This window comes from Odocoileus virginianus, unplaced genomic scaffold, assembly GCF_023699985.2.
Source record: "Odocoileus virginianus isolate 20LAN1187 ecotype Illinois unplaced genomic scaffold, Ovbor_1.2 Unplaced_Scaffold_20, whole genome shotgun sequence".
Classification (NCBI taxonomy): Eukaryota; Metazoa; Chordata; class Mammalia; order Artiodactyla; family Cervidae; genus Odocoileus; species Odocoileus virginianus.
Window position 1 is genome coordinate 758373 of NW_027224282.1, and position 71731 is coordinate 830103.

Genomic DNA, 71731 nt, shown 5'->3' on the forward strand with positions numbered 1-71731 from the left:
GGTCACTATGATATCACCAGCATGCCCACAAGCTGGGCGGAGACCTTGCCAGAGTGAATGTCATCCAGGTGGATACCTATGGGGACTGCTACCTGGTCATGTTGGCCGGTGGGGGCCTCTTCAGGTGGGGGAACTCTGAGTACCTTCAGCTGGCCTCTGTCACTGACTGCAGACAGGTGAACGTCCCCCCCGGTGCTTGCCCTTCTCAGGAGTGGCATGGGTGAAGCAGGCTGTGTGTGGGGGGACAGGCTGCGCTGTATTAAACAGAGAAGGACACGTTTTTGTCTGGGGCTATGGAATTCTTGGGAAGGGACCAAACCTCCTGGAAACTACTCTTTTAGAAACGATTCCGCCCACTCTCTTTGGCCTGACGGAGTTCAACCCAGGAGTCCAGGTTTCCTGCATTCACTGCAGACTCAGCCACTTTGCTGCCCTGACCAACAGAAGAGAGCTATTTGTGTGAGGCAAGAACATCCAAGGGTGCCTGGGTGGAAGACCAGTACTTCCCATGGAGGGTGACTATTCCTGGGGAGCCCGTGGACATGGTGTGTGCTGTGGATCACATGGTGACTCTGGTCAAGTCCCTCATCTACCTCTTCCTCGATCCTTTGGAGCCTGGCCCTGGCCTCAGGACCACTTGGCCTGCTCAGCAAGGGTGGCTGCAGGGCTCTGAATGGGGCCCGAGAGTGTCAGGGTCCTCCATGCAGCCTGGAGCTGGGCGACCAGAAGTGCCGGAGTTGGTCCCTGTCCCCCCAGCCCAGGGTGAGGCGTGCTGTGCAGATGCTGCCATTATCCGCCAAACCCAGAGCTGAGTGGCCCTGGCAGGTCGAAGATGATCAGCTTATCTTGGCTCCTTCCAGGGGATACACGGTTGCTTCTGGTGTCACATCTGGTCTTCAGAGATCTTATTCACTCAGCCATCTCTGTGCACTGCTGGCATACAGTGGACAGCCCTGCATGGGGGTCCTTCCTGGAAATGCCAGTGGGTGCCAGCCTGGGACCCTGTGGACCCACAGCAGTCACACGCATTGTAGCCCTTCTTACTGCCTGGCTCAGAAGACTTGAGAGGCCCCCTCGGGAAGAAGAGTGAGGCCAGATTTTTATGGGCCAAGGGTTTTGAACACAACTGGTGAAAGCTTGGCTGGAGTGCTTGCCTTGGAGAAGGAAAACTTAGAAATGGTGAAAAACATATGCCTTAGTAATGTAATGTGTCCTTTTCTTTAACAACATCTTTTAAGTCTGTTTTGGAATAAAGTCTGTTTTCTGCCTTTTCCTTTTTTTTAAGGAATATATACAAATATATGAAAAACTGTTCAACATAACTAATCATGTGCTGTGCTGTGCTTGATTGCTCAGTCGTGTCCAACTCTTGCGACCCCATGAACTATAGCCTGCCAGGCTCCTCTGTCCATGAGGATTCTCCAGGCAAGAATACTGGAGTGGGTTGTCATGCCCTCCTCCAGGGGATCTTCTCCACCCAGGAATCGAACTGAGGTCTCCTGCATTGCTGTAACTCTCCCACTGAACTACCTGGGAAGCCCAACTAATCATGATGGAACTGCAAATCAAAATTACCTCACATCTGTTAGGATGGCTATTATCAAAAAGACAACAGATAAGAAGTGTTGGCCTGAGTGTAGAGAAATTGGAATCCTTGTGCTCTTTTGATGGGAATGTGCAGTCATTATGGAAAACAGTATGGAGTGTCCTCAAAATAATAATATTAAGTGCCATATGATCCTACAGTACCCCTTCTGGCTTTGTATCCAAAAGAATTGAAATTGAGATCTCAAAGAGGTGTCTATTTTCCCATGTTCACTGCAGCATTATTTATAATAGCCAAGATATAGAACAAATGGTAAAGACACTGCCTGCAATGCAGGAGACTTGGGTTCAATCCCTGGGTTGGGAAGATCCCTTGGAGAAGGAAATGGCAACCCACTCCAGTATTCTTACCTGGGAAATCCCATGGACAGAGGAACCTGGCAGGCTACAGTCCATGGGGTCACAAGGAGTCAGACATGACTGAATGACTAACTCTTTCACTTTCAAGATGTAGAAATGGCATAAGTATTGATTGATAGAGGAAGGGATAAAGAAAATGTTGCACACATATGCATATACACACATATACAATGGAATATTATTCAGCCTTAAAATATAATGAAATCTGCCATATGCAACAGCATGGATAAATCCTGAGAACATTATGGTAAGTGAAATAAGCCAGTCACAGGACAAATACTGCATGTTTCTACTTAGATGAGTATCTAAAGTAGTCAGCTTCACGGAAAAAGAGGGTAAAATGGGTGGTAGTCAGGGGTTTGGGGGAGTGGGGAATGTGGAGGTGCTTTTAAAGAATATATAGTTTTTGTTATGTAAGATAAGTGGGCTTCCCAGGTGGCTCAGTGGGTAAAGAATCCTGCAATGCAGGAGATGCAGGAGACACAGGTTTGATTCCTGGGTTGGGAAGATCCCCTGGAGGAGGGCATGGCAACCTACTCCAATATTCTTGCCTGAAAAATCTATGGACAGAGAAGCCTGGCGGCCATATTCCATGGGATTACAAAGAGTCAGATGCAACTGAAGCAGCTGAGCACACATGGCACATACACTCACGTAAGATGAGTAAGTTCTGGGATCTGCTGCACAACTTTGTGCTTATAGCCTACTGTTAGTTCAGTTCAGGATATCTGGCTCTAGGTGAATGATCATACTATCATGGCTATCTGAAATTAAGATCTTTTTTGTATAGTTCTGTGTATTCTTGCCACCTCTTCTTAATATCTTCTGCTTCTGTTAGGTCCATACCATTTCTGTCCTTTATTGTGCCCATCTTTGCATGAAATGTTCCCTTGGTATCTCTAATTTTCTTGAAGAGATCTCTAGTCTTTCCCATTCTATTGTTTCCCTCTATTTCTTTGCATTGATCACTGAGGAAGGTTTTCTTATCTCTCCTTGCTATTCTTTGAAACTCTGCATTCAGATGGGTATATCTTTCCTTTTCTCCTTTGCCTTTTGCTTCTCTTCTTTTCTCAGCTATTTGTAAGGCCTCCTCAGACAACCATTTTGCCTTTTTGCATTTCTTTTTCTTGTGGATGGTCTTGATCACTGCCTCCTGTACAATGTCACAAACCTCTGTCCATAGTTCTTCAGGCACTCTATCAGATCTAATCCCTTGAATCTATTTGTCACTTCCACTGTATAATTGTAAGGGATTTGATTTAGGTCATACCTGAATGGTATGACCATTAGACAAATAGTCTACTGTACTGTAACGTTAAAAATACGTTGAGAGATCTGTTAGGTGTTGTTACCACAGTAAAAAAAAAAAAGGCAAAAAAAAAAAAAGAATAGTACAGTGTTTAGGGAGCTTCCCAGGTGGCGCTAGTGGTAAAGAACCTGTCTGCCAATGCAGGAGACATAAGAGACTCAGGTTCCATCCCTGGGTCAGGAAGATCCCCCTGGAGGAGGGCATGGCAACCCACTCCAATATTCTTTCCTGGAGAATCCCCATGGGCAGAGGAGTCTGGTGGGCTACAATCTGTAGGGTCGCAAAAAGTCAGACACCACTGAAGTGACAATATAGCATGGTGCTTAGGAGGTCATCTAGATCTTTGTTTGAATCAGGCAGGCTTAATTTTAATTAGCTATTGCACCTTGAGCAAATTACCCTTTCTATGCCTCAGTTTCTTCTCTAAAATGGGGATAATCATGCTTGTCTCACAAGGTATACTGAGAAGTAAATAAAATTTTGGCTGTCAAGCAATGTAACAGTGCTTGGCACATGATAAGCAGCCAATAAATGGTAGTTATTATTAAAAATGAAAAAGAAACCTCCCAGTTCAATTGCATAAGGGTAATTGATAAAGTGAGAAAATGTGTTCAGAACAATAGAAAGTTTCCTCATTATCATAAATTGTTACAAATATGGGAAGGGAGAAAGCTAGAATGAATTTTATGGTGTTGCTTGGAATATAGCAGAGTGAACTCATGGCCAGATAGATAGAGATAGAGATATAAAATCTGTGAGTATTGTGTGTGTTTGTAAGCATGTGAATAAAAGTATGTAAAAGAAGCTTCTAGAGAGTCAGGGAGCAGCAACACAACAATAGCATTATCTATACCTAGTGCCCAGATTTGGCTTCCAAATACTATTTTCCACGAAAGAAAGGCATCTCAGAACAATGGCTGGTTTCAGGACTGGATAAATGAAAGTATAAGATGAACCTGGACTATCTTGTACCAGAAAATAAGGAAGTGTACAAAGAATGATAAGGACACATCAAAGGGACACAAAAGCCATCTTGAAGGGGTCCCCCGTCATCAGATCAAGGATCACTTGGGCTTCAAAGTAAGCAATGATAGTAATGTATTATAACCCACTGAATAAAATAAGAAGACATAAGTCTATACTGATATAAATAAACAGATGAATAAATTGACAGTTTGATGAGAAGTGGAAGATTTGCACAGTCTCAAAGGACTTCTCCACAAAAAATTAATTACAAAGAATAATTTCACAGGGAAGAAGCCTGGCACATATCACTTTAGTTAAGCGATCAGAGTGAACGTCACCAGTAACAGGATACACTGAAATCACGCTCCACCTGACAGAATGAAGCATACAGTATCACTTCTGTCATAGGCCTGACAAAGATGGTAACCTGAATCTAATCATGAGCAAACATCAGGCAAACCCAAATTGGGGGACATTCTTCAAAACAACTGGCTCGGAGTTTTAAAAAATTCCCAGGTCTTATATGTAAAACAGATAGCTAGTGGGAAGTTGCTGTATAACACAGCTCAACCTGGTGCTCTGTGACGACCAAGAAGGGTGGGATCGGGGGACTGGAAGTGAGGTTCAAGAGGGAAGGAGTATATGTATACTTGAGGCTGATTCATGTTGTTGTATGGCAGAAACCAACACAATATTGTAAAGCAGTTATCCTCCAATTAAAAAAAATTTTTAAAAGTGCCAAGATCTTAAAAGTCAATGAAAGACCAAGGAACTCTTCCACAATGAAGGAGATGGAGGAGACGTGACAACTAAAAGCACAATACAGGTCTGAACTGGATCCTTTTGCCATAACAGACCCATTGGGGACAACTGATGAAACTTGAATGGGACCTGAGGATTCGATGTTAGTATTCTATTAATGTGAATTTCCTGATGATGATGGTGGTATCATAGCTAGATAGGAAAATATCCTTGTTGGTTAAGAAAATATATACAATATGATTCAGGGATAATGGGGCATAGGCTGGTGACTTACTCTCAGATGTTTCAGGAGGAAAAATCCAGGACATTCTGTATTGTATTTCCAACTTTCCTGTAAGTTTGTGATTGCTTCCAAAAAATAGTAATAAATAATGAAAAGACTGTCATGATCATGAAAGGCAAAAACAGTCTTAGGAACTTTTGGAGGCCAGGTGAAATGATAAATGCAATGTCTGATCCTGAATTATATCCTGGAACCACCCCCCCAACTCCTGCCAGTTCTTTTTGATACAGAAATACTATTTGTACAATAGGAGAACTATGAATATTTTCTGTAGGCTAGATAATACTATTTTATCAATATTAATTTTCTGATTTTAATAGTTGCACTGTACTTATGTAAGAGAAATATCTTGTTTTGTTCTGAGAGATACATGCTCAAATATTTAGGGTTAAAGGAAGATCATGGCTAAAATTTACTCCCAAGTGGTTTAGAAAAAAGAGAAATATGCATATATATTGAAAGGAAATGATAAATTAATAGACTATTAACAATAGTGGAAGCTGGATGAAAGAAACATGGATGTTCCTGCAACTTTTTTGGTAAGTCTGAAATTATTTTATAATAAAAAGTTACCCCAAAAGCACATACACTTTTTTTTTACTATTTTAAATCAAAAGTATTAATATATTCACTGAAAGATACCAGTTGAAACTTCTGAAATCTGCACCTCCCCCTCAAAAAATAGCACATACACTTTATCCTGGCAATTCCTTTGCTAAAAGTACCTCACATGTATACAAAGATATGTGGGTGTTCCCGAGGAAACCAGATCTGAAAGAGACACGTGCACCCCAATGTTCATCGCAGCACTGTTTATAATAGCCAGGACATGGAAGCAACCTAGATGCCCATCAGCAGACGAATGGATGAGGAAGCTGTGGTACATATACACCATGGAATATTACTCAGCCATTAAAAAGAATTCATTTGAATCAGTTCTAATGAGATGGATGAAACTGGAGCCCATTATACAGAGCGAAGTAAGCCAGAAAGATAAAGACCATTACAGTATACTAACACATATATATGGAATTTAGAAAGATGGTAACGATAACCCTATATGCAAAACAGAAAAAGAGACTCAGATGTATAGAACAGACTTGTGGACTCTGTAGGAGGAGGCGAGGGTGGGATGTTTCAAGAGAACAGCATCGAAACATGTATATTATCTAGGGTGAAACAGATCACCAGCCCAGGTTGGGTGCATGAGACAAGTGCTCGGGCCTGGTGCACTGGGAAGACCCAGAGGGATCGGGTGGAGAGGGAGGTTGAGGGGGGGGACCGGATGGGGAATACATGTAAATCCATGGCTAATTCATTTCAATGTATGACAAAAACCACTGCAATGATGTAAAGTAATTAGCCCCCAACTAATAAAAATAAATGGAAAAAAATAAATAAAAAAAAATAAAGACAATTAAAAAAAAAGAAAATTTAAAAAAAAAAGATATGTGGGTGTTCATTGCAGCATTATTTGAAATACCTGAAGACCAGGGTCAAACTGTCCATTGATAGAGGTTTTTCCACATTACAAAGCACTATGTAACTGTTAGAAATAAGGAGGAAATCACCTTACATACATTAGAAGAACTATTGTTAAAAAAAAACAGGAAATAATAACTATTGGTGAACATGTAGAGAAACTGGAACCCTTGTACATTATTATTGAGAATGTACAGTCGCTCAGCTGCTAGGGAAAATAATATAAAGATTCCTCAAAAAAATTAAAAATAGAATTATCATGTGATCCAGTAACCCCACTGCCAGATTTGTATCCAAAAGAAGTTAAAGCAAGTTCTCAAAGAGATGTTTTTACATCCACTTTAATAGCAGCACTATTCACAATAACCAGGAGGTGGAAGCCACCCAAATGGCCACTGACACATGAATGGATAAACAAAATGTGGCATATACATACAGTGGAATATTATTCAGCCTTAAAAGGGAAGGAAATCCTGTCACATACTACACAATGGATGCAGCTTGAGGGCATTTTGTTAAGGGAAATAAGCCAGTCACAAAAAGTACTATGATCCCACTTCTATGAGGTATCTAAATTCATACAAACAGAAAGTAGAATGGCTATTATCAGGGCCTGGGGGAAGGAGAAAGAGTTGTTGAATGGATATAAGTTCAGATTTGCAAGATAAAAAAGCTCTTGAGATCTGTTTCACAAACAATGTTGATCTACTTAACACTATTGAACTATACACTTAAAAATGGTTGAGGTGATACATTTTACATTGTGTCTTTTGTGTGTGCTGTGTGCTCAGTTGCTTCAGTCGTGTCTGACTCTTCGTGACCCCATGAACTGTAGCCCACCAAGCTCCCTTGTCCATGGGATTTTCCAGGCAAGAATATTGGAGTGGGTTGCAATACCCTCCTTCAGGGGATCTTGCCGACCCAGGGATCGAACCTGGGTCTCCTGCATCTCTGCAGTGCAGGCAGATTCTTTACCTCTGAGCCACTGGGGAAGCCTTATGTGTCTTTTAACCACAATAAAAAAGGAGTAAATCTAGATGTTCTGCTATGGAAACATCTCCAAAAAAGATCATTAAGTTAAAAAATAAGGTGAAAATAACATGAATGCTATGATTCTGTGTGTGCCTGCCCATATGTGTGTGTGTGTGACTGAAAAAGAGGATGTATGTTTGCATTTGCCCTTAAAAATTCTGGAAGGCTACATAAGAAGCTGTTGACAGTGAGTGAGGCTGAGGATTAAAGAGGGAAAACTATTCCTACTTTTTCAGTTTACTTTTTAAAGTCTTCTGTACTGTTTTTTTTTTCACCACATGCACACTTATATTTACAGTAAATGTTTAGCATTTTTTACTGGAGCATAGTCACATTTAACATTTTAAATAATGGCAAATAATGGGCTCAGGCATTGCTCTAAGCACTTACATGGAGTAGCTTATTTAACCTGGAAAATAACTCTATGAAGTAGGTCCTTTATTAGTATTATTGCCATTTTATAGAGGGGGAAATGGAGTCTCAGAGGGGTTGAATCCCACCATTTTAACCACTACTCTATGCCTCTATGCTGTCTATAAAAAGGAGTCACTCTTCCTCCTTTTGTTAAAGACACACTATATATACACATACATATATTATATATTATCTTTAACAAACACAATACACACCCATTAAGGGTAAAAAAAAAAGCTAATGTGAAGGGGAAAATCTAACCCTGGATTCTGCCAGCTAAAGACCAGCCTATTAACCTTTTGGTGTATGGCCATCCAGTCTTCAGCATATGGACCATTTCCTAGCCTAGTTGAGATTATATTGTACATAAAATTTTGTATTCTGCTTTTCTTCCACTCCATATAATGTTATTTTCCCTTTAAACATCTCAAGTCCTCTTATAAATAGTCATAGTGAGTGTTTTTAGAGCTGGTAATGAGGGCCCCAGATTTATGTTAGGGAAAAGAAAGAGCAATAAAATCTTTGGAAAAGAAAAGCATGGAAAATAGTTGGGAAGAATAAAGTGTGAGTCTGCAGTTACTAAGAAATGGTTTCCGTTTGCTTGTTCATGAGTGTGAAAGTCTAGATTCTATTTTTCTCTTCTTTCTGGATCTTTATTATATTTTTATCTTTTCATACTTGGAAAGTTTTGTTGGGGTCAGTATGCCTAAGTGACTGTGTCTGGGAAACAGGCTGACATTTTGGAAATTTTTCCAGGAATCTAATTTTAGGAAAACTGGAAAACCAAAAGTAGATTATTGCCGTCTTAAGCTACTAAGAGAAAAGGCTATAATGATGGTGAATCCTAGAGTATTATTACAATATTAGACCCAAAGTACTGAGACTGTCTAGCCCAATTCCCCTTTATTTTACAGGTGGAGAAGCCAAGCCCCAGAGAAGTAAAATCAGCCACCTAGGCCACACAGCTACTAAGGGCAGAGTCTGCACTAAATTTAGGTCTCCTATTTCCTAGGCCACTGTTTTTTGAAACTTCCGAAACCCTTTAAAATCAATTAATTAATCCTTGTAAGAACTCAGGGAAGTAGGTTAGTGTTATTTATTCTGACTTTAGAGCTATTTACTGGAAAAGTGATTAGGTGTCTGGAAGCCCAAACTGATTCTACTGTAATTAAACAGGTTTTTAATCACTCCAAAAAGAACAAACTATTAAGTAGGCTTATCATCTTAAGAATTAGCTTTCAGTTTCTTGCACAACCAGTTTAAAGATCATCACTTTCACCTGGCATCTTAAATTCCTTTTATATTAGGCATAAAGCCTGTATTTTGGGGGTAAGATTAAGCAAATGCATAGCCCTTAGATTGGCTGCTTCTCGGTGCCCCTCTAGTCCTCAGCGAATGAAGGAGTGGGGGAGGGGGAGGGTGTCACCAGTGGACTTGCATAAATTATTAGAATGCATCTATTTGCCTGTTGGTTTTCCTTCCAAATGACTTCCTTTGGCTGCAATTTCTTATCGGCCCTTTTGCTGTGTGGAATAAGCAGCGGACACAATAGATTTCTTTATGAAATTTATTGCAGTAATTATTGTCTGAATATGATAAAATTGTTTGCCAAAGCTAACTTTAATTAAAGTTTGCAGAGAAGATTCTTTAATCATGAAAGGAAACAAATTGGAATGTTGAGTTCACAATTGGAATCCCAGTGGTTGTATTATAGCTTAGCAAGTAAGTGAGTTTGGAGTTCAGGGCCCCTTGTCTTTCCTTTCTCAAATTGTCTTGCTTCTAGTATTCACTGCTCTCATGCTGCCTGCTTTGGCATTCCACCAGAGCTTGTCCTTTCCAAAATGTACCTCTAGTGCCAAAATTATTTCCTGCCACTGTGAAAATGCCCAGGCCCCCAGTTCCTTGATCTCAGCTAGCAGGAGATGAGGGATTAGAGACAGAGCTGAAAGAAACCTTGGAAAGCAAATTATTTGAACTTATTGATTGGGAAACTGAGGCTAGAGTGGCATGGTTACTTGCTGAAAGTTAATAGCAGAGCTGGAGTTTGAATACATTAAGGAGTGATTTAACCAAGATTAACCTTAGCTTCCTCCCCTGTGAAATGGAAATCAGGATATTTACTGAGGTTATACCATGAGGATCAAATATGACAAAATAAATGAAAATGCTTTGAAAACTCCTCTTCATGTTGGTTGTTCTTATTCAGTCGCTAAGTCCTGTCTGACTCTGTGACCCCGTGGACTGCAGCACGCCAGGCTTCCCTGTCCTTCACTATCTCCTGGAGTTTGCTTAATTTTTTAAATTAAGCTCTGCTGCTTACCTTATGCTAAGGGTTAATAACTAATAAATGTTAGCATTTGGATCTTCCAAAAGGGATCTGCATTTTGAAAGAGAGGATCCCAAGGACACATCTAAGCCTGGAGGGAAAAAATGGACAGAGAAGCATTCTGGGTGCCCCTCAAAGCACTTAGCCAGGCAAAGCTATATATTTAGGAGTAAGAACAAAACCTGTTTTCAGAGGCCAGGGAGCTAAGAACTTTGTAAAGAACCTGAAAAACTGCCCACACAGTCATTCTAGCATCTAGGGTGGGGTTTGATTACATTAGCTTAAAAGGCCCCTTTAATACCGAAGTTCTATAATTGTGTAATTCCAAGTGATTCATTTTTATAACATATAGCTTTTCTTCAGACACCATAATTCAAAAAAATAACATGAATCCCAATGTTCATTGCAGTGCTGCTTACAATAGCCAAAACATGGAAGCAACCTAAATGTCCATCAACAGATAAATGGATTAAAAAGATGTGGTGTATATATCTATATACACACATACACACACATATATACAGATACACACACACATAATGGAATATTATTACTTGGCCATAAAAAAGAATGAAATAATGCCATTTGCAGTAACATGGATGGACCTAGAGATTATTATATTAAGTAAGTCAAAGACAAATATTATATAACTTATATGTGAAATCTAAAGAAATAATACAAATGAAATTATTTACAAGACAGAAAAAGACAGACATAGAAAAGAAACTTATGGTTACCAAAGGGTAAAGGGTGGAGGGATAAATTAAGAGTTTGAGATGAATAGATACATACTCCTATATATAAAATAAACAAGGACTTACTGTGTAGCACAGGGGACTATACTCAACATATTATAATAATCTATAATGGAAAAGAAAGTAACACAATATTATAAATCAACTTCAATTTAAAAAAAAGACATCAGAGTGTTGCAGGTCAGGATTAGGAGTGTGGGAAGCAGGTTATTCTAGACTTTGTACCGAAGGCAAAGAAGTGTTGGAGACCATGGATCATTTGAAAAACAACAGGGAGTTTTTGACCTGAAGTGTACAGTATTCTGTGGTGGAGGTGGAACCACTGGAAATGAGGCTGAGGCCAGATCCCCAAGGATTTGATATATGCTTTGCCATGGGTTTTGGATCTTATCCTGAAAGCAAAGGAGAGCAGAAAGGAAATAAAAAAGGGTTTGAAGCTGGGATGGGCTTTGAAGTTAGAGTGTGGTGGTGTGATTATATCTGTGTTTAAGGACAACTCTGACTTCTGGTATAAAATGGATGAGGAGAGGAGCTTTGAGGGGCCAGCCAGGAGGGTGCAAGGCTAGAGGCAAGGGGCCTCTAGAGGTTAGGAAGCTCTTTGGCAGTTGTGCAAACAGGATGGGAACAAGAGCAAGGCAGTTAGGTATCAAGCAGGAATGTAGAGGTATTTAGGACAGAATGAGCAAGCAAAGAGGCCTCCATAGAAGAGAGTGAAATTAGCACCCCCCCCCAATCAAAACCCGATGACATTTACCAGCTAATTAAGTAGAAAACAGTCTTGTGATAGCAGCAGAAGTGAGTTATAGCCCCCGGGGTGAGTTGACAATAAATCTAATATGCATCAGCCATGTGAAAGCAGTCAAGAAAGCAAATGCCATCCTTAAGAAGCTAGAGAAGAAGAATCTAGTGTCTGGACAAGGGACAAGACAGTGCAGAAGGGTCTGTGCCCTGGGGTTGCAGGGGGTGGGAGGGAGGTTAGACCCAGTTCCAACCTTCTACTTTTGAAAGATATAAAGGAATTGGCTTAAACTGAAAGCAGAGCCTTGAACCTGGGTCTCTGGAGCAGACTCTGCTACTGCTGCTGCTGCTAAGTCACTTCAGTCGTGTCCGACTCTGTGCGACCCCATGGACTGCAGCCTACCAGGCTCCTCCATCCATGGGATTTTCCAGGCAAGAGTACTGGAGTGGGGTGCCATTGCCTTCTCCGGGAGCAGACTCTAGTCTGGTAGAATTGTGGGACCAGATTTGTCTTCAAATTGTTGGACCACCATTGGGAAGAGAGGCAAATTTGGTTTTGTGTGAAGTTAGCAGGGGGCCGGTTACACCTAGCCTCAAGCTATGAGGCAGAGACACAAGCAGCGGTCTGTCGGGTTAATGTGTTCTTGTCACTGGAAGTTGTTCAGGCTAGAGGGCAGGGACCCTGTATGTGGGAAAAGGAAACCAAAAACCCAAAGCGAAACCAATCAGTGCGAGGGTAGAGTCAGTCGATGACCTTCGAGGTTCCTGCTGACCCTGTGATGTGTAAGTTCTGGCCAAGCGGGTGCACATTTCTCAGCAGTCTTGCCTCAGGGCTGAATGAGGTGCACAGTACCTCTCCTGATCGCTTTCTTATATTACTTTATTTAAAGCAACTGGCTCGCGGGGCGGTCTGCAGACCAGGTGAGTTGCAGGTTCTAAATCGCTGTAACTCGTTCAGGGGTCGGGGGTTGGGGGAGCCCGGGCAAAGCCTTGCAATCCTCAGGAGCAACCGCACCGTGGGATAAACTTTGGCTCCGGCTCTGCCGCACGAGAGGGGCGGGGTTACTTGAATTGATTCTCAGGAGAAGGCGATTGGCCCCCGGGGAATCTAAGGGGCGGGACTAGTCTATTGTTGCCATTGGTCCTGAGGGCAAGTTGAGGGATGGCAGGGAGGGGGGCGGAGTCCACGAGGGAAGGCAATTGGCTAGGCTAAAGCCCACCAAGGGGAGTGGGCTGGCAGGCGGGCGAGCCTGAAGCCGGGAGTCAGCAGCCAGTAGCCGGGAGGCGGCTGCGCGAGCTAGCCGGGGCCTCGGCGGGGCGAGGGGCGCACGGGGCGTTGGCACCGGGACGCGCGCTTGCGTCGCCGACTTGGATGCGGTGGGGACGCTTCTGCGCCCCGTGCGCTCGACGCGAGCCATTCAACAGCTGGCCTCGCGGGCTACAATCGTAGGGAGCGACTGGGAGCTTTGCCGGTTGAGACTGCGGCGACTGGAAAGACGCGGCGGCAGTAGCGGCAGCTGGGGTACGCCAGCAGAGACCCGGGTGGAGACGCAGCAGCACCCCAGGATCCCGGTAAATGCCCTCTGCTCTGCTTGCAGAGCGGCAGCCACGTCCCGCTGCGTATCGGCGGGCCGGCCGGCCTGGCCTACGAGAGCTGGGTGCCTGTAGACAGGGCCACGCGGGACCCACGGCGGGGATTGGGGAGGGGATGCTCAGGAGGCCTGGGTCGCTCCGCCTGCCCCTGCAGAGTCAGGGTTTCCAGAGATGCGCCGGGGCTCTTCCCCTGGTCCTCTCCTTTCACCCTAGACCTTGCCGCACCTCCCCCGGCCCTGGCGCCGCACTAGGGTCGGCTCTGGCACCCACGCCAGAGCTCTCTTCGGCCGCCGAGGTCACTCGAGGCATTCCCCTGGGGGTACGCTGACAGTGGCGTCTCGCTAATGGGAACTAAAGGCGCCCTCTCTGGTACCGTCCACAGGCCAAAGGCCGGGTGCTCAGCTCCCCCCGCCCCCGCCGCGCCCGCCCCGGCTCCGGTGCACTCCTCCAATTAACCAGCAGCCAGGCACCGCCGCCCCCGCCCCTCTGTGACCCGGTCCTGGGCTTCAGGGATTTGTCAAGAGTATCGCTTGAGGTTTCTAGCGCGGGTGGAATAAAACTCTCCTCAATCTGACTGGTACGACAGGGCCCACCCATGGCACGGGGTTCTGAATTTGGGTTGGGGGCCACGGGGCCAGGGCACAGCAGCTTGGAGAGGCCCAGGCGGTAGGAGAAACCGCTGTCCCCGAACGCGGAGAAGTCAGGTAATCTTGGTGCGTGGGACTAGCCTCTTCTTTACACGTGGTCTCCTGCACTTGGAGATTTTCTTTAAAGCCAACCGTTACTGGAGAACTTTTGAATGTTGCTAACTCCGAGGAGTGAGTTTTATTGGAACACTGGATTCCAGCATGAGGACCGGTCACCCTTTTGACTTTTCCATTTTCTCCTGCATCTTGTCTAGGTGGTCTCAAAGATCAGGCCCATTTTGCTGTGTTCTCTCCTACCTGCCTCGATCTAACTTTGGAACGTCATTCTGTTGAGAAAGCAAACTTATGCTCGGACAGGGCTCTGTCTTCATGCTGAGAAAACTACTCTTTGGGATAGTATAGATGGGGTCTCTCTAGTTCTGGTTTTTTCTGTTTGCTTTTGAAAGAATGTGGCATTCCAATAGTCACATTTTTCTGTGCCCCGTTTCTCTGTTTGGGTGGGAGGAGTCACTCAAAGCATTGAGTAGCTTGAAGTGTGGAATAACGTGCATGAAATTATTTTTACCTTGACTTTTGCTAAGCCCAGAGAAAAGTAGCAAGTGGAATAGGCCTGCTGGCACGGGTGTCAGGGGATCCCAGCTATGGTATAGATCAGAACACAACTGCAGGTGGAGTAACAGGGCCGAGGTCTGGAACCAGCAAAGACCATCTTGGCTCTTGTGACGGCACCTGGGCTTTCCATGTGTGGGCGCCCACGCCAAGTCGCTTCAGCCTGTCCGACTCTTTGCGACCCCACGGACTGTAGCCGCCAGGCTCCTCTGTCCATGGGATTCTCCAGGCAAGAATACTGGAGTGGGTTGCCATGCCTTCCTCCAGGGCTTTCCGTGTAGTCCTAGCCAAAGAGCGCACCTGCAGTGTCGCCCTTTTGTCTGGGTTCCCTGCCGTACACTCATGTGAAGAGTGTGGCTTCATGTGTCATCTTCAGCGTCAGAAGGAAAAGTGAGGTGCAGAGATTTGGGAATGTGAAGCTAACTCATAGTGGTGGCAGTTGTGGTGGTGGTGGTGGTGTGTGTCTGTGTGTGCATGCGTGTGTGAGGGAGAGAAACTTGTTTAAAATGCTAAAGCGGCTCTGCCACCGAGCCTGGCTATGGGTTTGTCTTCCTAGCCTGCATTCCTACTTTTGCTAGAGAGAGGGGTTTTGGCTGAGCTGTTTCAGAGCCAGGGTAGTGTTACTTGTATAATTCTCTTAGTGGCTGGGCCTGTATCAGTTCTATGTTATAGCCAGCATGCTCCTGAAGCTGTAAGATGCTATGTATTAATAGCAAGTCGGAGGCTGAGGTAGACCAATGCCTGAGGCACAGTCTGAGCAGATGTGGACCACATGGAATCCAGTGGTGCTTTGCTCAGAAGAGACACCCTAAGGCTGGACCACTTAACAGCAGAAGAAGGCCAGTCATAATAATAATATGCATTCACCTTAATTGAGCATTTATGAGCATTAAATACTTGCATCATATTTCATAAACTTGACAATTCTGTAAGGTAGGCATTATTATCTTTTGAAGCTCAGAGAGGTTAGGTAAATCACCCTGCTGGTCAGTGGCAGAGGTGGGATTTGAACCTGGGTCTGGTTGACACTAGCCCTTGAGCTTGGAAACATTTTACCATTTCATGTCACAGAGGAGGTTTCAGAAACCAGGTGGGATGTGAGCAAGGCTTGGAAGGGTGGGCTTTATGTAGGGAGAGAGGACATTTAGAGAGAGGGGTTTGAAGGAACTCGAGGGAGACTGGCCTGGCTAGAATGCGGGATGGACACAGGGCATGATTAAATACAGAGCTGGTGGGGGTGGGGTTGTGTTCTGAAGAGTCTTGAAAGGAACTTGGGACTTGATGCAGTAAGAATGAGGGCAAGGTTGAGAATTTTTGAGCAAAGACAAGCAGGTCAAAGTCAGTCCTCATTCCTTGGTGTGCCCTACCTGGGTCCCCAGACCTGTCCCTGCCTCACTCTTTCTTGAGAACCTTGCCCAACTGTCAGTATATTTAACTTTTGTTTTAAAATTTCCTAAAACTTTGGAGAGCACCGGGTACATGCAACCAAGCAGAAGGAGCAAGCTGGGAGTCTGGGGTCAAGTTCAGCCCTAGATGGGTGTGCTTCAGCCTGTACAATATTTTTTTAAAGCAATTGAATTAGGGGCCAACGTTGAAAAATCAAAGAGTCCAATAAAAATCAGGATTTCCAGCTTCTCTCTTCTTTTAAAATTTAAAATTTTTTTAAATTTATTTTTTTTAACACCAAAACATTTTGTACTGGGGTATGGCCAATTAACAATGTTGTGATAATTTCAGGTGAACAGAGAGCTTCTCTTAAAATGCCAGAAGACTTGGCCTGGGTTTTGCCTGCGGAAGACAGAACCATGCAGTGCTGACTCCTTGGCTGGGGTCACATCCCCCACGTCCTGGTACACACCTGACCTGGTGGGCCCCAGACCCCTACTCGAGGGCAGCAATCCCTCATGGAGGAAGATGCTAATTTAGGATTAGCTTCTTGTCTTATTGTGTAATTAGGGAATTGTCAGACCTGCAGAAGAACTGACTCTGAAATGTGAATATTCTTAACATGCAGAAGTGCTGTGGCCCTGTCTGGGGAAGGGTTACTGACCAGGACCTGAGCGGCATCCTGACGTGGCACCTTTCCTCTGGGCTGGGATTTCGAAGCCTGCTCTGATGCGATCCCAAAGAGACATTCTGGCAGGCCTTGCTTGGACTCAGGTTTTGTTCCTGAGAATCTGGGTCAAAATGATGAAAAGAGTTCAGAGGGAAGAACCAACTCAGAGATGGTGATCTAAAAAGCAACATGTTAAAAAGGTGAATCTGGAAGTCACTGAAGACCTTATATATGTTCTAAGGGGACAGGTACGAGCCATTTCTGTGCTGGTGTTTGGGGTGAGAGGTCTTCTTGGTGCAGGTCTGTACAGGCCCTGCAAGACATTTAGCAGCTCTGGCCCTCTGCTCACCCAGTGACACCAGTATCTGTCCCTGCGCCAGTTGTTGTGACAACTACAGTCAACAGTAACTACGCCTGTCCCACCACTCTTGAAGGGCACAGTGCTAACACATTTGAAAACCACTGAGGTCTATTCCCAGGAATCCTAACATCCATTTCACGAGGAAGAGTGTTAAACCCATTACCACTTCTCTGTGGCCCAGAGTATATCCTGTGCTTCCCACGGTGCTCACCATTTGCTTCTTCAGATTGCAGTGGTCTTAATTTCTTTCTCTTTCTAAACACAGTTCTTTGAGGGTAACTCATCACTGTAGCTTCCGAAGTGTCTTAAACACTTAAATGGAGTAGCTGCTTATAGGTGCACTTAACTGATCTCCACATTCACTGATTAATATTAGTAGCTCTGGGGGCCTTGAAAGAACAAGTAAGCCTGTTTTAGCATTTCACTATTCATCTCCAGGTGGTATTATTTGTATTTTCAATATGGGAGTAACACTTTTTCTTTAAAAAAAATTGAAGTATAGTTGATTTATAATGTTGTGTTAGTTTCTGGTGTACAGCAAAAGTGATTCAGTTATACAAATATATATGTGCATATGTAATATTTTTCAGATTCTTTTCCATTACAGGTCATTAGAAGGTGTTGAATGTAGTTCCCTGTGTTGTACAGTAAGTCCGTGTTGTTTATTTATATAGTGGTGTGTATCTGTTAATCCCAAACTCCCAGTTTGTCCCTCCCCCTCCCTTTCCCCTTTGTTAACCATAAGTTTGTTTACAACATCCGTGAGTCTGTTTTGAATGTAGTTGATGAGCAAATTCTTTGCTTCAGGAAGGACTTAGTATTGTTAAATCCCCATCACGTGTCAGGCTCTGTTCAAGGCTCTGAAGAGAAAATGATGAACAAGACACATGCAGTTCCTCCCTACTCTCATGGAACTTCCAAACTGGGGGTGGAGGTGGGGTGGGGCAACTAGTCCATGTGATCATTTCAGGATAAGATGGGTTGCTCCAATACAACCTGATAGGGGTGGGAGCAGCCCTGTTTAAGACAGTGTTCCCTGAGTTGAATCGGAACAGTGGGAAGGAGCCAGCCATGAGAAGAGCTTGGAGGAGGGTGCTGCAGCCAGAACCCAGCATGGGGGGAAAGGCTCTGTGAGGGGCGAGCCTGACTGTCAAGGCCAGTGTGGCTGAAACAGAGGACAGGGCACTAGGGGAGAAGGTAATGGGGTGAAAGAGGTGGGTAGGGGTTGGAGTTAAAGGGAAGCAGTTTAGATTTGGTACAAAGCATGCTGGGGAGTCACTGGAGGGTTTTGAACAGAGGAGAAATGCCATCTGAGTTAGGATTTTTAAAAACTAATCTTGATTGTTGTGTAGCTTAAATTCTCTGGGGGCAAGGATGGAAGGAGAGAGACCAGCAGGGGGCTGTTGGAGTCATCCAGGTTAGAGATTATGGTGGCGTGAACCTGGGGGAGTAGCTGTGAAGATGGAGATGGATTTGGAATGCTTGATCAAGGAATGGAGTGGAAACGATCTTGCTGCAGTATTGAATCTGAAAAGAGAGGAGGAAGAATGCCTGGTTCTGAGCCTGAGCACCTGAGTGAAGGGCAGTTCTATTTAGGGAGATAAGAGTTACTGGGTTGTGGGGGTGGGGGGTAGTCTGAGGTAGGGAGCAGGTTTGGGGGGAGGAAAATTAAGGTTGAGGTGCAAATGGGACATTTAGCTTGGAGACATTGAATGGGTGGTTGAATATCAGTGTTAGGGTTGGCTGGAGCTCCAGCCTATAGAAAAATTAAATGCAAGTTAGAGCCACTTTAAGTTGCTATTATATAATGGCAACTAACAAAGGTAGTGAAAATCAGGACTGTGAGGATTCAACCATCCCTCCCCTCCACCTTTTGCTCCTGGCGACCTCAAGTTTATTCTTGGTCTGTGAGTCTGTTTCCGCTTTGTAAATAAGTTCATTTGTACATCCCTTCTAGCTTCAGCATATAAGTGATATTATATGATATTTGTCTGACTTACTTCACTCAGTATGACAATCTCTAGTCCATCCATGTTGCTGCTAATGAATAGTTGGGGAGTTTGAGATTGTCATGTACACAGTGCTATATTTAGAGTGGGTAACCAACAAGGACCTACTGTATAGCATGGGGAACTCTACTCAATGTTACATAGCAATCTAAGTGGGAAAAGAACTTGAGAAAGGATAAATATTGGGTTGGCCAAAAAAGTTTATTTGGATTTTTCTTATAAAACCTGAACAAACTTTTTGGCCAACCCAATACATGTATATTTGTGACTAGGTCCCTTTGCTGTGCTCCTGAAGCTAGTACAACATTGTTAATCAACTAAACTCCAATATAAAATAAAAAGTGAAAAAGAAACCCAATAAGGATCCAGCGTGAGCAGGGCTGCAAGAAGATCAGGCATGTTAACACTGCTCCTGGCACGATAAATTGATTTTATATTTCAGGAGAACAACTTGACAATATGTAATGAGCCATGCAAATGTTTTCCTAGCCTTTGACATGGGAACATATTTTGAGGAAACAGTTTTTTAAAAGATTTGTACAAAGATTTCCATTAGTGGTGCTTGTTTTCATACTAGTAGTACAGAGCGGTAGTGGCGCTCTTGTGGAAAAGAAAAAAGAAAGCACAGATCCCAAGAGAGGGGGACTATCTAACCAAATATATAGTAACTTTCAAGAGTTTCTATAGACTTTCTCTTTATATAGAATTTCTCTCTATATAGAATTTGCTATAGGCACAAAAAGTGAGAAATGTGTTGACAATGTCAATTCTGGAATTGTGATTCAACAGGTGCAAACCCAGATTGTGAAGGCCCATAAGTACAACTGTGTAAACCTCACATGGTATTCATGCTGAAAATCATAAATATACAGTTGTCCTGTTTTTTCAAACCACTGCATCTGCTTTTGACTTTGTCCTCCTTTCTCCCTGGCAGTGTTTGGTGATCAGGGTGCACCATGAAGAATTCACATGAATTGTGACTTCTCCAGTCTTTCCTCCCTTTATCACATTTTTGCCAGAAGGTATTGGAAAGTATCTTCTCCTGCAGGATGTGTATTCAAATAAGTTTCCCTTGGGATTTTAAAAAGGTTGTGAAATACCATGGCTCTTACAGACTGCTTAGGAGTGCAAAGCATGGTCCCATGTAAAGGTTGCTTTTTCCCTGTAGGTGGCGACTCGTGGCCAGGAATCTTGCTGGTAATTTTCAGCTTGTGAAGATAAAACCCAAGAAGCAAAACACTGGTGACTTGACGATATGCAAATATTGTTTCTCACAAATAATACTCTGACTCTTCAATGAGTGAGGCAGAAGTACAGAAGATATTTCAACCACATTCCATTAAATCTCTGATAGCTTTTTTTTTCCTAACATGAAGAAGAGAATGCAATGTGTCTACTTAAGTAGCATCATAGTAAATTAATACAAGGTTTAAGGCAGTATTCCTAGCAGGAAGTGTCTAGAGAGAGAGATTTTGTAACAAAAATGTTCTTGGTGTTGGAAAAGGGGGCAAAAGGTCAAAAGGTTGGTCAGACTGGTCTTCCAACTGCCCTGTGCATATTTTAAATAATAGCTCCCTCCCTTGCAACCAGGGACTGACTCATACTAACAGAGTTGCATAAATGTATTTGCACTGAGAGGCCTAACACAAACCTTTCTTTAGGTTAGTTTAGTGACTGAGCACACACACACATTTTTTAAATGGAACTATTGTTGATTTACAATATTGTGTTAGTTTCAGGTGTATAACATAGTGATTCAGTATTTTTGCAGATTCTATTCCATTATAGGTTATTATAAGATATCAGGTATAATTCCCTGTGTTATACAGCAAATCCTTGTTACTTATCTATTTTATGTAGTTTGTTGATCCTATGCCTCAAATTTGTCCCTCCTCACCTCCCTTCCCACTTTGGTAACCATAAATTTATTTTCTATGTCTGAGTCTATTTTGTATATAGATTTATTTGTATTATTTTTTAGATTCCACATATAAGTGATATTATACAGCATTTGTCTTTGTCTGACTTCTTTCACTAAACATAGTATTCTCTAGGTCTGTCTACATTGCTGCAAATGTCAATATTTCATTCTTTTTATGGCTGAGTAGTTGGGTTAATTTATTTTTTATTACTCTCAGAAACACTTTGCTTTCCCCAACATTATCACATAAAGGAAACATTCATTATGATCTTTTAAAAGAGGGAAACACAAACGGGAAATTAAGTTGCCCAAAGAGGTGAGTTAACACGAATCCAGTTTTCTTCATTTAAATATCAAAATTTCCTGTACTAAACCGTACTTTAGAGCAGATTTTCTTTGTGCTGGTAGAAGAGATTCTCTCTCAGTAAGACTGCAGTATATCATGGTCACAAATTGGTCATTGCTGTGGGTCTCCAAAAAGTCACTTCTTTTATGCCCTGAAAGCCCCCAGAGCCACAATAAGCCCTTTAGGACCATCTTAATTTAAGAATTTAGTCATTTGGTGGATCCTAGATTGGTTATCTTCCTCTTATTGCAACACTGTGTGCTGCTGATTTTAATGACGTGATTTAAAGATTTTTAAGATCATATGGTCAGCCTCCGTTTTTAAATTGTTGCTCAGGGGACTTCCTGGTGGTCCAGTGACAGACTGCATTCCCAATGTAGGAGGCCTGGGCTTGATCCCTGGTCAGGGAACTAGATCCCACCTGCCACAAGTGAGGTCGTATGTCACAGCTAAGACCTGGCACAGCCCAATAGACAAATATTTTAAAAAATTATAGTTCGGGTTAATGATGTATCAAAACACCTGAACATTCATCCATGACCTCTTGACTGAAAAACCAGGGAACTCCTCTATTTGGTCAAGACTTACTGGAATTCTGTACTAGTTGAGAAATTGGAAATTGACTAGGTTGATTTGACCCAAATACATTTTGGCTGCCCTGCTGACAATGAATATGTCAATATAACTTTATACATCTTAAATGCTTTCAAAATGACTTAACTTTAAGGTTCAAAAGACCAAAGAAAAAAGCCAGCAAAGGACTACTTTGAAAGAGGATATTGAGTTGTGCAGATGGCCTTATTTTTTTTCACTTTTTAAAAAATGTGCCTCATTCAAATAGCCTTGCTAGCACTCTGACAGCAAATATTTATGAGAGTGAGAAAAAGGGAGAGAAAATGAATGAGGCATACTTTGCTCATGACTCAGGTTCTTTTAATGTCATGGTTCTGATCTAAAACACCTGAGGTGTAGCAGAGGCCTCCCTCTAGTATCTTCTGAAATGAGAGAAGGTATTGGAGAACTTTGCTTTCAGACCCCATAGAATGTATTGATTTTCCACTGCAGGTTCAAACAACCGTTTTAGGGAATATCTCAAAACTGATTACTTTTCTCTAGTCTCTTATTCTGCTACTATTTAGTCAGCTTTGCCACTAGCTATAGAGGCAGGAAGATGGGGCGGACCCATGACTAGAGAAAGCAGCCACAGTTCTCTGAGAAGCTGCTAGAAATGTTCTGGTGTTGAGAACTGGTTGAGTGAAATGCTTTGGTAGAGCTGTGTACACAAGATACGGCTGGAATGTGCACTGTGTAAACATTATTGAATAACTCTGATTTTTGAAGGTTAGAGGAGTTCTCATTTGCCTCTGCAAAGGCGTTGAAGAATGAGTGATCTCAGTGGTGTTGCTTTTCATTACAAGGCTAGAAGAGAGATATGTGTATGTGTGAGGGAGCTAGGAGGCCATGGTAGAATGTACTAGAGCATGGGAATAGTTTAAAATCTTGATTAAAATTCAATTTTTGAATCATTGATGAAGGCCATACTTATGATGTTCCTTGCCATCAGGGCTCAGCTTCTATTAGGCATATGAAAGGGATTAGTAGAAATGATGGGGAAATTGTTAATGAATTCTACCATTACTATCAATTGAAGCACAGACATATTAAAAGGGAATTTAGCATAATACTCTCAAGGTCTTTTCATGCTGTCACAGATGACAAGATTTCATCTCTTGTATAGAGTATTATGCTATGTAAAATAAGTCAGAGAAAGACAGATACCAGAAGATCTCACTCTCATGTGGAATATAAAACACAAGCAAACAAACACCTAAAATTAATTAGCAAACCAAGCAAAGCAAACACATAGATACAGAGAACAGAGTAGTGGTTACCAGAGGGAAAGGTGTAGGGGAGAGGGTGAAATTATAAAGGGGGTCAACTGTATGGTATTGAATGGAAACTAAATTTCTGGTGGTAAGCACACTGTAGAGTACTCAGTAGTAGACATATAATGTATATGCATGCAGTTTATATAATGTTATAAATCCCTTTACTTCAATTTTTAAAAAAGTGTATTTAGAGGGCCTATTCATTCAGTTCAGTCACTCAGTCATGTCCGACTCTGTGACCCCATGAACTGCAGCACACCAGGCCTCCCTGTCCATCACCAACTCCCGGAGTTTACCCAAACTCATGTCCATTGAGTCGGTGATGCCATCTAACCATCTCATCCTCTGTCATCCTCTTCTCCTCCTGCCCTCAATCTTTCCAGCATCAGGGTCTTTTCCAATGAGTCAGCTCTTTGCATCAGGTGCCAAAGTACTGGAGTTTCAGCTTCGACATCAATCCTTCCAATGAACACTCAGGACTGATCTCCTTTAGGACAGACTGGTTGGATCGCCTTGCAGTCCAAGTGACTCTCAAGTGTCTTCTCCAACACCACAGTTCAAAATATCAATTCTTCGGTGCTCAGCTTTCTTTATAGTCCAACTCTCACATCCATATGTGACCACTGGAAAAACCATAGCTTTGACTAGATGGACCTTTGTTGGCAAAGTAATGTCTCTGCTTTTTAATATGCTGTCTAGGTTGGTCATAACTTTCCTTCCAAGGAGTAAGCGTCTTTTAGTTTCATGAGTGCAGACACCATCTGCAGTGATTTTGGAGGGCAAATTAGGTTGTTCTAAAGAATCAGTTTTAAATCATATCCTGGTAACTTGATCTCAGTGATTTTGCCTATTTGAGTAGATACATTTTTATTAATGGACTTCGCAGGTGGCTCAGTGGTAAAGAATCCACCTGCCAGTGCAAGAGGCATAGGTTCAATCCCTGAGTCAGAAAGATCCCCTGGAGGAGGAAATGGCAACCCACTCTAGTATTCTTGCCTGGAAAATTCCATGGACAGAGGAGCCTGGTGGGCTATATATAGTCCATGGGGTCACAAAAAAGTCAGACACAACTGAGCAACTAAGCATGCATGCATTTTTATTAATAAATATAAATATGCATAAAATATGTAACTATACTAAATAATATATGTAATTTAAAGTAGATTTCCTTTTTAAATTGAAGGATATTTGATTTACAATGTTGTATTAGTTTCAGGTATGCAGCAAAGTGATTCAGTTATATATGTATGTAACTTCTTTTCCATTATAGGTTATTATATGATATTGAATATAGTTCCCCATGCTGTACAGTAGGTCCTAGTTGTTTATCTCTTTTATATAGAACACTATGTATCTGTTTATCCCCAAATCTTAATTTATGTATCCCCCACCCTTCCCCTTTGGTAACCATAAGTTTGTTTTCTATGTCTGAGTCTGTTTCTGTTTTGTAAATAAGTTCACTTGTATCATCTTTTTCAGATTCGACATATAAATGGTATCATATGATATTTGTCTTTGATTTACTTCACTTTGTATGATAAACTCTAGTTCCATCCATGTTGCTGCAAAAGGCATTATTTCATATATATGTGTTCCTAAGCCATAAAAAACATATATGAAATCACACCATTTGCAGCAACATGGATGGAACTAGAGAGTATCGTTCATATATATGTGTGTGTGTGTGTGTGTGTGTGTGTATGTAATCTTTTTTATCTATTCAGCTGCCAGTGGACACTTTGGTTGTTTCCATGTCTTTGCTATTGTAAATAATTCTGCTATGAGCATTGGGGTGCATGTATCCTTTTGAATTAGAGTTTTTGTTTTTTCCAGAAATATGCCCACAAGTGGGATTGCTGGATCATATAGTAATTCTATTTTTAGTTTTTTAAGGAACCTCCATACTGTTCTCCATAGTGGCTGCACCAGTTTACATTCCCACCAACAGTGTAGGAGGGTTCCCTTTTCTCCACACCCTCTCCAGCATTTATTTGTAGACTTTTTGATGATGGCCATTCTGACTGGTGTGAGGTGATACCTCATTGTAGTTTTGATTTGCATTTCTCTAATAATTAGTGATGTTGAGCAGCAGATTGCTTTTTTATTTTTAAAAATTATTTTATTTGGAGGACAGTTTTTTAACAATATTGATGGTTTCTGCCATATATCAACATAAATCAGCCATAGGTATACATGGACTCAGTGGCAGATTACTTTTGAACATGTTAAAACAGGGATTGAATGGGGGGAAAGGGCACAAACCTTTTAAAACCTATTTTCAGGCACAAGGTAGGGCCTTGTACAGTTTTAACTAGAATCAAGGATTGGCACATTTAAGCTTAGAGTTGAGAAAGTGTCCTGTTTAGAAGTTTCTGGCCTCTCTGGATAACTAAGAGGATGCAGCCACCCCAGGCCCTCCTTTTCTCACTGTGGCCTTCAGATGGGGCACCAGCCTCGATCTCTGCTTGGCGTTCTTTAGTTGCTGAGGCCATCTTGCTCTCCACTGTGGTCATCTGACTTGTGACCTCAGCTGTAGAATTTACTGCTTATTTTAGAGTCAGTGTGAGAATGAAACGATAGCCAGTTTTTTTTTAATGTCAAAAAATACAGGTATCAAGCACTATAAAATACCATCTGATCCATTTCCCTTCAAATTTTAGGAGGGCGTTTATTATACCTCAGGAAAGCAGAAAGATCTGGCTAAAATATAGAAACTGAGTGGAAATCGCCCTCGTGAAAGATATTAGCCATACGTTTAATGTCAAGAAGTTGATTTTTAGTAGTCTTTGTGAGTTTAATCTTAAGTAGAAGGAAAAACAGAAAATTTACATACAATCCATTTACATCAATCATGATTTTAAATGAGTGACTAAAAAATGCCTCTGTTAACAGTGTAAATCACCAAAACATTTATTAAAACCACTTTGCAAAAAACTCATCACTCAGTTTCTGAACTTCATTCATGTGTATACATAGTTTTGACAAAATTGTAGCTAAAATGACACCACAATAAGCAGCTTTGAACATGTTCTCTTCTTATTTTTAATTCTTTCTTAGGTTGAGTTCCTAGAGCAGGTTCCTGGTTCAAGGGGGATGAGCATTTTTATGGTTCTTGGTTCGTTTTGCCAAGTTATTCTAAAAAAAGATGTAATTAATTTTTCATTCTGGTAGCTCAGATGGTAAAGAATCTGCTTTCAATGCAGGAGACCCCAGTTTGATTCCTGGGTCCAGAAGATCCCCTGGAGAAGGGATAGGCTACCCACTCCAGTATTCTTGGGCTTTCCTGGTGACTCAGATGGTAAAGAATCTGCCTGCAATGTGGGAGACCTGGGTTTGATCCCTGGGTCAGGAAGATCCCCTGGAGGAGGGCATGGCAACCCACTCCAGTATTCTTGCCTGGAGAATCCCCATGGACAGAGGAGCCTGGCGGGCTACAGTCCATGGGGTCGCAGAGAGTTGGACACGACTAAATGACTGAGCACAGCACAGCAGCAAGATATGAAGGTGCCTAGTTTTTCTTTCTTCCCCAAACTCTCCCATGAGTGGGCTTTTGTAATTTTTTAGTTATTTGCATAAAAAATACTCAGTGCGATTGTGTATCTCGAAATTAACTAAAATTTAGATGTTTGTATCGTTAGCTATTTTTGTATAATAAGCCATCCGAAAACTTAGTGGTTTAAACAAAAACCATTTCTTATTTCTCACGAGTCTGTAGTTTCTCAGGACTGTTCTGCTCATCTGTGATGGCTGCAGCTGATCTTGATGGGGATTGCTCTGATGTGAGCCGTCAGTTGGTGGGTTGGCTGGGAGCTGGCTGGTCTAGGATGGCTGATGAGCCATCACAAGTAGGCTCTTCCCCATGTGGCCTTTTTCAAGCAGGCTAGCCCAGGATTCTCCACATGCTATGGAAGTGTTCCAGGAGAGTGAGGGCCACTTGACGCCTTGTCTGAGAGCTGGCACTTGAACACTTCTGCCACATTCTATTAGGGGGGAAAAAAGGCAAACTCACGTTCAAGAGCTGGGGAAAAATAAACTCTATCTATTGATAGCAACAACTCTCAGTTCAGTTCAGTTGCTCAGTCGTGTCTGACTCTTTGAGACCCCATGGACTGCAGCACACCAGGCCTCCCTGTCCATCACCAACTCCCGGAGTTTACTCAAACTCATGTCCATTGAGTCAGTGATGCCATCCAACCATCTCATCCTCTGTCGTCCCCTTCTCCTCCCGCCTTCAGTCTTTCCCAGCATCAGGGTCTTTTCCAATGAGTCAGCTGAATTTGCATTAGGTGGCCAAAGTATTGGAGTTTCAGCTTCGGCATCAGTCCTTCCAATGAACACTCAGGACTGATCTCCTTTAGGATGGACTGGTTGGATCTCCTTGCTGTCCAAGGGACTCTCAAGAGTCTTCTCCAACACCACAGTTCAAAAGCATCAATTCTTTGGCACTCAGCTTTCTTTATAGTCCAACTCTCACATCCATACATGACTACTGGAGAAACCATAGCTTTGACTAGACAGACCTTTGTTGGCAAAGTAATGTCTCTGCTTTTTAATAAGCTGTCTAGGTTGGTCATAACTTTTCTTCCAAGGAGCAAGCGTCTTAATTTCATGGCTGCAGTCACCATCTGCAGTGATTTTGGAGCCCCAAAAAATAGTCTCTCACTGTTTCCATTCTTTCTCCATCTATTTGCCATGAAGTGATGGGACCAGATGCCTTGATCTTAGTTTTTTGAATGTTGAATTTTAAGCCAACTTTTTCACTCTCCTTTTTCACTTTCATCAAGGGGCTCTTTAGTTCTTCTTCACTTTCTGCCATAAAGGTGGTATCATCTTCATATCTGAGATTATTGATATTTCTCCCGGCAGTCTTGATTCTGGCTTGTGCTTCATCCAGCCCAGCATTTCTCATGATGTACTCTGCATATAAGTTAAATAAGCAGGGTGACAATATACAGCCTTGACATACTCCTTTCCCAATTTGGAACCAGTCTGTTGTTCCATGTCCAGTTCTAACTGTTGCTTCTTGACCTGCATACAGATTTCTCAGGAGGCAGGTAAGGTGGTCTGGTATTCCCATCTCTTTAAGAATTTTCCACAGTTTGTTGTGATCCACACAGTCAAAGGCTTTGGCATAGTCAATAAAGCAGAAGTAGATGTTTTTCTGGAACTCTCTTGTTTTTCTATGATCTAACAGATGTTGGCAATTTGATCTCTGGTTCCTCTGCCTTTTCTAAATCCAGCTTGAACATCTGGAAGTTCACGTACTGTTGAAGCCTGGCTTGGAGAATTTTGAGCATTACTTTGCTAGTGTGTGAGATGAGTGCAATTGTGCAGTAGTTTGAACATTCTTTGGCATTACCTTTCTTTGGGATTGGAATGAAAACTGACCTTTTCCAGTCCTGTGGCCACTGCTGAGTTTTCCAAATTTGCTGAGCATCATCTTTTAGGATTTGAAATAGCTCAACTGGAATTCCATCACCTTCACTAGCTTTGTTCGTAGTGATGCTTCCTAAGGCCCACTTGACTTCACATTCCAGGATGTCTGGCTCTAGGTGAGTGATCACACCATCATGATTATCTGGGTCATGAAGATCTTTTTTGTATAGTTCTTCTGTGTATTCTTGCCACCTCTTCTTAATATCTTCTGCTTCTGTTAGGTCCATACCATTTCTGTCCTTTATTGTGCCCATCTTTGCATGAAAAGTTCCCTTGGTATCTCTGATTTTCTTGAAGAGATCTCTAGCCTTTTCCATTCTATTGTTTTCCTCTGTTTCTTTGCACTGATCACTGAGGAAGTCTTTCTTATCTCTCCTTGCTATTCTTTGGAACTCTGCTTTCAAATGTGTATATCATTTCTTTTCTTCTTTGCCTTTCAATTCTCTTCTCTTCATAGCTGTTTGTAAGGCCTCCTCAGACAACCATTTTTCCTTTTTGCATTCTTTTTCTTGGAGATGATCTTGATCACTGCCTCCTGTACAATGTCACCAACCTCCATCTCTAAGTCATGTTACAAAGCGTGTGGATACAGGGAGGGGTGGAAAATCAGCATCATTTTTGCAGCTGTTAGACTGCAGTAGTCAATATTGTCCTTCAAACTCCCATCTTTCAAAGCTCTATACCTGTTCCAGTGATGTACCCAGTTATTAAAAAAAAAAGCCTTTCTCAGAATTTAAGCCAATTAAGAAAATCACTTTGTTCTTTCTAGCCATCCATTTTATACAGCATTCTTGAGTCTAGTTTATTTTTGATGATTTTGAAATATCAAATCCACAATAAAACAATTTCAAAATTGACCTCCATCAAGACTATTTAAAAGAATGTAGCCCAGACTTTGAAATCAAGGAAAGCATTCTAAAATGTTTAAAACAGCGGCAGTATCCTTGGAGTACTGGAGACCCTGACAACCTGGTTAGCTTGAAGTGATTAACTATTTTGTGTATATTTTTTCTGGAACATTTGTTAAAGCCTTGCTTTAAAAATATACCTATTGACTACAGATAAATTTGGGGGTTTAGTGTATCTTAATTGAATATCAACTTACTTCTTCTCCTAAAGGAGTTTAGTGTTGACTTATTTGGGTTGCAAATTGCAGCAAACTGCCTGGATTTTGTCTTCATTTCACTCTCTAGATAATGTTTTTGGAGAAGGAGCACATGTTTATTCTCATATCATCCCAGTTCAGTATTGCTGTCATAAGGATTTGTAGAACCTAATGTTTTAGATATTACCTTTAGTAAAGTGTTAGTTGCTCAGTTGTGTCTGACTCTTTGCAACCCCATGGACTGTAGTCTGCCAGGCTCTTCTGTCCATGGGATTCTCCAGGCAAGAATACTGGAGTGGGTTGCCATGCCCTCCTCCAGGGGATCTTCCTGACCCAAGGATTGAACCTGCGTCTCTTATGTCTCCTGCATTGGCAGGTGGGTTCTTTACCACTAGTGCCATCTGGGAAGCTCAGACACTGCATTTAATGACTTTTAAAAAACCAGTGTATACAAACTTTGTCCCCTAAAGGGAGTTGACTTGCGTGGTCTTTCAGGAACAGTGATAAAAGAATTCTGTGCCTGTAAAGTTAACCAAGATTTAGCAGTAAATCTTGCCTGAGAGTTTCCATCATCTGGCCATACATGTTTGGATTTAAATCTCCTTGAAGTTAACATTAATGAGAAACTCAGGTGATACAGACTCTGAATACATGCACTTTTAGAAAAGAAAATTCCTTTATTGAGAAGTGCTATTTGAAGTCAGCAAAGAGGAGCAGAAATCCCTCATTGCCAGTATCAGTGATCTTATGTTGGGACAGCCTAAGAGAGCTTGTTCACATGAAATGCCAGCAAGCACTCGTGTTTGGACATTTTTCTATTCCTAAAGTAGAGGGTAGATTCTCTTTGTCATTCACTAGAAGAGGCTGTTTTCTCTTCCCTTGATCTAAAAGTTCAATTTAGTGAAGGTCAACAGCCTGGAGAAATGAGAATAGATTATGTCTGCGTAAGACTTAGAAACCAACTTGGACGAAGGATGTTATATCAGTTGCCTGGGTTAGAAGTGTCAGCTGGGTGCATGTCCATGAATGTGCTACATGTATTTTCTGGTGGCCCTGTTTCTGTGCCGTCCCCAGCAGGTTTTTCTGCGACTTTATATTTCAGCTCAATTATACAACAGACTAGAGATTTGAAATCTTGGAGTGTTAATGTATTGTTGTTCAGTTGCTAAGTCACATCCAACTCTTTGTGACCCCATGAACTGCAGCATGCCAGGCTTTCCTGTCCTTCACTATCTCCCAGAATTTGTTCAAACTCATGTCCATTGAGTCAGTGATGCCATCCAATCATCTCATCCTCTGTTGCCCCCTTCTCCTGCCCTCAATCTTTCCCAGCATCAGGGTCTTTTCCAGTGAGTTGGCTCTTTGCATCAGGTGGCCAAAGTATTGGAGCTTCAGCATCAGTCCTTCCAATGAATATTCAGGGTTGATTTCCTTTAGGATTGACTGGTTTGATCTCCTTGCAGTCCAAGGGACTCTCAAGAGTTTTCTCCAGCACCACAGTTCGAAAGCATCAATTCTTTGGCGCTCAGCCTTCTTTATGGTCCAACTCTCACATCCATATGTGACTACTGGAAAAATCATAGCTTTGACTAGATGGACCTTTGTTGGCAAAGTGATGTCTCTGCTTTTTAATATGCTGTCTAGGTTTGTCATAGCTTTTCTTCCAAGGAGCAAGCGTCTTTTAATTTCATGGCTGCAGTCACTGTCCTGCAGTGATTTTGGAGCCCAAGAAAATAAAATCTGCCACTGTTTCCACTTTTTCCCCATCTATTTGCCATGAAGTGATGGAACCAGATGCCATGATCTTAGTTTTTTGAATGTTGAGTTTTAAGCCAGCTTTTTCACTCTCCTCTTTCACCCTCATCAAGAGGCTCTTTAGTTCCTCTTTGCTTTCTGCCATTAGAGTGATATCATCTGCATATCTGAGATTGTTGATATTTCTCCTAGCAATCTTGATTCCAGCTTGTGAGTCATCCAGCCTGGCATTTCCCATGATGTGCTCTGCATATAAGTTAAATAAACAGGGTGACACTTTTCCAATTTTGAACCACTCCATTGATCCATGTCCAGTTGTAAATGTTGCTTCTGTCCTGCATACAGTCTTCTCAGGAGACAGGTATGGTGGTCTGGTATTCCCATCTCTAACAATTTTCCGTGGTTTGTTGTGATCCACATAGTCAAAGGCTTTAGTGTAGTCAATGAAGCCAGTAGTTTGTTTGTTTTTTTTGGAATTCCCTTGCTTTTTCTGTGATCCAACAGATGTTGGCAATTTGATCTCTGGTTCCTCTGCCTTTTCTAAATCCAGCTTGTATATCTGGAAGTTCTCAGTTCACATACTGTTGAAGCCTAGCTTGAAGGATTTTTGAGCATTAATCTTGCTAGCATGTGAAGTGAGCACAACTGTATAATAGTTTGGACATTCTTTGGCATTGCCTTTCTTTGGGATTGGAATGAAAACTGACCTTTTCCAATCCTGTGGTCACTGCTGAGTTTTCCAAATTTGATGGCATATTGAGTGCAGCACTTTAATAGTATTATCTTTTAGGATATTAAATAACTCAGTTGGAATTCCATCACCTCCCCTAGCTTTGTTCATAGTAATGCTTCCTAAGACCCTCTTGACTTCACACTCCAGGATGTCTGGCTCTAGGTGAGTGACCACACCGTTGTGGTTATCTGGGTCATTAGGAACTTTTTTGTACAGTTCTTCTGTGTATTCTTGCCACCTCTTCTTAATCTCTTCTGCTTCTGTTACATCCTTGCTCTTTCTGTCCTTTATCTTGCCTCTCTTGTATGAAATGTTCCCTTAGTATCTCTAATTTTCTTGAAGAGATCTCTAGTCTTTCCCATTCTATTGTTTTCCTATATTTCTTTGCATTCACTTAAGAAGCCTTTCTTATCTCTGCTTACTATTTTCTGGAACTCTGGATTTAGTTGGAACTCTGCACATCTTTCCCATTCTCCTTTGCCTTTTCCTTCTCTTCTTTTCTCAGCTATTTGTAAGGCCTCCTGTATGGGCAAGCCATTTAATTTTCCTGAATCCACTGAATGTCTCTATCTACAAAACAGGCTTGAAAATACTTACTCACAGGTTGCTTCAGGAACCAAATGAGATAAAGTAGAATAAACAATAGCCACAGCTTATAGTGATTTGAGAACTTGTTGTGTGCGGGGCACTCTTCTAAGGACTCCGCCCATTTACTCCTTCCTAAAATCTTATTGTTTCTATTTTACAGTTAAGGGAACTGAGACACAGTCTATAGAAACTCTCTGAAACCTCTAAAACACATTAAACAAATGTTAGCTCACACCTTAATTCTCCTGGTAGTGTATATTTCCCTATCAGTTTGACCTAAATCCGACAAATGCTAGCACCATTCAAAAGCTGAACCTGTGTTTCCCTCCCTTGGTACCTTAACAGTTCCTTTTCACCGTCTCGTTTCCTGTGGATACCATGACGGTCACGGTGGTGTATGATAACTCAGAGGCCACAGAACTGTGCGCAGCTCAGCACCTGTACCTCAAGCCCATAGCAAAGCTGATGATCAATGTGTTGCTCCCTGAGAGCCCGGAACCCTCGAGACCTGTCTCTAACTGGGAAGTTCTGGACCAACTGAAGAGCCTGATTTGTCCTAACCAGTTCACCACTGTGCGGCTCGCCAAAAGCACCAGGGGCTTCATCCGATTTGAGGGGGAGGCGGAAACGCGAAGCTTGGTTCAAATCCTGAAGGCCAAGTTGCACGGGAAGATCATCAAGCTAAATGGCTTGGAAACAGACTTAAAAGTCATGGTGACAGACACCCAGGGAGAGTGGGAGCACTTCCCCAAGGAAAATGGGGCCACCCCGATGGGTGATGGGTCTGAAGAGCAGGAGCATGATAAGAGCTCAAATTCCATATACTTCGAAGGCCTGCCCTGCAAGTGGTTTGCTCCCAAAGGTTCCAGTGGAGAGAAGCCATGTGAAGAGATCCTTCGGGTGGTCTTTGAAAGCTTTGGGAAGATCAAGAATGTAGATATCCCGATGCTCGACCCCTACCGAGAGGTCATAACCAGTGGGAGCTTTGGGGGGTTCAGCTTTGGCTTGCAGACGTTCGAGGCATTTATACAGTACCAAGAGTCAACTGACTTCTTAAAGGCCATGGAGTCCCTCCGCGGGATGAAGCTGATGCTTAAAGGAGATGATGGGAAAGCTCTGGCATGTAACATCAAGGTAAGGAGCAGCCAGGTATTATAAAAAAATTTTTTTCCCATGGTTCAAGTGGCCTTGAGTAAAAGCTAGAAGGAAGCCTCTGGAACAGATTTCCTTAGACCACCCTGGAGGCTCTGATCAAGAGCTTATGTAAAGATTTATGTTGTCATTAATAAATGGGTGTTTTCTGGGGACCAAGTATCATCATGATTGGGGCATTCTCCTACTGTCAGCCATGCTGCCAGCTGTGGCTTGAAGTGATGGTTGTTATAGTTCGGGGCTCTGCCCAGCTCCTTGGGGGACATTAAAGGATTCTTCATGGTCCTTATGGAACCATCTCATATGCTTCTTCTGTTTGACAAGTTGCTGGGAAAGGGCAACATGCAGCTTGAAACAAGAAAGGCAGTTTATTCCCTTTTTGCTATTGGGGTCACAGTTTACTATACTTTAATGACGACTGTCAGGTAAATTCTAAAACATAAGCCTAACAAACCTGGCTCCTTTCCTTTCAAAGTCATCCTGTCTATCTAGCATGAAGACAGCTTCATGACTGAATGCCTGGTCATCTTGTTCTTGAAACCTTAATGCAGCTAAACCCTTTTTCTCTAAATCAGTCTTTAGTGTGAATTTGAACTTTCAGCCTCAGTAGCTTCAGGGGTGTGTGTGTGTGTATGTTGTGTGTGAGGCTACTTGGGTTAAAATATATGTTTGAAAATTATGAGCTATTCAGTCTGACAAAAGATCTAGCAAATGCTATAACGACCACCCACATACCACTGCAGCTTAAAAAATAAAGCATTACCAGTGGAATGAGAACATGTTCCCTTTTGTGTACCATCCTCAGTCAAGGCTGCTCACTCCCCTCAAACGTAACTGTGATGGTGAATTTGGTGGTTGTCTCTCATGCATATTTAAATAGCTACTTCTGCATCCTTATATTTTTTAGGCAAATTTATTTGTAGTGCCTCAATTTGACTTTTACTTTCTTTTGAGATTTGCAAAGTTGTTTAATAATCTCTATAGTCAGATCTTGTATCTCTTTTGGTTAATTTTCCTACATCTTTGCTCCCCCCATCCCATTTCTGGACTGGTTTTGTCTCTGCTGATTTAAAAAACATTATTAATATCTCAGTTAATCAGTATAACAAACCAGAAGCAATATACTCACATACCTTAGAACTTGTGTCCATAAGGGCACAATGATGCTGCATATGGCTGTCAGGTGAGTTCCTCAAAGGTTCTGCCAAAGAAAGTTCTAGAAACCCCACAAGGACAGTTTGAGAGATGACTGAGAGTCAGTGTAACTGTCTAGGTACTGGGATGCATCAAAGGCATTTTTAATTCATTTGGTTTGGCATTGCCAGCTACAGATTAGTTTTAGCTCTCTGGTCTGGGGCATATCCAGCCAGCGGGCAAACTTTTCTAATGATACTTTGAATTGTTTGAGAGCAGGTTATGTTTGATACAACAAAACACTTCAGCGAAGGAGCTATAAAGAAGAGAAAGCAGGAAAAACTGAAATTACAAGAGTTGGAGGAAGAGAGGAAAAAAGCAAAGAAAAGAGAAGAGGAAGAGGCTGAAAGGTGAGGAGACCAAGTTCAACGAAGAGCGTTGTTGTTGTTGTTGTTGTTGTTGTTGTTGTTTTTTGTCTATTTTTAAACTTTTGATTTATGGATTTATCTCTTCAGGTGAATGGGTTCACTTAATAGATAGCATGATGGGGGGAGCAGGAATTGGTGCCCATTAGAAAATTGCTGTCTTTCCATTAGACTGTTACAAAACCAAAAGGAGAAATCTGTGAAAAACAAGATACTTTAAAAGTATGCTTTTCAGGAGGAACAAGTAATGAGGAATAGTAGGACCAACCAGATTAGGTTGTCTAGGAGTTAATAATCATTAAAAAAAAAAAGGCCAGGTACTTTGAGCATGAAAATTCTAGCCTGCCAACTTACAAGTTTCACCAGTTTACCTAAATTTACCAAATTTTACTTTGCCTATCCATTGAAATTTTGGGGGAAAATTCTTTTCTGTTTTGGAAAAGATTTTCTTTCATAAGATGATCCATAATCAAACTAACCCAGAAGGATCTGTTGAGACCATTTTTCTTGTTGGCTCAAGTTCTTTCTGTGAATTTAAGGAGCCTCTGTATTTACTTCTTTGAGCTTACCATTGTTTCCCAGTTTAGGAGCTTGAGACTAGAAAGGGCCATTGAATTGTCAAGGGTTTGCCAAGAAGGGACAACTGGACCAGAACTACAGGGCTCCCCAAACCAGTTTTACCTTCTTCCTGGCTCCTCCCCTTGCAGGTTTATTCTTCCAGCCTTTTATGCAAATTTAGGAGTTTAAGAGTAGTTTTCCATGTGCCTCTCAACGTTTTTTGGTTGGCGGAGTGCTAGGAGTTACTTAAGGTCATGGCTGTGAAACTTGGTCAGAAGCTGATCCCAGTAAAGGTAATGATTTCCTCCCAAATTTCCAGATCGATCATGCAGTTGAGCTCATCCTCCAGTTTGGGGCTTGGTCATCTCTCAGGCAATTGTCCTCCCCTGCCCTTCCCCCACCCCCCAGGTTTCCATGCTTCTATGAGAGCCTAACCAAAACATCTTAAATATTCAGAAAACAGCAGAAAAATAAGCCCAGATTCTTCTAAACCAGCCTGTTTTTATGATAATGTACTGGGTGGCTCAGATGGTAAAGAATCTGCCTGCAATGTAGGAGACCCAGGTTCAATCCCTGGGTTGGGAAGATCCCCTGGAGAAAGGAATGGCTACCCACTCCAGTATTCTTGCCTAGAGAATGCCATGGACAGAGGAGCCTAGCAGACTACAGTCCATGGGGTCACAGAAGTCAGACATGACTGAGTGACTAACACTTCACTGTGTTACGGAGTGTGCACCAAAGACCAGTTCTCACCTTTAAGATTTTCTGAATGCCTTGACTTACTTTCATTTGTGTCTGTGTGACCAGCTCAGGGAAGGTTTTGATCTCAAGAGAAATGGAATCATCTCTGCGAAAGCTAGATCCCATAGTCCCTACTTTTGGTTTGAGAAAGTTGGAGGGCGGGGGGCCGGGGGGTTGTTGAGGCCCCTCCTTTGAATTCAGTAGTCTTCTTCGTTTATTTTTTAAATACACTCTCTCTGCATGAGGTCTCCTGTACATGTTTCTAACTGACCAACTTAGTTACGCATCTCTCCCCTTGACTGACAGTCACAGTGTCTTTTGTCATCAGTGGTCTAATGTCGAGCCCTGGGGTGTTGTAGCTGGAGATTTTGGGGAACTCCTGCCAGGGAGGAGGTAGTGGGGAGGAGAATAACCCATTTGCCCAATAAACACCTTCTGAAGGGTTCACTCTCTTAATCATTATCCAGAAAAAGAAAAGAGGAGAGGAAGGTCCAGGAAAAGAGGAGAAAGACCAGAGTCAAGAGACGCACCCAGAAGGAAAGGGACAGGCACCGGCAAAGGAGACAGAAGGACAGCGCCAAAGTGGAGGCTCGATCAGGGTCCAACTCTTCCAAGGACCTGGAGAAGAGGAAGATCCCAGTGACCCAGAGGCAGCTGGAGGCCCTCTACCTGATGCGGGCACTCCTGAGGAAAATTGTAGTAAGGCTCTTGCCCCATTGTTCTTTGGTTTGGGTAGCTAGTGACCTCTCTGAGTCATCATGGCCTTTACTTTGAAACAGCAGCCTATTGTTTAACCAGTGGCTGTGGAAGACTTACTGTATTTGTTGAGGTTTGTTTTCAATAGCCTGGTCTTTAACAACCACAATTTTGCATTGACCAAAGGGATACTCAGATTCTCTAAAGGGGTTGGGTCTCACCTCCACTATCTGGCGTGCACGCGCATACACACACTTTGTTTCTCAACTTTGAGATGATCTAACTTAGAGCAGTGTAGGTTGTGCACCTACTCTTTTAAGCTCCTAATGGAGGTAACAGAAGACGCCAGGAGGAGGGATGTGGAGTTTGTAATCCTTCATTACCTTTCGCTGGCCACTCATCAGTGACAGGACTGGATGGGAAAGGAGGGCCTTGAACAGACATGTTAGTCTAGTCTTCAACTGTTTGCTAAGGAATATCTCACATCACAGGCCAGTTGTTTGGAGAGTTTCAGTTGGGGAAGTTTTTGTTCTCCCACTTACTGACCTCCTAAAGATAACCAGACTCAGCAGATGCCCCAGAGTAAAGACCAAAGCGTTCATTTGAAAAGCCACATTCAGCGTTCTTAAACACCAAGAGTGAATGGCATTCATTTTAGGTATATTTGCCATCTCACCTGTTTTTTTTTTTCTAATTGGTATGGCCCATCAAACTGCATGAAATCAGGATCAGAAAAACCTCACATTTATTTTGACAATAAGGCGAGCTGGATCTTTTTTAGTTTGCCTTAATGACTGCCCAAAGTGACTTGTTTTGAAGAATTCCTCTCTTTCAATGTGTGTGGTACCAAATTTGAATCCCAAGTCCTGGGTAAGTTCTGAGCCCTGATTTGTGCTGAGTGTCAGTGGGAGCTCAGTACAAGCTCTCTCAGCAGGGTAGGGGCCTTAGGCCACACCTTTCACCTGCCCTGCAGTCATGGACAGCAGAGAGCACCATTGTCACAGCCATATTTCCTACTTGCTATCTTGTTTCCAACCGAGGTGGGCAGGTCAGAGACATGCTCACTTGTAATCCACAGGAAGAGGCCAGAATAAAACCCCAAAAGGCAGTTTGGCTTTTAAAAAACCAACTGACCCTTTAAGACACATATTTCACCCACCAGTCTTTTCTTGTTCTAGGACTGTAGCCCCAGGGAGCACTATAGAACATTTCTTATTCCTCTTCCTGTTCCCACCCTCGAGCACAATACCTGGAACAGTAAGTAGACCTATCAATTTGTGAACAAAGGAAAAAAGGATTATGTGCTTTTAAAGGTATGTAAACCGGGGTGCCTTCTAACACAAGGATAGGCACAGACCTAGTCAAAGCAGCTCCTATTAAATGGAAACATTTAATTTTGTACCTCCCGTTTCTTCAGTGTGCTATCATTCCTAATTTGGATCTACCCTAGGTGTAGTTAAAAATGTCTTCAGAACAGTGCTTTATAGCCCAGTTTTCTTTGAGATTTTTAACCTGTTGAGCTTTTCATGTGATATTTTTAACCTTTATCTTTGAAGGAGTCTGGAGAATTTTACCCACGGAAGGCGAATGTTGCAGGCTCCAAAGCTCATCATGCTCCGGAGACTGTGTCAGGAACTCTGAAGAAAGAAGAACCAAACACTCAGTATCTTCAAGATCAGGAGGAAATGCTAAGATACCACGTTTCCAAGTCAGATTACAAGCGTAAACGAAAAATGAAGAAAAGGGCTAGAGCTCACTTACGTAAATCTTCCCACCACCTTGGGGGAAAAAAAATAAGATATTCAGCAAGAAAAGAGAGAGCTGGAAAATCATTAACTGACAAATATAATAACAGTTCGAGCTGTGACCAGAATTCCTTGCAAATTATAATGACTCAAGGTCAATATCTTGAGAAAGAAGACCAGCTTTGTTCTCATACCTCCTATTCTTCCAGATTCGTTGAGAGAGACCATAGCAGGAAACAGAAGATATATGAAACAGATGAATTTATTGACTATCTTTTAAACCATTATCAAGCTCCAAAATATGCCCGCATCTGCCTAGAACCAAGTCACATAACAAGCACATGTCAGTGGAAGAGAACTGTCTTTGTGAAAGGAAATAGCTTTCAAATCAATTTGAGAAAACATAAGCATCACTCAACTAGTTTGAGCCAAATGCAACATCTAGATAGGAGAGAACAAGTGCAAGAAAATAATTTCTGGACAAATCTTTCTTGGGATCCTGAGCATATATCACAAAAGAAAAGAAAAATGGATTATGCTGAAGAATGTACAAAGAAGTTTAAACATCATTTTAAGGACACAGCCAGTAAAGCTGGTGATTGCCTGTCCCCAGCTGATGAAAAGAGCCATCTTTTGGAAAAGACTCATGCTTACCAAGTCCAGGATCCCATATCCACAAATCAAAGCCAAGTTTCCTCATCTAAGAGGTCAGCAGACTTTGATTTGAAGTTGAGAGATTTCTTAGAGGAAATTAGCAGTGATTCTGAATGTTTCAGTGATAATGTTAGTGTAAACGAAGAGAAGAAAAAGAAGTCTGTGGCCACGTATGATAGCTGCCCAGAAAAGGGATGTCTCGATGCTGATGAAATCATCACTTGTGATCCAGAAATTATGTCAAGTCAGCAGGCCTTGTATGCAGAGGGGAAACATGATGGGGAGGAAAAATACTCTGAATACAAGCTTAGGAAACCAGGCAGGAGGTCCACTTATGAACTGAGATGTTCGTGGCTTGAGGGTAAAAACAATTCCATTAGAAATGAGAACAGCAACAGCAAAGAGAAGGAAATACTGGCCCCCCAGTACTTATTTGATGAAAGCCACCACCACAAATCCAGTGCCAGTGATCAGTTAGACACTGTCATAGGGAAGAGGAGACAGTTTAGTGACAGTGCATTTGACCACAGAGTCAACTATAGGCTCTTTCAAGTGCCAGTAACATCATCAAAAAGTGCAAATGCTTCCTATTTGTGGGGTTTTCCCAAAAGAAGAGAGATACCACGGAGGTCAGAATATAACTGGGATGCAGGAAAGATGAAAAGACGTGAGTATTCTGGAGATTTCATGCTGAATTCTGGTAGTAACTACATTAGACATAACAGTCTGGAGCGCATTGACTACAGAAGATATTTAAGAAACAACTTCACCAGTTCTTTTTATTTTCAAATGTTTTGAAGGTTTCTTAGATCAGGAAACCCTCATTCATGGTAAAAATCTGCAAGAAGAAAATTTAAAACCAAATGTAGCTATGTAGTTAGCAACTACAGAGCAAGAGAGCAAACACTTAGGAGCTTGAGCAAGGTCAAATGCAAAACCTTGCTTCTCTTGCCAAAGTATAAAGCATAGATCAAAGTGTGTGTGTGTGTGTGTGTGTGTGTGTGGCAGATGTGTTGGCAAACTGGAAACACCAAAATCCCAATTTGAAAACTTGGTAAAACAATGTGCTTGCAAAACTTTCTTATCCAAGGACAGACATTTCTACAGTTCGATTGCAGCTTTAATTTGGTGCCACCAAAGGAGCAAATTAACATTGAAAGGAGTTAAGATAGCCCTCTATGGCTCTTCAGCTGTCGTAACATTATCATTTAACATCATTTATCTTCAAAGGGATGGCAGTGAATGCATAAGGATCTTTCTACTTGTTCTTTGATTTGGTTGGAACACCATGTGCAGCAACAAACTTTCCTGACTTTTATCTAGAAATACCTATAGATGAAAGAAGAGAGATGACACCTAGAACATACACTGGACTTATTAATGACATTAGAGGGTTCCCTGAGCATCCACCAGAAGGAAATTAATCTTATTAATATGTTCATAGAACTCAAAGAGTTGTCCTTTTAGAAACAAAGCCTTGGAAGAAGAATCTAAAAGGGGCTCAGATTGTCTTTTGAGGCTGACACAGAGAGTGGACCATTAGCAGAGTTGTTTTTTTTGGAAGAAACCCATGTCATTCCATCATAGAAAAGCAACAGGATTGAAGTGATACAACTTGGGATTTGCAAAAGGAAATATTGAATGATCCTGGGGCACCAAAAATGGCACTTGGGAAGAGAGGACGTGAGAGTATTCCATTTCAGGTTATGTAATCCTTTCACTCAGGGTTGGGTGACATCAGTTTGTAAAAAGTCACTGAATATCCCCAAACTGACTTTTATAAAACAGTAACAAGTGCCTCCTCAATCCTCAATAATGCCATGGAGTTAGGAAGAGTCAAGGGTAAAGCCCATACTTTTCTAACAGGGGGAAAATTGTATGTGTGCAGAATTTGTAAACTCTTAAGCAATTTATCTTTTTACCTACTGGTTTTGGACTCTTTGAATATGTTTTTAAATTGAGATATTTTATAGATTCGTAAAGACATACATCTTAATGCAGTGCATGTTCTATCAAAAGCTCGGCTGACTCATTCTGCCTTATATTGGATTTAGGAACTCAGGGGGGTGGGGGCAATAGATGACTTTTTTTCTTCCAACAAAACTATAGCTGACATGGCAATTGAAGACCTCAATGAGATTAGACTGCCTGCAGCAGGAAAATGTGTTTTAATCCACATAGTAGTGGAAGGCAACATTTTCATATTACATGATTCATTTCAAACAGTCCTAACTTGATAGTCCATAGAAAAGGACCAGCTGGTCAAGCCAAAGTAGGACACCAGTCAGTGTGGCTGCCCAGAATGATAAGGCACGATGTGTGCTTGTAATTAGACTCTTGAGCAACCTGATATCTGAAACGCCTAGAAAATCTTCAAATCATTCATTTATTTGTTGGTTCTCTTGTATTCAATTCTACTTGCAAGCCAGTGACTCTGCCATCAGAGTCACACAAGCCATCAACTAGGCTTGGCTTGTCCAATCTGAAAAATCACTTCCAGGGCGAGTGCCTTTTCTCCTCTAAGGACTAGCAATGACTATTAATGTTCAGAGTACTATTGTCTGGAGTAGCCTTTAAATTATAACAGCTTGTATTTTGTCAGACAACCTGAAGCAAGCACGTATTATTCTTTTCCAGTGAGACCCAACCTCCCTATTTTTTTCATGTTTCATGCCCTTGAAACAAAGAACATTATGGGTTTGTAATGGAAAGCAGCTATGCTTGTTTTGGAAAAAAGAAAGAAAAAACAACTCAATCTCTTCTGTCATTTGATAATTTTTCTTTGCAGAGATTTTAGGCATGAAAACAATTTGCTGCTCAGTAACCAGACATAAAAAAATACATTGCAAAATACAGCATGTGCAATTAAAGAAAATTTTTGTATAATAGAATTGGTGCTAAGTCACTTCTATGTAATATTTTGGTCTAAATACCATCCTGGGACCTAGGAGAAAGTAAAAATACTGGTTTTGTGTTTACTTTCTATACAACTTTGGGTTTTTATGTCTTGTGGTAATGCATTCTAGATTTGAGTAAATCTCTTTTTTTGGTGTGTGTAGGCCTTAAACAAGGATGAGAACAATTTCTCCTGAACATTTCAAATGGATGGAATGATTTAGAACTGAAAACGTGATACTCACTTTCTGTTAATTAACACTGTTATTCTTTGTTGTGCTGTTATTTAAGTGGTGCAACAGTTTTCTCATATCTTTTTCCTATGTCCAATGAAGGGCCGGAACTTTAATCTGTGTCTTTTTAAATAGGTGTTTTCATGTTTTTCCTTGTATGCGTTACTAATAGTGCTTTAAGAATTAGCTAAAAGTCTGTTAATGTGTTTTTGTTACATTTGTTTGAATTCCTCAGGTAGAAAGCCATTGTAACCTGGTAATTTTGAACTTAAGAACCAAATAAATGTATTTTCATTTGTTGAAAGACTGTTCAAAATGTTCACTTTTAAATGTTGATAATTCCACTTTGTGGGGGTGGGGGTGAGATTTCTACCTGTAGTATGCTGCTTTGCACTAACATTGCTGCTCCTTTTTGTCATTTGCATTGGTAGAGAAATAATACATGTTTGATTTTCAGATATATTAAAAATAAAGTTGTCATAGTATAGAGTCTTTGTTCATTGACCACATGTGCTGGATAGAATATCACACACCTGCAGTAATATTTTCTTTGAAAATATGTCTGGTTTCACTACTGTTTTGAGGCAACTTCTCCCTTTATAATGCCAGTTAATGGCAATTGACTGTCAGAGCTCATAAAAATGCAGTTGTATTTTCATTTTGGATAAATGAAAATCATGATATTTTGACTTAAGACTAGTCTCCCTTCAGCAAAGGTTTTATCAGTTCTTTATAGGTAGCAAAACAGATTCCACAGAATTTCACCTCAGCCCTTAGGGCTTCCCAGGTGGTGCAGTGGTAAGAATCCATTTGCCAATGCAGGAGACGTGGGTTCGATCCCTGGGTTGGGAAGATCCCCTGGAGGAAGAAATGGCAACCCACTCCAGTATTCTTGCCAGGAAAATTCCATGGACAGAGGAGCCTGGTGGGCTCTAGTCCATGGGGTTGCAGAGTTGGACACAACTGAGCATGCGCACACACACACACACTTCAGGCCTTGGTGAAAGTGTAGAAGTTACCCCATTTCCAAAAACGTGTGGGTGTGGGATGGGGAGTCCAGTCATAGATGTGAGGGGCTTCAGTGATCAGTCTTTGATCCTGAAAGAGTTAACTGTATTTTCACACGAAATGTTCAGCAAATTTCTTCTAAATATCTGTAACAAAGGCGGACTGTACCTTAGAGGGCAACTGGGCACTTAAGAGCTTCTTTTTGTTCAAAGAGCTCTTTCTGAGACAGCAAAGGCTGTTTTTGCTCATTCTGGATTGAGGGTTTGCATGAAGTGTGGCCCTCTGAGGTAAGGTGAACATGATATTGTGTAGAGAAGCCACAGAGATGCTGCAAGCACATAGCAAATGCTGCTTCTGACCCTCAGATGTTGGGACTGAGAACATGGTGTCTAGGCAGGGGCTGGAAGAAAGCAGGGGAGGAGGAAACAGCTGTTCACCTGGCCCCCTCCCTGGTTGGCATGGCTGGTGCCGTGGCTATAACCACCACTCCCCCATCTTCTCAAACGGTGCCTTTTACATAATACGGCTTACAACTGTGAGCTGGATTTAAGTTTCTATAGGAAAGTCCTGCCTGATAGTAATATCCCTTTACCTGTAATCAATACAATGTTTAGTTCTGAATGGGGGGAAGCCGGCTATCTGGGGTTGAAGCTTTTAACCAGGCTCTGGGTGTTTTCCTCTTGGCATCAGACAAACCTGTTTGAGTAAAAGGAGTAGCCTAATCTCAAGCTGCAAAGGTGGCCCAGTTTCTCTCTCCCTCCCCTTCCCCCAAAGCATACGGCCTAACAGGTTGCTTGGCACAAAATAGGCAGCTCAAATATTTGTTGGATGAAAACTAATGCAGGAAAAGGACACATTTTAAAACAACAAAAACAGTCAATATGGTTTGAGAACATAAAAACTGGAAAGCTTTGAGCCCTCTCTGGTTCAGGGAGTACCTCCCTTGTAAGAAGAGTCTGTGAATTTTCACATGAAAATGGCAAAAACACTAATCTTCAGAGTAATAGGTTGTCTGTTTATACAACCGACTGCATATGTAGGTCTCATATCTTCTTTTGGCATGAAGTGAATCAACTTTGCTACCATAAGGTTCCTGAACACTTTCCTAATCTGATGATACTTAAAGTAAAAACAAAACCTGCCTTGGCACTCAGTAAGTCTTCACTAGAGTGAGTGAGTTAGTTCAGTCGCTCAGTCATGTCTAACTCTGCACGCCAGGCCTCCCTGTCCATCACAAACTCCCAGAGTTCACTCAAACTCATGCCCATCTAGTCGGTGATGCCATCCAACCATCTCATCCTCTGTCATCCCCTTCTCCTCCTGCCCCTAATCCCTCCCAGCATCATGGTCTTTTCCAACGAGTCCACTCTTCGCACGAGGTGGCCAAAGTATTGGAGTTTGAGCTTCAGCATCAGTCCCTCCAATGAACACCAGAGTTACTCCTTAGTAAACTTGCTATAGAATTCAAGTAAACTTGCTATTAAATTCTGACTTAAAAAAGTAAATTTGATTCATTATTTTAACAGGATAAGCTGGTACTTGGTTTTTGGTGTGCAGCCTCTATGAAGTTGTACCCCTTTCCTGTCTCTTTTGGAAGACAAAAAATGTCACTCAGAACTGAAACTCTTGAATCTGCTTCCTCAGATTAAGGTTTAAAAGAAATAAGGCAATCCACCAAACTATACTGGGTAAAACCATTTTATTAACTGACCAAAGCACTTCATTTTGTTTTCTGGTTTGAGGTACAACCATTAAACATGGTTCACAAGAAAATACAATGACTATTCAACTACAATTACAGGAGTTTGAAACCTCACTCGTTGTTCATACAATACTTTTACGATTTCATACAACTGTACAGTCTATTTAAGCTAAGTTTATTGTTAACCAAGACCAATATCAAAGACCAAGACACTTGACTACAACTCTTGCAGTGGCTATAGTTTTGTAACAACAGAGGAATAACTGTTAGGTTATGAATACACTTGAAAAACCACTTGGCCAGTAATGTGTACGATTTCCTCACTCTTCAGGGGTGTGTGTGAAGGCTCTTAGAGAGCAATCTGCTCCTGTCCTACACAGCCCCCTCGCATGTCCAATCATGTGAAATAACCAAGAACACAGGGATGGGGAAAATAGTCCTACAATCTTATTCATGTATTTTCATTTTTTAGGCAAGCCAGCTGATTTTCATCAAAGCTTGCTTTGGAATGTTGAGATCCTATTTTCAGCCTCATTGGAGATTATTGTTAAGTGAGGGCATCTGAGTGTTCCAAAGAGCACAGGACAATGATGCTTTCCCCAAACAGAGAAAGTAGGTTACCTGTGATTGAGTCCAGCTTTGCGATTTCATTTTGTACTGGACTGCTCTCTTTAATCAATACCAAAGCCTTTGGAACACTGCATATTTGCTTTAGAGGTAGAGAAAACAGAAATCATGCAGTTAGGTCAACTGAGAAATAAAGGATTTTCTATCTTTAGAGAATATCATGACTCAAAGTCCATTCTGTGTTCCTTGACGCCTGAAGGACTTCACACATTTAACGTTTAAACCTGTTTGGGGGGAATACCCATGTCTTACCTGTCTCTCAGGAAACACAAGTTCCAATTCAGCCTGCACTGACTACAGATAGAAGAGAAACAGTAATAACATTTGTCTTACAGCACTGCGGTTCACTTTCTGGATTTGTGACACACAAACATATCATGCATTCTAAGACAGAGTTAGCTTTATCAGTGTCACTAGTGATGTTAATTAAAAAAATGTACAGCAAGTTCAAAACTTTTCTAAATATTGAAATCACCATGTTTTAAAGACAGACTGGAATGTTACAAATGATTCTGCAAAATACAAAAATAGATATGCTTCCGCTGAAGGCCTTAATCATTCTTCCGAGTGCTCTCATCTTTTGGCTCCTCCTCGTCTGAGTACACGGTGGGCTCCTCCCCGTCCTTCAGCAGTTTGCCCACGTGATGGTACTTGACTAGAAGGAAAGAAGATGCCAAAACTGGTCATTCTCATGCTTTGGAGAAAACCACTACCATATTTCCTTTGAAAGCACTTACGAGAGGCCTATAAGCAACACACACACTTGATCTTAGCCAAAAGGCCAACACAAAAACATGTTAGGCTTCTTGAAGGCAGTTTATACCATAGTCCCAGCCAAGTCCCAGGGAGTTAGTTATGTTCAGCAGACAGAAGTATAGAATGGGGAGTGATGCCCAACAGTGTGTGTGCAAGGTAATGTCAAAGTGGGTTGTTTGTGTGGGGGAATGTTCAGCAGAGCAAGGGCTTGGTATGAGTTAGTTGGAAGGGTTGCAGGACACTTCATGGGAGAAAGATATGCTTTGGAAGATGTGTAGAAGGACTTGGGGAAGGAGGGGTTTCCACAAAGTGCCAACGCCACACACAAAGGCGTGCGGGTGAGACCAAACGTATCTGGGGAGCAATAAAGGGACCGAGTTGGCAGGAGGAGACTGGGAGCAGTGCCAGCCAAACAGGGTGGGGAAACCTTACGAAAGATGTGGAAAGGCAGCCTCAAGAGTCTGAACTTATCCCATAGATGGCAAAGGGCACCAAAAGTGTACAACAAAGGAATGACAAGGTAATATAGTGCTGTGGTAACAACGGTTTCACTGTGTATAGAGGGCAGGGCAGATTAGTCAGGAGAGTCCAGGGATAGGGTGACTAGGAGGCCAGCGGACAGATCCCTATGGGGAGAAACGAGAGCCAGGAGGAAGGCGGTGTCTATGGGGGTGAAAACGGAAGGATATGAGACCCATTAAAGGTTTAACTCCTGTAAACAGGAGTTAAGGAAGTGAACACTGGAGACTCCATGGACCGAAATGGGGACTTTGTGACCAGAGCATGTGACTGGAGACTGACAACAGGGACTGGAGAATTGCAATTAGTGTTGGCAACATGCAGGTCTCTGTAAACATTTGAGACAGAAGGTTCACTGGAATGGTGGGGGTAGAAACCATATTGTAGAGAGCAAGGAGGGATGGAACAGTGGTTAGGGGCAGCCATGATTATTAGATGCTTGTCTGACAGTGAGAGGAAGGAATGATAATAGTCTCAGAGGATAAAGGGGAGAGCAGGAGACAGAAATTTCCCTCAACTCGGGGAAAAAGGATAGACGTGGTTAAAGGCAGTGGTAAAGGAAATAGGAGAACATTGGAGATTTTGGATAACACAGGTTTAACAGGGCAACCAGAATGTAAGAGACTCAAGGAGGGACTGAGTCGGCAGATGACCACCATATTGGCTGTATTACTGGGCCAAGTCAGTGTAGGGTTAATTATCTCAGTGTCAGAGGTCAAGAAAACTCCTCTTTCTGAATATGGGTAGGAATTAAAGGAGTAACCAACCTGTTTAACCAGGTAACTGGAGCTACTTTGCTGTGAAATAATCGTCAGGAACAATTAGAACTTGCCTATTTGAACATATTATAAAGGTCCCTAGGATGGTGGCGACTGTGCAAGACAAATAAAAGCTGGGTGGCACCTGAGAAACCTGCCTTAAGGGGAAACCATGCCAGTTTTAAGTGTAGCTCAAGTGTCACAACAGTATTTGGGACTAGCCTTAGTTTAAGGGGTTGGGGGAACCACTGTTTTTTACCCCCATTGATGAAGTTAAGCCCTATAAAATAGAGCTTTGTAAATTATGAATTACAACTCATTGGTTTCATATAGAACAATCTATTGTTACAAAGGTATCCTGAAGACACAAAAAATGAGGGACCGTTAGATAGCTGAATTATGTTTTCAGAGTACAAGGACTTGCCTCTTGAAAGTTATGCTTAGTCAGCTTGGGATCCAAACTCTAAAGGTAGAGTTATACCTGGCTAATTATTAATCCAGAACTCTCTCTGAGGTGAGCATTACTCTCAAAGAAAACGGTTGAATTTAGCAAAAAAAAAAAACAGAACAGTAAATAGAAAACAACATTTACAATGAAAAATGACCCTCAAGGAAATGGTCACTGTCTTTACATACTGTTTCAAAGCTTGGAAAGATTATTCTTCAAATTCTTAGCAGTGAAATATTGCTAAAGTGATCATTAAACACTTAGGTTGTACAAAAGCCAATTTCCCAATTCTTAGATTTGAATTTGACCTCCAGCCTTACTTCCCTCCAAAGCCCTTGGTCCATAGCATAAGCCAGAAAACAAGTGTCTCCTTTCTGCTTTCTTTTTAAAAAATGTAGACACCATTGTTGCTGGGCAGATGATAAGCATCATTTGTAGATGAGGCCTATAGTTAGGCTCAATTAGATTCAAAGAGAAGCTGTTTTGTACAATATAAGTCTCTCATTCTTTAACAGCAATGTGGGCTGCTTTTAAACAGCAAGTTCTACAAGTAAGGGCTTATGAAAATCCTTCTGTAGCCAAGATGGCCACTCTCCTTTCCCCTGCACACCAACTCCTAGTGGGAAAATCTATGCAAACCTCAGGAATTTCAAAAACAGAAACCCAGGTTTCCACAGAGAACTAGCTAGATATTGGGATGCAGTCATGGCAAGTGACTCAGCACTGCTACAATGACTTCAAGCCACAAACTTGATCTGTCCAAGATTCAGGAGCCTATCAAAATGCTCCACAGTCGCAGGCTCCTTAGTAGTAACTATTGTACTGCTGTGAATCCCATTATTGGTAGAAATCTGACTCTGGCAAAACAACAACAACAACAACACTTACAAGTGAACTGAGAGTCCCAGTCACTCAGGGTCTCCTGCTGGGCAGGAGTGAGGTCAGAAAGGTCATCGTACTCATCCTTCAGCGCTTCCTTATCCAGGCAAAAGGTGGCAAGGCCTCTGGATGCATCTCTTCCAGCAAAGACTCCATACGGCCCCTCTTTAAAAACAAAACCAAACCAAAGACCAATTGTCTATTAGTCAATTTCTCTGTGGCTCAAACACAGAAAATGGCTTCCTTACCAATGAGCATGAAGAGCCCATTTTTGAATATCGAATTCCATTTGGAAACCATAAGTGATTGACGTGGATCCTTTGATCATTACCAGTGAATACTGAAAGACCTGTTGTCATTAAACTTTTAAATACCTAAAACTAAATCAAAATGCTATACTGTAGCATTCATTTCTTGTGATTGCAAATAGCTAATAAAAAAGCCATAAATGATTATCTCCCGGGGGGAGGGTGTTAGTAGGGAATGATCCAAGATATAGTTTATGGGTCAGAATTCAACTTCTGGACATTGAACCTGGAACCTGGCTCTGTTCTAGGGACTAGGGTTGCACCAGTGAAAGTTATGGTTTCTGAAGATAAGAAACGTGTGTGCGTGCTAAGTCACTCAGTCGTGTCCAACTCTGTGTGACCCTATGGACTGCAGCCTTGCCAGGCTCCTCTGTCCATGGAATTCTCCAGGCAAGAATACTGGAGTGGGTTGCCATGCCCTCCTCCAGGGAATCTTCCTGACCCAGGGATTGAACCCACATCTCTTATGTCTCCTGCATTGGCAGGTGGGTTCTTTACCACTAGCGCCACCTGGGAAGATAAGAAACACTAGAGTGTAAATAGAAATATTTTACACATGTATGCTGATACAATTTAATGAGCCAAGAGTGTCTCACAGAGATCTTTAGTTGTGAGGCACCTATGCTGACACAATTTAATGAGCCAAAAGTGTCTCACAGAGATCTTTGGTTGTGAGACTAGACTGTGTTGAACATTAATGTGTGGCCTCTGCAGGAGAAATCATTTTATGAGTATCAATGGTTTAGAAATCTATCCAAAGATTACATAATTTTCACTGTCAGTAAGGCAGTGATGGCATGGAATCAGGTGTGTCAGCTGTTCTGGGTGGGTTTGAAGACTCTGAAAATTCTATAAAATATCTGACTGCTATTATACATAATGATACTAAATTGTTATCTAAGAGAGCAGTGAATCATTCTGTATGTACTTCAAGTGGATTTTTCAACTTAAATATTGCACCAGTAAATAAAAGAATCCAGTATACTTTAAACAATGTGTTGTTTCCCCAAAGGTAGACCAAGTAGCAAGTCAGATATGAAGAAGTTTGCAGGTAACTACCACACCAAGTATGAGAACAGATCACATTTCAATATGGCCTGGCCACCCGAAACCTCAATCCAGTAGGACACTTTTATTTTTACAAATTAGATGAAATTTATGATCAACTTTTAAAGGCACATAAGATTCCAAAGAAAAATGGTTGTTTTTCATCACCATTACATACTACCATTTCCACTAGAGAAGGTAAACAGGCCAAGTAGACGGGTTTGGATCTGACCATTTTAGAACTTATGGTTATGGAATACTGAAAACACTCTGAGGGGAGCATTAAAAATCTTTGGAGAATATATACACTACCCACCAGAATGTATAGTCACTAGAATGTAAGCTCCATGAGCAGAGATGCAGGCCTGTTTTGTTCACTACTATATTCCCAGCACCCACAAAGGTGCCGTGCATACAACATCATTAAAAATAATGAATCATTTTCAGGAATCCTTTATAACACGAAGTATAACACAAATTTCCACGTGATATTACACATTCATGGACTCATGCAGGTAGAGACTGAGATCTCACAACGGGCCATCCTTATCACTTTAAAGAGGAACAACTAAGGCCTAGAGAGAACAGTGCTTTGCCCCAGGTCACACAGGTGGTCAGTGATCCAACAAGGCAGAGAACCCAGGCTGCCTGACTCCCAGTTTCGAGCTCTGTACACAGGCCTACATTCCTCTCAATGACTTTGCAAACTACAATCATATGACGAAGCTCCAGGCATGTTTCAACTGCTTTATGGGGCGGCTTGGTCATAACAGATATTTACATGATTATGTTTACTGATAAAGCCTTTAGGGGTGCCACTGTAAGTGACAAATACTATAGGTATGGTTTTCAAATTATTTTGATAGTTACATGTTTATAGGAAGTAGGTCTTCTAAATCCTCCCCAAAGAAAAACTGTGGCGTGGGAGAGTGCTTTAATACATCTGATGTTGATGAGTTTGAGGGGGAGAGTAAAACCAACCAGGAGTGGGGATGAAGGCAGACTGCTGCCTTCTACACTCTTCCTCTTCTCCCTGAACCCCCTGATTTTAGACGCATCCAAACTGGCGAAGCTAAAACCCCTTCCTCCTCTGATCCAAACATGCTGCAAAGCAGAACTTTCCGAACCTGGAGACATCCCGAATTTGCCTGGGGGTGGGCGTGTTAAAATGCAGATTTCTGGATCGCCCCTTTCCCCCACTCTTGGGGGAGATTAGGCCGGGAATCTGTATTGTACCTCAAGTGCATCAGGTGATTCTGATCTGCAACCAAGCCTGGAAAAGCCTCATTTCTAAGGCCCTACCAAGCCTGTCCCTCTCCAACAGCTCCTCAGTCAAGCAGCCCTCATTTCCCCTCTGGTTGGCTTTTCCACGAAATCCCCACACCCAGCAGCCTTCCTAGCCCTACCCCTTTTGTTTCTCAGGATCCTCCCACTTCTCCCTCCCTCCATTTTTTTTTGGCTTCTAGTTCCTTCTCTCCTGCTATGGAGTGTAATACTGTATTACCTTCTGGTCTTGCCACATTCCTATCGACCGCTACATTCAGCCTTCTACATCCAGCCCCCTTCCCCCTATGGAGCTTCCCCTGTTCACCTCCCAGCTTTCCCCGTCTGCAACACACATACCAAACACATGCCACTCACATACCCGACACATGCCACATTGCTAGCGCACGCGTGTGCACGCACACACACAAGCCTGACATGCCACATACGCATCACACAGAGAGCACACACATCACTCACTGCCACGCACAGTGCTCCAACCTGCTGCTAATCCCGTTTCCCTTTTCCTTCTCCCACACCTCCCCATTCCTCATGGCTACTCCTGGCGTCATCGGCCTTCCCGGCCCCTCCAAGGCTGGACCTCCCGACCTTCTTTCGCCCTCCCTCCCATCGTGTTTCCCTCGAGACACTCTCATTTCCTTTCCCCAGCCCGACATCATCCCCTCCTTCCAGGAACCCTCGAACCCCATACCTTCGAAACTCCCCCAACACTGCACTCTGCGGTGCCACCCCCCGCCCTCCGCCTTCCAGACTGGCGATCTCACCCCACCATCCACCCCCGGCTTAAGCATTTCAGTCTTCTTCCTCCGCCCCACGCTGGGGCTGGCGGTGCGGACCGGGAATCTGCGATCCCACCGGCTCGCAGCCTTTCTAGGGCGCCTCTGGCCCCCTACCAGCCCGGGGAGCCTCCCTGCCCCGCCCTCCCAAGCTGGACACCATTCCAGCCCCTCCCCGGGCGCCCCGCTCCCTCCTCGCCTCTCCGGGACCCAGCCCCGTGCCGGGGCCCCTTCTTTTGTCTTTGCGGCCCCCCGGCCAGCCGCCGTACCAGGCCCGTAGAACTTGCGGCCTTTGGTTACGTCGAACACCTTGCCATTGATGGCCATGAGTATACGCGGGTCCTGCACGCCATCGAAGCGCCGCAGCTCGGCAGGGGTGAAGTCGCGCCGCTTAAGGCGGGGCAGCGGGGGCGGCTCGTCGTCGTCGCTGTCGCTGGCCGCCGGCTGGTCCCCGCGCACGATCTTGTAGAGCAGAAAGATGCAGAGGCCGAGGAGCAGCAGGTTGAGCGGCGACGTGAAAATCTCGTGCAGCAGCCCGCCGCTCTCGAGCTCGCTCGGGTCTGCGCCGGTCGCCGCCACATCCTCGGCAGCCATGATCGCTGGAGCAAAGGTTGGGCCGGGACAGGCAGGGATCCGGAACTCGCTTTCTCCTCCCTCTCCGCGAGCTACTGGAGCGCGGGGCCCGGCTGACCAAGACTAGCCAGCGGAGCAGGCGGAGCCAGGCGGGGCGGAGACGGAGGCGGACAGGCGGGGCCTCTTAGCCCCGCCTCCCCGCGGCCGCGGAGGCTCCTGGCTCGGCTCAGTCAGGCCCCGCCCAGCTCAGGCCCCCCACCTTGCCTCCGTTTGGTGGTGGCTCCCCTCCCCCAGCCGAATCCTACCTCCTCCGCCGCCGAGATTGTGGAACACACCCCTCAGCAATACCTGAGGCCTGGCCGCAGCCTCACGCCGTCCCCACGCCATCCTCTAGCTAACTGCGACGCATCACGCAGCCCTCCTCCTTACCCCCAGTTGTTCATCGCACACCTACCCGCTTGGCTTTGCCGGGCTCTGTGTAAGGTCCCCTCAGCGACCTGATGCGAAGCAAACACTAACTCCATTTCTCCTGCTTTAAGCTTCTCCCAGCCTTCCATTCAGAAGACTCATCTTTCCCTGGCCAACCCTCGGGATCACGAGGCTCTCTTAGGAGACAGGAAACTCACTCCTTAAACTCCTTTCCCACCCTAGAGACCCAGACTAACCATTTTCACCTCGCTCCCCTTGGCGGCCTTTCTCCAATCCTCCTCCCACCAGATGCTGTGGGGCACACACCTCGGGATAGGTCAGATCAGTGCCCGGGCCTCATCTGATAACTCTCTCAAAGTCTGGTGAAACGGATCGGATCATTTGATTTGCTTTGGGTTCGTTTTTGGAACACTAAATCCTTTTTGCAATCACTGATTTGCTCAATCCCAGGGCATCAGCGGGCAATACTCTGTTGCACTTTTTTTGGTTGTTGTTATTGTTTGTTTGTTTTAGTTTTTTGGCTCAGAATAATGACCAAAGTTTCTTTGTTTGGCAGCATTCTTCTATTTGAAGTTGGTCGAGCTATCCTTGGCAGTCACAATTACCCTGTGCCAGAGCCCAGATGAAGGTGGGAGTTTGGAAGGATCCTAGATTTGAGCCCTTGTTTCCCCGGTATTTCATCCGGCCTTTGATGTGCTAACCGGCTGCATAGGAGCAGCCTCATGGAGGAAGCACTGTCTGTACCCTTCAGAGTCCTAATGTGGCTGCCCTCTTTATGGTGGCAGGGGGAGGGGAGCGGAAGAAAGGGTAGAGAGAAGGGGAAAAAATAATTAAAGCCAAGCCATGTACACATCTGCAACCCAGAGCAGTACTTTTCCATCAAGAGTTCTATTCTCTGGCACAAAATTTACTCCCCCTCCCAACACGCAGGAGATTGGAGAGAATTGGCTTCTTACCTCAGAATTCTAAAAATTTCTGGCACAAATTGCTTCCATCCCTGCCCCCCCCCCACCCCATCTTCTTAAATCATTTGTGTGTGTGCTCAGCCGCTCAGTCTTGTCCAACTCTTTGTGACCCTGTGGACTATAGCCCACCAGGCTCTTCTGTCCATGGAATTTTCCAGGCAAGAATCCTGGAGTGGGTTGTCATTTCCTTCTCCATAAATCATGCAAAAGTGCATATGAACCGAACAATGTTTAAGTCGGGCCCACACACTTTTATTCACAGATCTAAATTTAGCATTAGCTGAAATGGCCTTTCCAGATCTTTTGTCAAATCTCTTCAATTTAATCAGGGAAAGCAGGCTCAAACTGGGGGCACTGGGCTGTAGTTAGAATCAGATTGTCTTTTTAAAAAAACAAAAAAAATCTGTGTATGGCCAAGACGGTTAAAAAAAAGTTGTGAAAAATATTTACATTTGCAACTAATACGACAGACAAAGATTCATATCTTTTAAGAGCTCGTTTTGATTGACAAGAAAACCTTAAGAGACTAGTTAGTGAATAGGCAAAAATCAAAATAAAGAGTTCACAGAAGAAGGAATACCAGTGGTGAATAATCATATGAAAAATGTTCAGTCTCAACAGCAATGACAAATGAAGATAACGCTCTCACCTACTACTTTCCTACAGAAAGGATAAAAGAAAAAAAAGGGGGGGGGCGGGGGTTATATACAATATTGGTCAGAGACTTTTGTACACTGCTGGGGAGAGTAGAAATTGGTATAACCTTTGGTTATCTGTAAAAATATTTGCTATCCATTGATATCCTACTTCTGGAAATCTACTCTTTGGTTCATTAAATCCACCAGTAGGGATCTAGCCCTAGGAAACATTTAGAAATGCAAATGAAGATTTCGTTACTAAAACGCTCATCAAAGAATCATTTGTAATGTGGAAAAACTGGAAACAACCTTAATGTTCAGCTTTAAGAAATAGCTGATTAATCCACTCGGATTGTGATGAAACCATAAAATTGTGTGTGATGCAGCCATACAGATACTATCATGACACAGGAAAATGCTTGTGTTTTATTCTTAAGAGAGAAAAACAGGATACAAAACTATATACAACGTTAACTCGACTATGTAAAAAAATGTATAAAAGGAAGCCTGAAAGGAAGCATGCTAAAATGTTAACTGTTGTGATTGTTTCTTCTTTATACTATTCTATATTTTCCAGAATGAACACATGTCCCTTTTAGCCTCAGGGGGAAAAATGGTTTATTATTTCTTGTCTGAAAAAAATGTAGAATGTAATACATGTTCACTACAACACACTTTAACAATATATAAGTAACAAATGAAACTCATTTCTCCCTCTCTCAGCTTCCCAAACAATCTTGAAATTTAGCCCACACATTAGCAGTTTGGTCTGTATTCCTGCAGAGATATGAGACACACACATACACACACATACACAGATTTTGTTTTACAAAACTAGGGATATTTTAATAATAAATAATTCTTCAGGCTTTTTTCTGAGAGGTACAAAGTAAAAAATACCAACAAGCCACTAGCTCCCACCCAGATAAACCGTGTTTGAAATTTTTAAAGGGCACATTTGTTTAAGGTTACAAAATTCAAACTATAGCAAGATACAAAAGGTAACTTCAGTCCCCTCCCCTCACCTCTGGTTCTTTCTCCTCAAAGGTAGCCATTATTAAAAGTGGGGAAAATATCAGACAGAGAAAGACAAATACTGTGTGATATTGCTGATATGTGGAATCTATAAAAGAAAACAAAACTGAACTTAAAAAACAGATTATGGAAAGATGGTTACCAGGGGCTGGGAGTAGGGCAGTAGGAGAGATGTTCAAGGATACACATTTGCAAATAAGTCCTAGAGATCTAATGCAGTACAGTGATTGTAGACAACAAAATCATATTATAAGCATTAAATTTGCTAAGAGCCTGGATCTTAATTTTTCTCACCACTAGAAGAAATGAAAATTATGTGAGGTGCCAGAGGTGTTAGCTAACATGACAATGGTAATCTGTAACAATATGAATGTATGAGGTCAATATGTTGTACACCAGAACTTACATGAGGTTATATATCAATTATATCTCAGTAAAAAGTGGGGGAAATGTTTTTATGGAGGGCTAGGGGGGTTTATGGGCTTCTCTGGTGGCTCAGCTGGTAAAGAATCTGCTTGCCAATGCAGGAGATGTGGGGTTTGATCTCTGGGTTGGGAAGATCCCTTGGAGAAGAGAATGGCAACCCACTCCAATATTCTGCCTGGGAAATTTCCCATGGACAGAGGAGCCTGGTGGGCTACAGTCCATGGGGTTGCAAAGAGTCAGACATGACTGAGTGACTCACACACACACACACACACACACACACACACACACACAGATGGGGTTATAATTTTCACTTGTCACAGTCCAGTGCCCTTCCTGCTATACCTCTATAGCAGGGTGTACCCTTGGAGGGATAATGGATTAAAGGTAGTCTTGCTTCTTACAGAATTTAGAAAATGCCATTGAAAACCTCAAGAAGTGATCCAGATTGAAAATGTAAATGCTTTCAAAGCAGAGTTGATGTTCAATAAAATGGGCTGTTGGGCAAACACTAGGATGTTGAGATTGAAAGCAAGCCTCCTACCATTCTAGTTTCTGTTGCAGCTCTCAGTGGAAAGGTCTCGTTCAGAGTGGCAATTCTCAAAGTTCTCTGGAAAGAAGCCAGGTGCTCTTGACTAAACAGTCCTCTCCAGCCCATGAGAGTTGCAGTATGTATAATGTTTGGCTTCAAATCAATGTCTAAAGCCTATGTATTTGACCTGAGGCCTACTTATTTCCCAAGATATATGTTAAGTCTTTTAATGTTTCCAAGCTTCTTGTCGCCTCTAAATTATTTTCAAAGGTTTTAAAGAACATTTAAAGAAGAATAGGACAATTGGCTGATTAGCTAGAAAATGTGTGGGAAGGAATTCAACCTCACTAGTAATCAAATACATACACAGGAATGCAGTGACAACATATCATTTTTCATCACTCAAATTATCAGAGCGTTCTTTATGCCTTTGGCTGCTTGAAGCTTTTTGAGAATGGTAATACTTGGTGTTGGCAAGTGTGTAGCAAGATACTCACCCAGACACAATGCTGGCCAGAGTGAAATGGCTAAGATGAAAGATTCATCTTGTTCAACAGCATATTTCATGTCTGTCATGTAGTAGGTGATCAATAAATAGTCAATGAGTTAAGGTATATTATAAGTGGACATAGACTTTCTAGTGGTCTACAGTGACTGCAGCCATGAAATTGAAAGATGCTTACTCTTTGGAAGAAAAGCTATGACAAACCTAGACACTGTATTAAAAAGCAAAGATTTTACTTTGCCTACAAAGTCCGTGTAGTCAAACCTATGGTTTTTCCAGTAGTCATATACGGATGTGGCGAAGGTGAAAGTTGCTCAGTCGCGTCCGACTCTTTGCTACCCCATGAACTGTAGCCCACCAGGCTCCTCTGTCTATGAAATTCTCTAGGCAAGAATACTGGAATGGGTAGCCATTTCCTTCTCCAGGGGATCTTCCCAACCCGGGGATCAAACCCGGCTCTCCTGCATTGCAGGTAGATTCTTTACCATCTGAATCACCAGGGAAGGCCCATGGATGTGAGAGCTGGACGTTAAAAAAGGTTGAGTGCTGAAGAACTGATGCTTTTGAACTGTGGTGCTGGAGAAGACTCTTGAGAGTCCCTTGGACAGCAGATCAAACCAGTCAATCATAAAGGAAATCAGTCCTGAATATTCATTGGAAGGACTGATACTGAAGCTGAAGCTCCAACACTTTGGCCACCTGATGCAAAGAGCTGGCTCATTGGAAAAGACCCTGATGCTGGGAAAGATTGAGGGCAGGAGGAGAAGGGGATGACAGAGGATGAGATGGTTGGATAGCATCACCAGCTCAATGGACATGAATTTGAGCAAGCTCTGGGAGATGGTGATGGACAGGGAAACCTGGCGTGCTGCAATCCATCAGGTCACAAAGAGTTGGACACAACCGAACGACAGAACAGCAGCAACAACAAGACTTTCTAGAAAGCAGTCCTGGCAATATGCAATAAACACTTCAAGTTATTTGTACCCTGTGACCAAAGACTTTAACTTCTAGAAATTTTTCCTAGGAAAATACTCAGAGATATGAGTAGAGATTTGTATGGAAAAATCACAAAGCCTGATACATGGTAGAAAAGATGCTGGAAACCATGTAAGTATCCAAAATGCTCTCCATTTCACTCACAATAAAAGCCCAAAGTCCTTACAGTCACCTACAAGGCCTTCCAAGATTTGTTCCACCTCACCCTGCCTTTATTCCAGGACTTTAGGACCTCATGCCACTTCCTTCCCAGGTCACTCTGCTCCAACCACAGTGGCCAGCTTGCTGGCCCTCAATCAGGCATATTCCAATTCCTCCATACTTATGACTCCTTTTGCTGGAGTGTTCTTCCCCACATAGAAATCATTTCCTCACTGCTTTCAAATCTCAAAACAGCCTCCCTCAACTCACTTTCCCTCTTCTCAGATTTATTTTTCTCCATCAAAGTATTGTTTACTCACTTTTTTGTTTATCTCCTCCAATGTGACTCTGAGTTACATGAGAACAGAGCTTTTCTTTATTTCCTTCACTGCTGTATCCCCCTGTGCTTAGACTAATGGTTGGAATATGGTAGGAGCTCAATACATATTTGTGACCTTGATTTGTTTTTTTTTAATTTTTCAATTGAAGTATAGTTGATTTACAGTGTTGTGCTAATTTCTGCTCTGTACAGCAAAGTGACTCAGTTATACACATATATATGTCATTTTTTAATATTCTTTCCCATTATGGTTTATCCCAGGAGATTGGATATAGTTCCCTGTGCTATACAGTAGGACCTTGTTGTTTATCCATTCTAAATGTAATAGTTTGCATCTACTAACCCCAAATTTTCAGTCCATCCCTCTCCCTTCCCCCTCCCCCTTGGCAACCACAAGGCTGTTCTCTATGTCCATGAGTCTGTTTCTGTTTTGTAGATAGGTCCCTTTGTGTCATATTTTATCATATGGTATTTGTTTGACTTCACTTAGTATGATAATCTCTAGTTGTATCCATGTTGCTGCAAATAGCATTATTTTGTTCTTTTTAATGGCTGAGTAGTATTGTTGCAGGGAGGAAGCCAATTCTGACTCCATGTTGGAAACTGTTTCTTTGACTTGCTTTCATTGCTTTTGTTATTATAATCATACTTAATAGAACTGCCTCAGAGGACCCTGCCCCTCTGCCTGACTGTAAACGTGCTCTTGTTCAATTCATGAGATCATTTCGCTTTTTAGAAGTATCCTACTGGTTGGATGTTTGAGGATGCATTGGAGGGGCAAATGCTGGAGCAGGGACACCAGTAAGGAGACTAGTGGCTGAAGGACACAGGGGTTTAAGTCAAGCTTGTGATAGTGTGGACACACATGCGAGGATGAAGAGGATCAATGTAAAGGGGTTGCATGGCACCAAGCTTAGGATTCCTCCTCTACTTCTCCCATTCTCTCTACATCACGTTCCAAACCTTTGCTTGGGTGTGTGGACAGATACTCTATCATCCACAATGAGGAGGTATGCAGAGGGGAGAGAAAATCTGAAGAAAGGGCCTTATCCTCAGATGGGGGCTGTGTCTTAATATGTGGTTCATGGACCAGCAGTGTTGGCATCAGCTGGAAGCTCGTCAGAAACACATGATTTTGGGCAGTATACCAGACCCACTGAACCAGAATCTCCATTTTAACAAGAGCCCCACATGAGTCACCTACACATTAATGTCTGAAAAGCACAGGCAGATATATTTATAATAGATAACCAACAAGGGCCTATTGTATAGCATAGGGAACACTGCTCAATATTCCATAATAACCTAAATGGGAAAAGATTTGGAAAAAGAATTGTTGTTGTTCAGTCACTCAGTCATGTCTGACTCTTTGCAACCCCATGGACTGCAGCATGCCAGGCTTCCCTGTCCTTCACCATCTCCCGGAGCTTGCTCAAACTCATGTCCATTGAGTTGGTGATGCCATCCAACCATCTCGTCCTCTGTCATCCCCTTCTCCTGCCTTCAATCTTTCCCAGCATCAGGGTCTTTTCTAATGAGTCAGCTCTTCACATCAGGTGGCCAAAGTATTGGAGCTTCAGCTTCAACATCAGTCCTTCCAATGAATATTCAGGATTGATTTCCTTTAGGATTGACTGGTTTGATCTCCTTGAAGTCCAAGGGACTCTCAAGAGTCTTCTCCAACACCACAGTTCAAAAACATCAATTCTTCGGTGCTCAGCCTTCTTTATGGTCAGCTCTCACATCCATCCATGACTACTGGAAAAACCATAGCTTTGAAAAAGAGTAGATACCTGTGTAGGTATAACTGAATCACTTTGCTGTACATCTGAAATGAACACAACATTGTTAATCAACTATGCTTCAATATAAAATTTAAAAAAATTTTAAGTACAGAAGAAAACCACAGATAGAAGGAACGAACATTCAGGTGGAGAGATTCAATAATGTGTCCACTGCAGTACTAGGGTGTGGGGCTAGAGGTCTTGACTGGAGAGATAAAGGTAGGAGGAATCAGGTTGTGAGTGGCAGTTGCAATAAATCACTGATATTGAATCAGATCACCAGGGAGAACAGGGCAGAGGTGCTGCCAGGGCTCCGTGCACAATGTGCTAAGCCAAGGCCGAAAATGATCAGCCCTGGTGACTAGAACTGGCTCCAGTGCATGCATATTTGACCCTCACATTTATGTTACCTTAAAAAATATTAGATGTAAACACTTAACCAAGAGATTTTTTACATAAAACCTGGATTTTTGAATTCTCTTAAAAAGTTGGACAACCTGGCATTAGATCCATGTGTGACAATTGGCAGTTGATTGGCAGCTACCTCCCTCAGAGGGCACCCCTACAGGAGGCTCACTCCTCCTGACTGTGTCCCCATCACTGAGACCAGATATCAGCTGTCTTTTAGCATATTTGCTCTGATTTTCTTAATAGTGAAGAGTATAGTCAAATGTTTTTTGCTCCCATGACTCCATTGAAAGTGGAAGCTGAAAGATAAAGAAGAGGGGAAGAGGGTCACTGTTTCTAAAAAAAAAAAAAAGAGAGAGAGTGAGAACATGCTGGTTTGTGAATTCCAGCACGTACCACATTTTCACATATCCACCATCCTCGAGTGACTCATTCAAATTACTTGCCTGGCATCCACAGGTTGTTAACCAGTTGTAGGAAGAAGATGAAGGCCAAGGGACTTCCCTGGTGGCCCAGTGGCTAAGACTCCATGCTCCCAGTGCTGGGAGCCTGATCAGGGACCTAGATCCCACGTGCAGCAACTAAGACCCGGTGCAGCCGAAAGAAAGAAAATGAAGGCCAAGATAGAATCTAGGGGGACGACTGCCATTGTAGGGAGAGGTTGGGGAAGAAGGACCCACCAAGAAGATTGAGCTTAAAAACGCCCAGTGATGGACAGACGATTGGGACAGTGTGGTGTGGCAGAAGCTAGGGGAGGGGAGAGGGTTCCCCGGGGGGAGAGGGTCACAGCGCTGCGGAGGGACGGAGAGACAAGACTGAAGAGTGGACTGGACTCCGTCACTCGGAAGTCCCAGGCTACCTCTGCCGGAGTACCTCGAGTGTGGGTGTTGTGGGGAGGGCTGGAGCCTCATGCCAGTGACCTAGGGTGTGAGTGGGATGCAGGGATTGAGGAGATCCACCTCTCCAACCAGAAGCTTGAGGAGCTTGACTAAAGGGAAGGGGGTGGAGGACAGAGGGCAGTGGGATTTCTTGGTTGGATTTGTTTTTTTTTTTTTTCTGAGAGCTGTGACGGACTCCACGGAGGTAGTAGGTGTTTAGAGGCTGAAAAATACAGGAGAGGGGATGTTAATCAATGCTGTGGCAGGAGGTGAGACAGAAGAGGAAGAAATCCAAGGGGACAGGGGCAGGGATGGGAGGAAGGGACTGTGCGTCAGCCTGTTTAGAGAGAGATGAGGGGACCTCAGGGCCGAGGGACTTCACACCTGACAGCCTCAGTGTTTTCCATGAAGCAGGAGGCAAGGTCAGCTGCATGGGGAGTTAAGTGGGGAGGGGGGAGGTGAAGAGCAGGGATGTGAATGTGAGCCAAGGTTAATATTTTCACCATTCCCTCCATGGGGCTTTTAGAAACAGGAAGAAACAGGAGACATAGAGGCATTATGTTGCCTAGGAAACTCAGTGGTTTGCTAAAGCAACAGCAGGTTGTTTTTAATCTTGTTAACCCCTTCACATCCATTATCACCTAAAAGAGAACCGGTGAGTAGGATTAGAAACAGAGAGAATTCTGCTTCACAGAGAACACAGAGGGCATCCTCTATAGCTAAGGGAATGCAGAGGGACAGGATGAGCCCTGGGACCAGAGACTCCACTAAGCTGGGAGGAATCAAGTGGCAGACAGTAAGGTGTCAAAGCCAAATTTCCTTTATTTTCTTGTTGCTTGTATGTGTCCACACACACACACACACACACCGTACCTCTGCATGTGTGATCCCGCTATCCCATCCACCAGAAATGTATAGAGTTAAAATGTGAAAATTATCACTTCTTTGATTTTTTTTTCTGTGTGGCAGCATAATCTGTCACCTGTTTTCTCTGCTGGAGCTTCATCACTGGGTAAAATTTATTTTTCTCTCCCTTACCCCACAAAGGGTGGCCAAGGCTTGTGATACGGAGGTCAGGGCTTTACTTGCCCCAGGAGGAGAGTGAAGAGGCATTTGCTTTCAAAAGTCTAGGTTATTGAGAGCTTGGAGCTGGATTGTCTGAGAGTGGATTGTCTGAGGGCTCTGAGGTGGTGGGGAGGGGAGTGGGTGTGAGTGCAGACCAGCCCTGGAGAGTGCTAGGTTCCCAGAGCCTGGCCACACACAGGGCCCTGATGCCGTCTTAGAGTATCTAGGATCTAGGCCCTGGACCCTTCACCCCTTCAGAAGCCTTTTCCTGCAGGCTCAGCTGTCCTCCCCAAGGTGATGCAGCTTCATCTTTCTTGGTGGCTTGGGCTTCCCTGGTGGCTCAGTTGGTAAAGAATCCGCCTGCCATGTGGGAGACCTGGGTTTGATTCCTGGGTTGGGAAGATCCCCTGGAGAGGAGAATGGCTACCACTCCAGTATTCTGGCCTGGAGAATTCCATGGACTGTATAGTCCATGGGGCCGCAAAGAGTCGGACACGACTGAGCGACTTTCACTTTCAGCATCCACATGGTGCAGAGCCATCCTGCACCTCTCCTTCTCCTTCCTTGATGTTCTTCAGATCCAACTGCCTTTTCCTCTACCCCACATCAGCCACCCTCTCTCTTGGTCACACACTAGACCCTTTCGAAAGCACAACCCTGATTAAACTCAATCATCCCCTTTCTCCCTTTGTTGTTGTTGTTTAGTCGCTAGGTTGTGTCTGACTCTTTGCCACCCTATGGACTATAGCCCACCAAGCTTCTCTGTCCATGGATTTCCCAGGTAAGAATACTGGAGTGGGTTGCCATTTCCTTCTCCAGGGGATCTTCCTGACCCAAGGATCAAATCTGGGTCTCCTACATTGGCAGGCAGATTCTTTACCATTGAGCCATCGGAAAAGCCCCCCTTGTTCTGTAACTGCATATAAATAACTGAAAATTGTAGCAGAAAGCAACATACTCTAGTGGCTGGTCTCATTTGAAAAATTTATTTTTTTGGAAAATAAGAAGTAAAGCTGCTTTTATTTGCAGATGACACAATCATTGGTATAGAAAATCCAATGGATGCTACAAATAAGCTGCTAGAACTAACGAGTGAGTTTAGCAAGGTTGAAGGATACAAGATTGGCATATAAATCTCAATTTTATTTTTATATAATAGCAATAAACAATCAAGAATTGAAATGAATAAGTTATCATTTACAATAGCATTAAAACATGAAGTATTTAGGAACAAAAAGGCATGCATATGATTCCTTCAATATAAGTCTCCAGAAATTGCAATCTGATCTCTAATAGCAGGAAGCAGATCAACAGCTGCCTGGGGCTGGGGGATAGGAAGGGGCTTACTTGAAAATTTCTGACTGTAATTCACAAATGGACAATGCAGTTCAACAATTATGCTCCACAGCCACAGCCCGTCTCATTCTCTGGGAGCTCTCTCTCACACTGTCTCCACTCCTCAAGCCTCCTGTATCTCTCTGTATTCTGATTCTCCACTGATAATCTTGCATCATATTTCATTAAGAAAATAGAACCCCCTTCCCACATCTCTATCTACATTCTCTTCCCTCTTGGTGCAGCGAAGAGTGTCCTTCCTCCTATCAGGGACCTTCCCCTTGAACTCTACTTGCCTCACATGTGTTCTCAAGACCTTGGCTCCTACAGTTATCTACCCCCTCTGTCTTGCATATTCATACCATCCTCTCAACTGGATCATATCTGTGTGCAAATAAACATACTCTGATGGTTCTTCTCTTATATTGGGTTGGCCAAAAAGTTCGTAAGATGTTATGGAAAAATCCAAACGACCTTTTGGCCAACCCAATAAAACCCCTTCCCTTGACCCCAGCTGTTCCTTCTAGCTACTGGCCCATTTATCTTCTCCCTGGATCTCCAAACTTATAAGGGTTTTCTGTATGCATACACTACACCCTTGCTTCTGGTTCCCTCCTCCACCCCCTCTGTTGGGCTTTGGCCCCCACTGCTCCTTCAAAATCATTCTTGTCTATGCTCCCAATCCCAGGGACATGTTTGTAATCTTGACTTACTCTCTCAACAGCATTTGATAGAATTGATGCCTGCTCCTCAGGATGCTTTCTTGATTTACTTGGTTTCTGGGATACACACACACTGATGGTTTTTCTCCTTTCTCATTGGCTACTCTAGTATAGATTTCTTTATTTAGGAGAAAAGAGCAACATCGTGGATCAAACAGACTTAGTAATCAAAAACTTTGGCTGCCTATACAGTAATAAATTAAGACTGCTGTGTTTTAGCACATGATTATCTCCAAATGACTTGGCATTTTAATTTTCCAGTATTGCTGTCATAAAATACTGATGTACCAAGATGCCTTTGCAGTGGTAGTAGATATACTGCTCCTTTCTACACCATCAGAGTAAATGTCAAATAATTTAATGAAACTGGTTTAGGGCTCTGTCATAACTGTTTAATTCAAAGGGAAAAGGGAAACAATAAAATATAAATTTATGGGGACACAGTGTCAATTAAGTTATCACGTGAATGGGTGACATTTTTTTTTAGGTACAAAATTTTGAAACAAAAAAAAAAAATTTGAAACATACATCCAAATCTTGGAAAATGTGCTGCCTAAAGGAGTGATTTTTCTCACCTATAAAATGGTAATTGTGAAGCTGATCATATAGGGGTTCAGTCTTTTCTTTTTTTCTTTACCATTTCTACCTCTTTTACTGGATTTTTTTTAGTGAAAAAGAGCTTTAAATCTTTATTTCCATCAACTTCTATTTGAAATGTTGCATTTCCTTTCACCGTTAATGTCTCTTACCCAATTTTTAAATGTAAGCATGCCCCAGGTATGTCCAGGCCCAGCATCTGTTCTCACTCTTTCCCTAGATGATTTCATCCATCATCCAGTCCTACGACTTAAAATGTGGTTCATAGACTTATGACTCACATATTTAAACTATTTACTTTGCTCTTATCCAAGCCTCCAGACTCTTCTATACACTTAGGCATACCTGACGTCAGTAGGCATCAAAATCTTTCCATGTCCCAAACCTTTCTCTTTCATCCTTCTATCAGTCAAAGTTCAGTGGTAAAAAGTTCAGTTATTTTGAAGAAGAAACTTAACACAGGGCATTAAGCACTTGCAAAATCACAAGAAGAGGTGGAGGAACAGGGCTGCAGAAATGGCTTGTAGGACTCAATAACTCCATATGCCCACCAGGGGTGCTGAGACCTCTGCACGAGTCAGGGAAGGGGACATCAGGAAGCCTCTACCAGGATTATTGTCCTCAAGAATATGACCCCATAGCTGCAATCCAGGGAAGCTGAGCCATTGCCACCACCACCATAGACTGCTTCCTAACATCCAAGAACTTTGCTGAGACATGGGAACTTGTAGGTTCCCTGAACTTGAAGGTTGCCATTATTGCAACTGTCTGTTGACCATCATTACTCTTTCTGTCTCCTCAAATGCACATGCAAGCACACACACAAGCTAATATTTTGTGTGTGCAAGGTACCACTCTATGTTTTATCATTATATTATTGTCATTTCACAGAGGAGTAAACAAGGATTAAGTAAGTTGCCAAAGATTAGATAGCTAGTGAGTTGTCTCTGCAATTATCTGTGCTGCTTTTATCTCTGAATATTCCTTTGTCAGAGTTTCCCATGTAAACAAAATGTTTCATAAGCATAATTTTAATGACTGCATAACATACCATCTTATGTATCAATCATAATTTATTTTACCATTCCCCTATTTGTATGTTTAGGCTTATTTCCAATTTTTCTTTATGAACCATAATTTCTCAATAACTATTATAACTAGTGATAACTATGTATATAAATTATTTTGCTTGTTTCTGATCATTTCCTTAAGATAAACTCCTTAATGTTCAACTCCTGGGTCAAAGGCTATGATGAGTTCTAAGAATAGAGTTATTGAGTCAGAGGTTGTGAATATTTTTTAACGCACTTGATGTGATGGTTGATTTTGTGTGTCAGCTTGACTGGGCCAAGGGGTGCCCAGATTAAACATGTGGGCATGTGTGCGCAAAGATGTGTCTAGATGAGACTGAATTTGAATCAGTGGACTCCCCACAGCAATTTGCCTTCCATAATCAGGGTGGGCATTATCCAGTTCATTGAGGAATAGAATAAAAAGCAGAGGAAGGAAGGATTCACCCCATCCTCACCCCTTCCTGCCTACCTGAGCTGAAACATTGGTTCTTAGGACTTTGGACTCAGACTGAAATTACACTACTGGCTCTCCAGGGTCTCCAGCTTGTGGAAGGTAGATTGTGGGACTTCTCAGTCTCCATAATCATATGAACCAATTCCTATCATAAATTGCTTATATACACATTGATTTGGTTTCTCTGGAGACCCATGACTGATACACTTGAGTATATTAGTGCATGTGCCTACTGGCAGTAAATAAGAGTATTTGTTTTCCCCCCACCCAAACTAGGCATGATTGTCTTATCTAGTTTTTGCTCTAAGTATGCAATATTTGCAAACTTATATTAAAAATGCATTCTTTTTTTTTTGCTGAAACTAAAATTTAACTGGGTGTCCTATATTTTATCTGGCATCCCTCCCTGAGGTGTCTATCCAAACCCTATTCTTTTTTGAGGTAATCTTTCATTGTGAATCTGGAGGGCAAGGCCTTACCTCCATTCATGGAAACCAAGGAAAGCATGTGATGCCTCTTCACATACCCAGGGCAGCTAGGGCACTGACAAGGAACTCAGGCTCTCAACAAAGACTTCGAATCCTCAGACATTTATACAAGAAGTGGAAGTTTTGAATTCATTCATAAAGACTGCATCTAGCAGAGGCCCCGACAGCCACTGTGGGAACAGCAGAGTGCAGAGGTGTGGTGATGGTATCTAGAAGCAGTGGAGGTAGTTGTCGCCAGTAGTGGTGTGCTAGCCAAGCTGGTCCCGTGGCCTGAACTTATCTGGGGTCCCCATCGCCCAACCTCCCTGGCTTCCCATCCGTTTCCCCAGCCTGGTTCATCTGCCTTCCTGTTGATTCTGTGAAATGCTCAATCATTGGCTTAATTCACTCAGTCAGTTGCTGTTGTTTGCAGTCAACAATTCTGTTATGAGTACAGCCCAAATAGACTAGGGAAAGACTGAAATCAAGATATTTCAAAAAAAATTTTGTATTCCTAAAAATGGTTCTCCTTTTCACCCCCTTTTAGATAATTTTCTCAACCAAATGACTGTTGCTTGAATAGATGTGGAATTTCCCCAAATAAACACTAGATGGTGCTATGAAGTGATATAGTCTTGATTGTGGTGAGTGCCCAAATAACTAGATTTAAGACAGGAATTGGAGAAGGAAATGACAACACACTCCAGTATTCTTTCCTGGAGAATCCCCATGGACAGAGAAGCCTGGCAGACTACAGTCCATGGGGTTGCAAAGAGCTGGACACGACTGAGCAGTTACACACACAAGCAGAGCACAAGACAGTAACACCATGCCCAAGGGCACTGCCAACAGGAATAGCTAACACTAATTGAGTGCCTAACATGTACTAGAAACTGTTCTGTTTTCTAAAATGAACTCATTCTTTGCGGCCAACTAAGCAGGTATGTTCATTACCCATTCTTCACAGAAGAAGAAACCAAAGCATGTTCAGGTTAAGTAACTTGTTCAAGATCAGAAAATTAATTAGTGTTCAAAAAGTAAGATTTGAACCCAAGAAATCTGGCCTTGGAGCCTGTAGTCTTAACCCATTTGCTCTCCTAACCCTCATAACTATGCTGTAGCTTTCATTCACTGATTGCCTACTCCGAGTCAGATTCTGGGCCAGGCATTTTGCATAATGAGGTCCTTACTGCCATTTTACAGATGAGGGAACTGAGGTTCAGAGGGGCTAAGTAACGAGTCCATGTTCCCCAGATAGAGACAAATCCAAGAGCTTTTATACATGTAACTCCATGATGTAGATAATAAAATTAAAGTAAATTAAATAAAAAATAATTTATCCTTCAAGAGAGTAATTTCATTTTGGAGAGGAGGAAAAATAGACTTTGAAAGTGGTGGGCATGGTAAACTATTCATTTCAGCTCTTCAGGCAATTATGGCCACAATCTTCTTCCCTCTTCAGATCTCTCCCTCTACAAGATAAAGAATGTATGAAAGCTAAAGGCCGAATTGGAGCCTGGCTTATTTAGACTTTTGCTTTGTTCATTATGAGGATGCTGTCTAATGATCCAAGTAGGTGAATTAGGCAGCCCCCAATTCATAAAATTTATGTGTGCTCTGGGAGGGAACCAGTCCTCCTCACAAAATGTAATACTTATCTGAAAAGAAAACTAATATAAATAGCTAAGAAAAAGTGTGAGTCAGAGGAATAATGCTATCAAAATACATTATAAAACCACAGCATTAAATAAAATAAAATTTTGTTTGTCAATGTAGCCTCATTGTGCCTGTTGAATTCTTTTATAAGTAAGCATCATAAAATTTGAGCAAAAAGAGAAATGTATCCTAATAAAATAAATTTTATATTTTTTAAAAAACCCAAAAGAACCCCACAGCACTTAAAATTGCCATCCTCAAAGGCCAGACCAATTTATTGTTCTCATCAGTGCATGAAAGTGCTTTATAATGTTGCGGTAGTGATTTTTAAAACATCTTTGCTGATTTGATGGGAGAGAAACACCCTCTTATTTTTAGCTGTCACTTTGAAATTTCAAGTGGGGTCAAAACTTGTTAATATTTTACTACACATTTGTATTTCTTCACGTGTGATTCAACTATTCAGTTCGTTGTCTGTTTATTTGTCTTTGTTCACTGATCATGGTGCAAGAGGAGACAAATCAACGAAACAGAATAGACAGCCCCCAAAAAAACACAACAAAAGTAGATGTGTGTATGTATATATGGATGCATACATACGTATGAATTTACAAGATAAAGGAAAGATCACAGATCAATGGGAAATAGAGGAATCAGTCAGTAAAGAGTGCTGGGATGCTTTGCAATTTGGGAAGAAGTAATCACATCATACACTGAAATAAATTCTGCATGTATAAAAGATACATTTTTTATAAGGGGGAAAATAAGATTATCCATCTGATTCCTGAATGGGGAAATGCTTTTAGGCATACATGGGATAGAAGAGCTCTTAAAGTAAGAAAGTGATTGGTATGCTACACAAAAATTAAGCCTTCTGGACACCAAGAAACAGCATAAACAAATCTAAAGGCAACCCTGCCCCTGAAAATTCTTGCGGTAAATATTGAAGACAGTGGATAAAGAGACAATGCAAATCAATAGAAAAGACACTAAAAGAACAAAGACAAGTGAATAAGCGGACAAAGAACTGAATAGTTGAATTGCATGTGAAGAAATACAAATGTGTAGTGAAATATTATGGAGAAGAAAATGGCAACCCACTCCAGTATTCTTGCCTGGAGAATCCTGTGGACAGAGGGGCCTGGTGGGCTGCTATCCATAGGGTCACACAGAGTCAGACGCAATGGAAGCGACTTAGCAGCAGCAGCAGTGAAATATTAACAAGTGTTTACCCCACCTGAAATTTCAAAGTGACAGCTAAAAATAAGATGGAGTTTCTCTCCC

The 71731-nt window shown here is 42.4% G+C and overlaps 2 protein-coding genes and 1 pseudogene across 2 annotated transcripts; 2 read left to right on the plus strand and 1 right to left on the minus strand.

Annotated features, from left to right (window-relative positions):
• Nucleotides 1-812, plus strand: part of LOC110143906 (RCC1-like G exchanging factor-like protein) — a 94013-nt pseudogene extending 93201 nt beyond the window's left edge.
• Nucleotides 813-13242: 12430 nt separating this feature from the next.
• On the plus strand, nt 13243-43798 carry LOC110143905 (A-kinase anchor protein 17B). The gene is made up of 5 exons (XM_020903686.2): nt 13243-13604; nt 33426-34214; nt 35646-35776; nt 37558-37789; nt 39343-43798. Exons 2-5 carry the CDS (start codon nt 33459-33461, stop codon nt 40981-40983), a joined length of 2760 nt encoding a protein of 919 aa, XP_020759345.2. The 5' UTR covers nt 13243-13604; nt 33426-33458; the 3' UTR covers nt 40984-43798.
• A 2205-nt stretch (nt 43799-46003) lies between these two features.
• On the minus strand, nt 46004-54124 carry PGRMC1 (progesterone receptor membrane component 1). The gene is made up of 3 exons (XM_020903687.2): nt 53695-54124; nt 50020-50175; nt 46004-47305 (listed from the first exon to the last, which is right to left on the minus strand). The coding sequence occupies exons 1-3, from the start codon at nt 54017-54019 to the stop codon at nt 47202-47204; spliced, it is 585 nt and encodes a 194-aa protein (XP_020759346.1). The 5' UTR covers nt 54020-54124; the 3' UTR covers nt 46004-47201.
• Between the last annotated feature and the right edge of the window lie 17607 nt (nt 54125-71731).

What these genes read in the sequence shown, in the direction of transcription:
- LOC110143905 (XM_020903686.2), top strand. Translation starts at nt 33,459, where the DNA reads ATGACGGTCACGGTGGTGTATGATAACTCAGAGGCCACAGAACTGTGC. An exon ending in CTCTGGCATGTAACATCAAG is followed by an intron (nt 34,215 to 35,645) that starts GTAAGGAGCAGC and finishes GTTTGAGAGCAG; the next exon opens with GTTATGTTTGATACAACAAA. An exon ending in CACTCCTGAGGAAAATTGTA is followed by an intron (nt 37,790 to 39,342) that starts GTAAGGCTCTTG and finishes TTATCTTTGAAG; the next exon opens with GAGTCTGGAGAATTTTACCC.
- PGRMC1 (XM_020903687.2), bottom strand. Translation starts at nt 54,019, where the DNA reads ATGGCTGCCGAGGATGTGGCGGCGACCGGCGCAGACCCGAGCGAGCTC. An exon ending in CCGCAAGTTCTACGGGCCTG is followed by an intron (nt 50,176 to 53,694) that starts GTACGGCGGCTG and finishes TTGTTTTTAAAG; the next exon opens with AGGGGCCGTATGGAGTCTTT. An exon ending in CTGGGACTCTCAGTTCACTT is followed by an intron (nt 47,306 to 50,019) that starts GTAAGTGTTGTT and finishes CTTTCCTTCTAG; the next exon opens with TCAAGTACCATCACGTGGGC.